We start from the raw sequence: 71,277 nt of genomic DNA on the forward strand, positions 1-71,277 counted from the left end.
CCCCCCCCCCCCCCCACACACACACTTGTTTTTTTTCCCTCTCTGTCCTTTTTAATCCAGGGCACTGATCACCTGTGGTCAGTTCCTGTGCTCTCATTCCAAGACGTCACCTACCACTTCCGCGTGTCTTCATCGGTGAGTAACCTCATAGTGGGGGACTGTGGAAATATAATGATATATTTTTAGGATAGGATAGGTTATTATATATTGGGAATATAGGGATATTGTATATATTTAGGGATATATGATTTTACAGCACAACACTGCCAAATGTTCATCAGGTGGCATTTATCAGTGTGTCAGATGTACAGTTGTGTTGATAAAGTGTTTTAGCTGTATGTTAGCCAACTGTATAGAATGTGATGCTATCAGAGCAATGCAATGACGCATGACGTGCCGTGATGCCTCGTTTTTAAAAACAATGCCGGAGATTTAAAGGTGTTCTAAGCTATGTTTGGTAATGTCACTTCTGTGCTTTGTTCATCTACAGACAGACTTATTGACAGACTTTATTTGATACTTTGGAAGACAACATATGAAATCCCTAGAAATCCCTGCCATGTAAATTATTGCCTCAGATTCTGTTTCCTCTCTCAGGCCTGAGCTAAGACACAACAAGCTTTTTAAATTAACATTAGTGATTCATTAGTCAATAGCATACAGTGATGATCACACTGAAGTGACCTTTGAACTCTAACCAATGACACCTCTGTGTGCAGTGTTGGGCAAGTTACTTCAAAAGCGTAATGCATTATTTATTACTTGTTACCGTCATCTCAAAGTAATTTGTTACATTACAATATTACTGTCTTTGAATTGTAAGGCATTACACTACGCTTATAGCCTGGCGGGCCATCCTATATCATTGAAATGTATAGTCTGGAATCGAATCATTCACCTGCTTAATCCAAGGGGCGGGCAGAGAATTGTCTTTCCAACTGCCTAGGCATGCAATAGGCCAGCGCTACGACCATATCCGTATCCGGTCGGCAAAACGGCAAATACATCCTTCTTCGAAAGGAATGACTTAAGTGCATTGTGTTGCTCTACTTTCAAAGAAAAGCACAAGTCCTACTCCTCCAAAGTTGACGCCAACGCTGATTCAAACAACTGCTCTTCGTTCGTCATAGCCACCTTCCTTGTTGTTCACCGTCGTAGGACTGTCGTTATCCTAAGCCCACCTTAAGACTCTCTAACAAAATAGAGCGTTGTGATTGGATGAGGTCCACGGCGTCAGCCAATCGAAATTCCTATGGTTTGATACTAGACGTACAGGCTGAGCAAATTAATTTGCTGCCGCTAGGGTGCGTCTAGATTTCTAGGCTACTACGCTTACATTACTTTCACCAAAATAACAGGAAATATGGATTTGGTGTTCTCAATAGATCTTCATGTGTTCAGTGCAGCTCATTACACGGCAGGAGGTGATGTGGTATGGCATAATGACTGAGCTAGGCTTAAGGCTAACAAAAGAACAATATAATGGTTGCAGTTATGGCTCATGGGACAATGTAGGCCCCAAAGGCCAAAGGTCACTCACAACTTAATATAGTAAAATATAGCCATAGTGAAATTGTATGTTGACTTTAAATGGTTCTCATCATTGCTGGTTGCCTTTCCTTCCACTTACAGTGGTGTAGACTTAATGCAAATAGTTTGAGAACTAGATGTACCGCGTAGCGGTACAAAATATGACCGCCGCTCAGTCCTGCACATCCATTCCGCGAAAATAAATCATATTAATGAATTTGTCTCCATCTTCTACTCCATTCCTTACTCTTGAAACTTTTGTGTATGCTTGTTTGAAATGTGTGTTTGCACACATTCCGCACACAAAGTAGCCTACTGGCGCTGCAAAGGTGAATAGATTTGTTTCTGGGCCAAAAAATCTGTAACATTGTTATAAAACCTTTAAAATCTCTAAACAATCACAAGTAGGGCAGTTCATCACAGTCCATCCATTGCAACTGGACTGATGAAAGGTACACCTGTAGGCTACATTGTATTTGGGAAAAGCAGAAGGTAGCAGCATAATGTATTTATTTATTTATTATTAAACAAAACAATCCCTGTCAGTTCCATGCAGTTTTCAACAGCTATCAAGAAGAGAGGTCATGTCATGGATTTTTGTGAATGTTTCTTCTTCTACATATGCATAAGTTTAGTCATCTAGTTCAAATGATATTCAGCTTTATTGTCAATGCACAAATGAAATACCAGTAGTCTAAAACAAAATGCCGTTTTTCCCAGTGGTGCAAATAACTGACATGTCCAAAGGGCCTTCATGAAATGCGTTGCGAGACTGTTCATACACATTTTAACGGGCAAAGTTGAAGAGCTACTCTCCGTTATTGTTTGTGCAAATAATATGCTGATTCATGTTCCCTTGCATTTTGCAACCATGAGGTCAATGGTTAAGCTCAATCTTTTGACGCAATCTTTTGATTTTCACCCAGCCTAGTCCATGGTAGGCGCCCGATAGAAATATTGTTTAATTTTGCGATTGAGATATCCACGCACTGGCGCCCCCCCTGCGACGTGTTCGCCCCCCGGTTTTAGAGCTATTCTAAATGCAAAAATGCATAGAGGGAGTTATGACAAAACCGTGACTGTTAACAAACTATAAGCTATATAAGGTAGGCCCTATGCTAGGCCTATTACACAACACAAATTGTCGCTAGGCTATGCTGGCGACCCAAATAAAATCTCCGTTGGAACCAATGGCTTACACCTTACAGTATCAAGCTGCCACCTCTTGGCGAAAAAGTTAATAGTTTTGCATATCAGTAGTAATACATTTCACGTAGCTGTGAATCACGGAAAGGGCGAATGAAGTGGACACTTCTAAACGGAACCCAACCCACTGTACAGTAGCTCAAGGTCTGTGGCTAAAGCAGCCATAATGAAAGCGTTATCATTGTTTGGATACTTCACACACACGTGTTTTTTAATCGCATAGACTACAACTACCAAGCTGGAATCAAAGCACATCGACTCCCCTCTCACACCCTAAACACGCACTTCGAACAAACAAAAAGCGCCTCAGTCTCACGGAATAGCCATAGGCAAAACTGTATCTGACCCTTGTAACGTTGGTACTAAATCATTCATCGCAAAGAATGATTTTTGTAGCACGTGCAACAAATATGTGTAGGTACAGCCCTGCCCTGAATACATCTCAACGTGCGCTCTAAAACATCTGGTTTAAATGGAGATTGTAGATCATCACGGGATCAGACAGGTTATCTTTCAGGTAGCCTATATATTTTCCATTAAAAAACCATCACGTAGCGAACGTGTTGTGGCTAACTCACTTAGCTCCTGTTAGTAGCCTAGGTTATGGTCATAAGCAAATGAGATGACAGTCGAAAGATACAATTAGTGCTGTTATCGATTTGCTTGGTAGCTTATAAACGCATTTATGGTTTTCTACAAATACATCAATAATCAAATTGGCCTCCATCACTCAACCATGCTAACGGTAACATTATTTTACCTACGTTCTGCTATTGATAGGATTAACGTAGCCTACCTGCAGTAAAAAACAAGCATGTCCGATAAACATTCTCAGATTTATTTCGGCTTCAAGAGGAAATGGGAATTACATGTCATGCAGAAATCATCCTACCCTTAGACGTTCTCTGCGGTAAACTACTGTAGCCTACAGTCTTGTCCTTGTAGGAAGCATAGTGTCTTTCCAACCCATTTAAGATTAACTTCCAACAAAATTACGTCTCACTGCAACGATGCGCCATCTAGTGGACAAACGACTACTTATCGCCAATACTGGAAATGCAGCCATGATGATGATGATGAATATTTATTTTGGCTTTCTTTTAATCCTACTGAATTTGTAATTATGTATCGGCCGTTCTAATACCGATAGTATGTGGGTGCCTGTGTGTGTGTGTGCATGTGTATATGTGTGCACCACCATCTACAGGCCAATGAGTGTAGAGTCACTAAATGTACACATAACTTAATTTTTTAGACCCCCCCCATGGATGAAATTCTACGAAACTTGGCATACCCCCAGAGAATGTCAGGTTAATCATACACATAAAATTTGGTGCAGTTCTGAACGTCTTTACTGAAGAGAGGGGCGATTAAAGCAGAATGATATTGCATTTTCATTTTTTACCGGGGGGGTGCAAATCACAAATGAGTGATTATGGGCTAAGTTGATGTGGGCCCTTGAGACCAACATACCATAAAAATTTCTTCATCCTCGGTGCCACGGTTCAGGTAGTTATTGAGGAAAAACTGCATTTTTTGGGTTTCGGGGGGCCCAGCGCGGAGGGGGAGTGGCCCCCGGGGACCAAACGAAATTTTTCCGTAAAAGTCTAGTGGGGCTACATACCCACCAAATTTCATGTGCCCTGGTGTTTCGGTGCCCCGGGTATCGTTGACCAAAATTTCAGGAAGTAGATGACGGGAAAAAAAAAAAAAAAAAAAAAAAAAAACTTTGACAATCCCTATATGACCGCTTCGCTAGCTTCGCTAGCGGCGGTCATAATAATGGCTACGATCTTTGTCTGTAAAAGCAACATTTTAGTTATTCTCACTGCTTGAAATGAGAAGTATAGCCTAACCATGTTAGATCTGTTGCATGAATGGAATAATCTTCTCTGGTGCCAATTGAGCATTTCTCAATTTTGGATTAAAAAGAAAAGTAACTTCAGTTACTGAGAATTGTACCGAGTAAAATATTACTGAAATTGTATTGGTAATGCCTTACATTACTGCATTACAGCAAAAAGCAATGCATTACTGTAATTACATTACTTTTTTAATGCATTACTCCCAACACTGTCTGTGTGTGTGCAGGGTGTGGTGAGCTGCGGCGTTGAGGAAGAGGAAAATCAGGGTGAGGAAGATGAGGTCTCCTCACCGTTCTCTGATTACTACTTCCTCATTCAGAGCAGCTGTGCCTGAGATGGATGTCGGTGTGTCTGTATAGTTCTTTATTTAACACCTTTCACTCTGTCTCTATATTTGTCTCTTTCTCCCTCTTTCTCATCTCTCATCCCCCTCTCTCTCTCTCTCTTTTCATTCATGTTTTTTTTTGTTTGTCTTTTCATCATGATGTTTTTTTGTTTTGAGATGGTTTCATCCTCTGATTAGTTCCACGCCACCATCTCGAGGCAGAAGAAATACAATTTGCCCCCCCCCCCCCCACACACACACACACACATACACACACAAAAACTGTGTGTGGACTTGAGAGAACTTGCCAACCCGTGAATATAAACAGGTACCAGTGGGTGTGGGTGTAAGTGTGTGTGTGCAGTCAGAGTTTACAGCTGAAGTGTGTGTGTGTGTGTGTGTGTGTGTGTGTTGATGGAGGCTCTGTGTCCGTCAGACAGATGGACTGCAGCAAGACTCTGCTGTGGAATCCGAACGTAAACACAATAGTAGAACACACCCAGGCTGATAAATCTCTCCGCTCACTCACCTCTGGGGCCTCCCAACAACAACCCCATTATCACCCTCAAACGGACTCTCCACACGACACACACTCACATGCACACCCACTGCCTTGTGCGCAGACGTCACGGACATCATTGTCTCACACACACACACACACACACACACACACACACACACACACACACACACACACGCGCGCGCACGCGCGCGCACACACACACATATTTACACTTTTGATGACCTTTGCTAACTGTTTATGTCTAAGTAATTCCCCCTCGCCCCAAAAGTTAAACAGGATTCATGGGGCTTGATCTCCATGTACACTGGAACCTTTTCCAACACCACCTTGACACACTGTTCATTGCCATGGAGAAGACAGATGATTTGGCTCAGAGAATGGGTTTCTACAGCCCAAGGGTGTATTTCCTGGAAGATGTTGAGCAAAGACTATCTTTAAATGGCACTGGCAGAGATAATGAACACTCTCTCTGTCTCTCTCTGATGTTGTTGCTCTTTCACATGGTGTTTGCTTTTATACACAATGGCTGGTAATGCAGTTAATGCGTTCACCAGAAGCGCAAGTTTAACAATTATTTCATGACACATTGCAGAAGGTTTTCTTTATTTTTATATGATACCAGGGGGTTTAAATACTATTATAATAGGCAACTATTAGAAAGCCATAACTGTTGTTTTTATATGTGTTGAGTAGTCTTTACAACTGTATTCAACAGCAAAACGATGGTGTCACGGTGCCATATCATCTCAAAAGATAATAATCACTGGATTTGTTAGAAAACCCCAAAAGTTGGGGGACAGAAAAACAGAAAAAGTTGGGACGTTGTGTAAAATGTGAATAAAAACAGAATTTAATAATCTGCAAATCTCTTAAACTCATATTTAGTTGCAAAAAGGACACAGACAACATATCAAATGTTGAAAATTACAAATTTGACTCTTTCATGGAAAATATATGTTAATTTTGAATTTGATACCAGCAACATGTTTCAAAAAAAGTTGGGATGGGGGTAACAAATTGCTGGAAAAGTTGTGTAATGATAAAGAAAATAAAAGGAGGAATGTTTCACAACTAATTAGGGTAACTGGCAACACGATATGAAAAAGAGCATCCCAGAGAGGTAGTGTCTCTAAGATGTAGGGGTATTCATCACTCTGTGTAAACGTGTGTGCACAAATGATGAAACAATGTCATTTGAATGCTTCCTATCCAAGTATCCAACCTATCCAACTTATTTTAGTGCTCAGTTCAAAACCCAACATCTATGACGGTGTGGAGGAGCATTAGTGCCTACAGCATGGGCATCTTGTACATTTGGCAAAGCACAATCAATTCTGAATGATGTAGGTTTTGAGCAACATTTACTGCCACCCAGGCAATTACATTTTCAGGGAAGACCTTGAATATTTCAGGAAAACAATGACAAAATTAATTCTGCACATATTTAAACAGTATTTCTCCATAGAGGAAGAGTCCAGGTGCTAAAATGGCATGTCTGTAGTCCAGATTTGTCAAATTAGGTGCATAATGGAATTAAAAACATGACTAAGAATACCCATACTGTTGAGCAACTGAAATCCTTTATCGGGGAGTAATGGGATGACATTTCATTCTCAAAACTCTAGCAACTGGTCTCCTCAGTTCCTAAACATTTACAGAATTATGTTAAATGAAGAGGTGCACAGTGGTAAACATTCCCTGTCCCAACTTTTTTGAAACATGTTGCTGGCATCAAATTCAAAATGAACATATATTTTCCATGACAATTTTCATTTTCAACATTTGATATGTTGTCTATGTCCTTTTTGCTGGTAAATATGGGTTTACGAGACTTGTATATCATCACATTCTGTTTTTATTTGCATTTTACACAACGTCTCAACTTTTTTCTGATTTGGGGTTGTATATCTAAAAGCATCACTGGCTATTTTAGAAACTGGAATATCTAAAACACTGGAACATATGGTTAATCTCATCAGAAGTGGTTAATCATTGTCTTCTGAACTTCAGAAGTAGAGTTGCTTCTTAGTCATAAAATATGAACACTGAATTCACCACTGATTATAAATGTAATGCCTTCCATTTTCATTGTTAGAATGTTACATTTTATAAGAACATTGGTGTTACCACAGATGTTACAGGGTTGCATCTCATAAGAACATTGGAGTTTCCACTGATGTTGCAATGTTACATTTCATAAGAACAATGGACTTTCCACTGATGTTAAAAAGTTACATCTCATAAGAACACTGGTGTTATCACTGATGTTGCAATGTTCCATTTCTTAACAACACTGGATTAACAACACTGAATTAACACCCATGTTACATTCTCATAAGAGCTGTAGAGTTATCACTGATGTTACAAAGTTACATCTCATAAGAACACTGGAGTTATCACTGATGTTACAATGTTCCATTTCATTAGAACATTGGAGTTTCCACTGATGTTACAAAAGTTACATCTCATAAGAACACTGGAGTTATCACTGATGTTACAATGTTACATTTCATTAGAACATTGGAGTTTCCACTGATGTTACAAAGTTACATCTCATAAGAACACTGGAGTTATCACTGATGTTACAATGTTCAATTTCTTAACATTGGATTGATAACACTGAATTGACACCGATGTTATAGAACACTGGAGAAACACAATGGGAAGAGTACACTTGGGGTGTCCTTAGATGGCCCTGTTGTCTTAAAACTGTAACCTTTTTTTGTGATTTTAACTGTGCCCAATCTATTTTTTCCCTATGTGTTGTAAAGTTACCTTTTTTGTTTAAGTACAACCTCACTGATCAATGTATTTTTAAATCACTCTAGAATTGACTGCCTGTATGAAATCATGTGATGTATGGTACTCTGTGGCAGCCGTGGTCTCGGATACATGAAGGACTGTTCATGCTTGTGGAGACTTGTAGCACATGGACACTGTTGTGGACTCAGTCAACAGGCATGAGCTGTTGGATGGGGACCTTGTGGACTCAGTCCAAGTCTGCATGTGCAGTTGAATGGGGACCTTGTCCTTCTTATGGATGCAAAGTTGTAGCTTCGGAAAGATTCCGAAAAGCCTAACTGACCATAACGTACTGACACGGATCCTCAAGCTGACACTCACTCCCCCTGGTGTGGTTTGACATGCCGGTGGAAACATGGACTGTTTTTGGAGCGTTGTTTCCACAGTACGCTTACACTGGTTCTCTCTTCCTTTCATTGGCCAGGACTGCTCTTCTGTGGTGTGCTTTCACCTGACCCTGTCTCATAAGCATCCACACATGTCAGTTAGAGAGCACTCTCAAAATGAAAATGACAGAGGAGCACATTTGGTTATGAGTTTCTGGTTAAAATATGTTAGTGAAGAACCAGCTCCCGATTGGAGTTGGATCCCATGGTTAATATGTATCTTCAAGTAATGTGCAGCTTGTGATTTTACTTCACTTGTGTAAGTGAGATAAATTCATTGTGAGTTTGTGAATTGATCAGTAATGCCCTGAGGTTACTAAAAGTCTGAAGTTGAGAGTGTTGAAGGTGTAGTAGACCATTCAGATTCTCCACATTTTAGCACATCGTCAGTGCAGATGTTAGGATGTCCTGAATCCCAGGTGAATAATTAGCTGAGGTGAAGAAGAGTCTCATATTTAGTGCCACGATACAAGGACGTATTTAAACTCTAAGCTGGTATTATGAAATCAGTAAAGCACTTCTAGTCTATGCACTATATATATATATATGTATATGACATACCTTTGCTCTTTAACTGGTTTTCATTCTGGAAAGAAATATATTCTTTTTTTATTTCATCACTTATTTTTTGCAATAATCAATGATTTTGTGTTTTGCATTTACAGTTGTCTGTTATTGCTATTGTGACATCACCGTTAACATCTGTTTTCTTGTCTCAATATGTCTCAAATGTGAGTATGAAATATCATGATTTGATAAAAAAAAACATCCCATTCTCTCCCTTAGCTTAACCAAGCGTATACTGTAAGTGGAATCTCAGAATGAATTGTAAAAAGATACACAATATCACATTGTGTGTGTTTTTGTTTTTGTTTTTTTGGAAGGTATTAACTTTTCTGGCACAGTGTGTGAAATTTGGCCAACACTTTGAAACTAAATACGTCACTGATAAAATAATCACTCCTAATACAACTTTGTACATTCTTTCATATTTGTTTCTGTCCTTGTTGACCTGAAGGTGACCTTAAAGTGGTTTCGATTTATTCTGCACCACCTGCTAGCTGTATTATAAGGCATGATTATCATTTTATCTGAGAGCACTTGCCTCATCTTCTTTTCTCTTTGTCATATTTGTCATATTTCAGACAGCATGTACTTACATCGTAATGAATACTTTCAAGAATGATGAGTGAATTAAATGTTAATTCTGAACTATCTTTTTGTGATTCATTTGTTTTTCTACTTTATTGTATGAGGGGAGAAGTGTGTCCATAAGCTTTTCTTTAATATATCGGGTGAATAGTGTCTCTGCATGTGTGGTTTTCCATCTTAAATCTAATGATAGGCTACAATAAACAGGTGATTATGGAAAGTTGTTGCAGCATGAGACAAATAGCCTATTAATTAAAAAAAACTATTTTTTTTTTTACATTATTAACTAAAGGATGGCAGTCAGTTCAGTTGGAGTGATATGTCTTGTTCAATTCAATATTAACACTTGCAGCAAAGCTCAAACATAATATGTAGCATATCCAATACATATAACAAATACAGTAATGAAGAAGTATAGGCTAGAGAAAAGAAGAACATAACAGATAGCCTACATTATGGGTAGCTGATGCACATTTTTGTTTCCTTTACTTAAAGCCATACATTACATTACATTTGGCTGACACACTCCATAAAGCATGCAAACCCAAACGCATCTCTCAAAGTTATATGAAGATCAGGATGTTTGTTGGTAAACAGGAAGCGATCAATGCCTTTGTCAGGCCTCCTCTGACGTCAATATTGTAGATAGGCGGATATGTCGATGCGCAGACTTCAGTTCCCATAATGCATTATACAAACGCGTGTGACTTCCGGACATACGTGGCCTTTTCTAGAGCGGCACAGGCAGAAGCTCATCACTACACAAAATGGTAAGGGTTTTGCTATTAATTAAGTATATAGGGCAGATTTGTTGTTTCTGCCTGAAACAAACTGGTGTTTACGTTCAGCACTTACGAATACCCTAAGCTTTAGATTTCTGCGACGTACAGGTGCACACTAGCCTAACGTTACTTGTCGTTAGCAAGCACACTTTCTAGCAATTGCTGATTAGCCAGCCGAATTAAACACGTTCAGTTTAGAGTGACTAGTTGTCGTTAAAATGCATATGCAATATGATTTATCTTCTGTACATACCTGAAACCAATGTAACTAATATACCGTTAACATGGTAACGTTAACCATAGGTGTTAGCTAGCATAGCTCACAGCTGATTGACAATCACATAGGCTATGATATGACACATGAATTTAACTGCGTCCCCAGGATGTGTGGTAGGCTATCATAATGCAACATCAATAATCTAAATCAGTGATCCGTAGGGTATGACACCTTTTATATTATGCATAACATGTGCAAATGAAGTCGCAACTTCTAGTCGCTCTGTCTGAATGAAAACTAGCTATTTTGGCTAATGACAGCTCCAATTGCATGCTGTATGCTATTTGTAAGCCTTTTGCTGAACGTATTGATCCTTATCGCGACAGTGTATCTCTCTCCCTTGCTTTGCATTGCAGGAGCTGGAGACTATGACGAGATACACGAGCCCGGTAAACCCGGCCGTGTTCCCCCACCTGACCGTGGTCCTGCTGGCCATCGGAATGTTCTTCACAGCCTGGTTCTTTGTGTATCCTTTCTTAGCGAGAAAATGTACCTGATGCTTTAAGTTTGCACTGAAGGTGTTGCAGTCAAACCAGCAGAACACAAAGCTTTTTTCCGATAATTTTTGTTAATAGGTGGGGGTGGGGTGGGGGGGTAGAAAAATGTCTGGAAGACCATTTGCTGTCATACTGTGCAATATAGTAATACGATTTGAACTGGAGTTTACCTCCTGTATTCCTCCCAGTGTTTTGAAATGGCCGAGTGAAGGGAATTCTGACCACACATGAGGAGAAACATGCCAAAGAGTCTAGAAGTGAATAAGACCCCATATAGAAATGACACTCTTCTGCATTGCACTGCCCATCTTTGTAGCTCATGATCTCAAAAAAAGAAAACACTCACACCTAACTCAAGCCCTTTCAGCTATGAGGTGACGTCGACCAAATACACCCGGGACGTGTACAAGGAGCTGCTGATCTCGCTGGTGGCGTCGCTCTTCATGGGTTTTGGAGTGCTCTTCCTGTTACTGTGGGTCGGCATCTACGTGTGAAGGTGAGGGGCGGCGAGGAGAGGTGTATGGAATCAAAACAACGCCAATAATATTTTGTACCCGTAAAAAGATATTCACATGTGTAATAGAGTTTTGCAGCTGTATAAAACAATTTGTGCTTGTGCACGGAAACTTTGTACTTGTAGAAATATTTTGTGCATGTGCGAAAAAAATTGTCTTCAAGGATATGATTTGCACATGTCAATCAGCGCTGCGCACCAACTTGCTGGCCCTGAATCTAGCTAGCTACCAAATCGGACCATATCCTTGATATAACGAGAAACAGGTGGAAAGAGCTCTGGTGTGAAAACCCACTGATTGTGTTCTGCGTTTTACATTGACCTTGGTAACCACTCCAAATACACTTACTTGTGCTTGAGCCATTTCTCTGTCTGCTCTGCAGTCAGGCTTGTTTCTGTGGCTGTCTGAGCTAGGTTCAGATTCAGGGCCAGCAAGTCAGTGCGCAGCGCTGATTGGCTAGTCAGTAGGCGATGCAATGTGCTGATTGGCCGACAAAACACTGCCAAAATTTGTGTCTGTAAAAAAGTTTTGTAGCTTTGTACATCCAGTGTTGCACACGAACATTTTTTGTTACACATGTTTTTCACAGGTAGGCCTAATTTTATTTTTTTTCACACAGAAATTCATTTCACAGCTACAAAACGGTTCTACACATGTGCAAGTCATATCCTCGGTGACAATTTTTTTTCGCACATGCACAAAATATTTCTACAAGTACAAAGTTTCCGTGCACAAGCACAAATTGTTTTATACAGCTGCAAAACTCTACACGTGAATATCTTTATTATCTTAAAATATTATTGCCGATGTTTTGATTCCATAGAGGTGAGGGGGCGGTTAAAAGTTTGTGTATGTGGTGTGTGTGTGGTGTTTGTGTGTTGTTTGTTTTGTTTGCGTGTGTGTATGGTGTGGTGTTTGTGTGCGAGTGTATTTGGTGTGTGTGTGTGTGTGTGGTGTGTGTGATTGTGTGCGAGTGTGTGTTTGTGTGTGGTGTGGTGTGGTGTTAATGTGCAAGTGTGTGTGTGTGTGTGTGTGGGTCCTAACCCACTGTGGTACTTCACTGCGCACTGCTTCTGCCTCTAATCCCTGGTGGTGTTCTGTTCTGTGTTCCAGATTAGGCCCTGGTGCTGGTGGCGTGGTCCAGAGGAGCATTCCTGCGGGCCGGGTCCTGATCCCGGCGGCCACCGTCGTTCTGGGCCGTGCCACGGACACCGGGCTCGGGGAGGGGGGACTTTGCACTGACACAGGGGGCGGGGTTTCGGGTTCTGCGGTCACCAATAAAGAGAGATTTCGTACAAAAGCACACAGATTTCCGACTGGTGATTGGATCAGCTGCTCATGCTGTGCTGTGTGCTTTAAGGGTTTGCTTTAATCACAACATAATGCTTGTATCCTGCAGTAATAATCTGCTAATTGAGCAATATCACATTTGACCAGTAAAGGAATTTGTAGAGCACTATTTATTCCCTTTAAGGAGGTGCACAATTCCTATTAACATAAGTATGAATAAACAACAGTACTGTTAGCGGGGGAAATGTCACTGTCAATGTCATTTAAACTACAGAATCTCTAAATTATCAGTGATAGACAAGCCTTTGACATGAAGCCTTGGTAACACTGAAAAGAAAGCAATATAAAGTACCTCAGACATCCCTCAGTGCTTTCTTTAAAAGTTCCATATAGTCTATGAGCCAGCGTAGAAGTCTGTGCCACGAGAGGGCAACACGCCAAACCTGTTTTATTTTGTTTGTCTATGCCTACACATGACACAAAAATGTGATGGACTTTCCAAACTCACAGCTGAAGATTTCTACACCCTCTTCAGTAAACTTTCCATTGAAAGGAATGTGTTTTTATGCATTTAGGTGTAAAAAAGTGTACACTATTACATGATGGTCTGTGCCATGAAGGTGAAACTGACCCATCTGGGTGTAGTGTGCACACATTCACACACACACACACACACTTGGAGCAGAGATCTGGGAGACCACACACACTAGGAGTACACCTACACATCTGGAGCAGTGGACAGCCCTTAATCTGGTGCCCGGGGAGCAGTTGGGGGTTAGGTGCCTTGCTCAAGGTCATCTCATCTGTGGATGTGGGAGGGCTATTTTAATCACTCCCCCCACCCACATTTTCCTACCAGTCAGGATTGAACCGGCCGCCCTTCGGTCACAAGTCCCTAAACAGTAGGCCATGGATTCCCAAAAAGAAAGCCAAAGTCCTTTTAGGCAAGTCCCTCCACTCGGCGGCCATAATGCAACGCTTTTTGGGCACTCATCGGGCATCCTATTCGGCAGAAACAGCAGGATGTGATCTAACATGACATGAGACATGTTCCATGTTAGTGTGCCTGGTCTTGGCTGCTAGTGAATAGCCCTGACCTAAACCATATATTTTCTGAAAGCATACCCTCAAGATGTGAACTAACATGGGCTTGGACATTTCCCACCCTCCTTAGGACTTTGCTGCCCAATAGGTAAATTGGGTGTATGGCTACAAGTATATTAAGTGCTCTACTAAGCTTCAGCTAAGAGTTTAAGATGTCCATCATGCTTCTATGTGTTAGACACATACATGTATATATCAGAAAATAACAATAAAGTTTGATGCCTTCAGTTGGCACCGATCGGCCCAAAATGGGCCTTTGGCTCATATATGCATGGACACATGTATCAGGTGAAGGTTCCAGCCAACAATGCTTTCTTGAACTGGTCAGTTTTTCTAACAGCAGAAGCTATTAAAGTGCCACTGACTGACCAAAAAGTGAGAGATCCCTGACCCCTCCCCTCATTCCTCCAGCTGCAGATGGATTAAAGTGTCACTCCAGAACTGCAGAGCTGCACAGGGCAGCTTAGCACTGCTGAGGGGTCAGACATCCATCGGCTCAGTCTGTTTCCCATGGTCTCAGTGTTGGAGTTCATCCCCTGCTCATCCACACCTGACTAAACTCAGCAGAGGGCTAGGGAGTGCTAAACCTCCTAAAAGAATGATCTATTAGGGTGTAACCACTTCCTCTGGGTTAAGTACTAAGGTTTCACTATTACCAAATTGAAATATCCCCCTGATTTGGTTAAATCAGAGGCACACACAGCTTATGTCAACAGTTTAAAAAAAAAACATTCCATAATCATAAACTGCAAATGATATAGGAAAACTGCAGCCGTGCACATTTTCACCAAAGCGAAAAATATATACTACATATAATCACACTAAAGAATTCCGCTCATGAACTATAACAGAGAAACATGAGAAATAATGTATAATCATTTTCATTTTATCATTAATGTTGAAATCATTTGCAATAGGCCTACTGACGAGCTCAAATTCAGGCATCAGCGTAATGACAACCTGCTAAAAAAAATAGCTCTCTGGCTGAAAATAATTCTAAATTAATCCAAGATGTAAGATGTCTTGCACCTGCGACACTACGCCTCATTAATTAGCCTAATTCACGTTATAGTCCGGCAGCCATGGGGTCAGACCTGGTTTTGTCGGTTAATTTTTATTTTTTTGCAGAATCTTGTAGACTAGGGGTATCTCTTCAAGATTTAGGAGGGTGCCCAGTGATATCCCTTGGGCAATTTTGTATATTAACCCTTTCTTGTTCAATGTATTGAATACAAGGTGAGACACTAGGTGAGTAGGGTAAAAAAAATAACTAGCAGATATCACTATGAAACTTCCCCAAATGATTACTTACATTACTATGGAAAAAAATGTATTACAAGTTATCTGAAATGTAATGTTTAAATATGCAAATTAGGCATAATCTAATTAAATATGTGCCGATTTGCATAAACTTAAAAAAAAAATCTAAACATTGGATGATGCCGGGTTTAAAATTACTTTTACATATATGATGGAAAGTCTTTTACACAGGAAATTTGTATTACAAGTTTTCTGTAATTTAATGTTTAAATATGAAAAAGCCCAATGTGCCAAAATCATGAAAAAATAGGATATACCTGTAATTTTACAATGAGTACTCAGATTAAATGCAAATCAACTCAAATAAAATGTAATAAAATACAGTGGTCTGTGTGATAGTTTTTCAGACAGTACTTCATGCATTCAAATTTGGACAATTTAACCCTTACCTAAGTGAATTAATGAATTTCTATATTTTAGATAATGCCAGTCCGGGAGCCATGGGGTCAGACCTGGTTTTGTGGGTTATTTATTTATTCATTTTTGCTTAGACTTGTTGACTTGGGGTGATTCTTTAATATTTAGGAGGGTGCCCAGTGATATCCCTTGGGCAATGTCCTATATTAACCATTAAAGTCCTATGTGCCGAAATCATGAAAAAAATAAATAAATAGGAAAAACATATCAAAAGCAAATCAACTCAAATAGAATGTACTAAAATACAATTTGCAGTGTGACAGTTATTCAGACAATACTTCATCAAATTGGGAAAATGTAACCATTTTCTATGTCAAATAATGAATTAATAATTTCAGATATCGCCTGTAATAATTCTGAAATGTACACTTTTCCTCTAGTATTAGTTCTGATTAGTATTAGTAGTATCTAGTATTACTCCAGTTCTGGCTCATCCTACCCTAAAACATGCAGAGAACATTGCAGGGCACACCATTAACCTGGCAACTGCATCTGAGAGCTACAAGGATTTTCACTCTTGCAGCCACATCTCTGGTGCAAGTTTGACATTTTCTGGTAGACGGGTTGGGCTCAGAAATGAATGAATTTCCAACTGAAGTTATTAAAAATGAATATTCTCTTTTTGAATGACGAGTTTAGGCTCTGCGCATAGACTACTACTGCAATAAAGAATAAAAAAAAATGTATATTTAAGACACCCTAGAAATCAGCTAATAGAGGGCAGTGTAGGCTAACAGTAGTAAACCCAAAGTCAAACATTTAAAGGCCCTGTAAACCAAAAGGTTATGTGCTTTTGAGTATTTTTTTCACTCCACAGAAAACGGGGTCTATAACCACCCAAATCAGTTTGAAAAACATTGGCAAATATGAAATGGCTGGTGTATGTAGTCTCGCATGCTGTGGGAAGTTCCACTGATGGCAACTATTAACAACTATAATGCTTTTTATTTTGTCTTTGTCAATGGTGAGACTGGGTGTTGCCCACCACCCTAATTCTGTGGCTTTGTGTTGTGTAAAAGATTTCAATTACATTTTATAGATCAGTCTGGGATTTCAAATTTAACTGGTTTTGTCAGACCTGGTGTTCTGCATTAGTATGTAAGTAATTTGAGGAATCTCTACCCCGTGACAATCTAGTGGTGGCTAAAAGAGATGTAGGCTACATAGCAAAGATGGGTCAAGTGAAGATGTGATAACTGCAACCCCAAATCTGCAAAACCTGACCAGTTGCCCAAACTGGAAACGTGGGTAAGGATGGTGGGTTGTGTGGCTTTAAATTGTTATAACTGAAACAATATTTACTTAATACTTATGTAAGTAATGTGGTTATGTACGTGACCATGCCCTGAACCATGCCAAAAATAAATACAAAGATGAGGCACGTGAAGATGATATGGTGACCATAACTCCAAATCTGTGAAATGATACATCAGCTGGAGTAACTGGAGTAAATCAGTGCATTGTGTTTGACGGCCCTGTAAACCAAAAATTCTAATGTACAATTTCACCAAATCAAGGCTATGCAAGGCATTTTGAGTCATCTGCCAACTGACTCTGAGACTGACTGTCCGGAATCAGTGTGGCATCTACTTTGGTGCGGTCGTGCTCTTTCTCCATACAAGTTTTGATGGACATATTGAGATTAAAGTCGACATGATATTTCAACTTTATTCTCAATTTTGAGTTTAATGTTGTCATGGCATTTTTTTTTTCCATGTGTGGACCTAATTGTACAATCAGTGCAAAGGTGTTCCCACCATGGTTTCAAGCATTCTCTAAACTAGCCAATTACAGTATGTCGCTTTCAATGCTTTATCTCTGTAGCCGTCTACAGTGCTGCACCCTCCAGTCAGCCCAGACTGGGTGCCACTAGGAACTGCTCGGCGATCTCCTGAGCTGGGTGACGTGACCAAGGTGCATTAGGGGCAGCCTGGAGCCTAAGGTCATCTGCATCCCTTGGAGGGAGATGGGGGAAGGCTTGAGCATAAGCACACGTTTTGCAGCCCGGCTGTTTGGTACTGGTATCTTAGACTGCTCGTTGTTGGTCCAGACTTTCTTGACGGCGGCCCCCAGCACCATGACCTGAAAGACAAACAGGGTGGCCAACCACACCTCCCTGATGACTGCGGAGTGGGCTTGCACCTTTTGCAGCTATTTGGACAGTAATCCCCCATCTCTCATGTTGTCTAATTTCCTACATTTGTCTTTATGAAGAAAAACAAACAGCTATGAAATAAAATATATCTTTCAATTTCTTATGTGGTATTCAACATTTCTCTTGTTATGGGGATTTCTCTTTCTAATGAAGAGATACAACGCTCAAAAATCCTCCATAGAAATGCATGGGGTTAGTTTGTAACGCCAATATGGCATACACATATCCCACCCCTTCCGTGGCAAAGTCGACGTGAATACATTGTTCCAATCATGTGGTGGGTTGTGAATACATCATGCCAATCATGTGTTGTGATCTTGCCCCTGGAGCAAGGTTGGTTTCATGAAGACTTGTGCACGCATAAGTGCCCGATAAGTGTCCAAAAAGCATTGTAATATGGCCAGAGTGGAGCGACTTGCCTAAAAGGACTTTGGTATGATGGGGTGGAAGTACAGCTCCACTTCCTCTTAGTGATGTTACTGAAAACATCCAGTAGAGGGAGCTTATGCCTCTCCATGCATTTCAGCACAGAGTAATCCACCATGTAGACATGGCATAGAACACCATTACGATAGAAGCAACCACACAACATATGGTTTCAGAAAAGTAACCCATCTGTGTGTTGAACAGGACAATTGTTTTCCTGTTTTTCACTTCATGTGGCAGACGGACTTTACAGGTGTTGTCTAAAATATCAGTGGACTCTTGACCCCACAAATGGCGATAAGGCATCAGGCACCATCGTGATGACACACACATCCACAACCACACTCGTGCCTCACTTCACACACACTTCCTGGTAAACAGAGAACAGTCTGATGCGTCAGACAGCGCCTGGCTATTTCTAGTGCGTCTTCTGTTTGTGGAGCTCTAAGTCCCAATCCCAGATTAATGTTTGAGTTAAGAATAGCAGTCTGAGAGAGTGGACTGGCCGAGGCCATGACTAAGAAGTCACGCCGGGGAAGGGAAAAACCATGACCCCTACGTGATCAGAAGGCAGTGTCCATTGGATGACACACACCTGCAGGACTAACACACCAGGCATCTGAGACATAGAGCTCTTCAACAGTAGTGTTCTCACTGTGATATTCAGATGATGTAAGTGCTCACTAGGGGGAAGAACTGTGATATTGGGCTAATTTCAGACACAGATGATGTAAGCGGTTGTCACATCACAGGCAGTCACCACCCCAAAATAGCAAAGAATTAAACACACAGTATACAGCAACAGACCCATGACCACAAGACAACATTTATTTGGACACGTTGAGGCAGGCACATGACGTCAGAGCACAAAAAAAAAAAACACTGAATTATGAAAACCGAGACACTACGCTGCCAAGGTGAGCACCAGCCAACCGCCTCAAAACTAGTGTGTGCACACCTACACCCACTCAAGAGCAGGAATGATGCGTGTACATCTTTACTGATTTATTTATGACCTCCTAGAGTTCTGGAGGCCAAGCACGGTTATGTGTTCTCCTGTGCACAATGGAAGCATGGAACACTCTTCCCTGGGTAGTGTTGTACGTACTGAGCCAGTGGCAGTCAGCTGAGGCACTTTGAGTAAATCCTGGCTGCGGGCCGAATGCTGTCGAGCTGATTTCTGGGTGACTAATGATCGTGAGGCAGATAACACATCAGCCTTGCTCGTAGTGGGAGCTGTGTTCGTTTTCCACGGGAATACAAAAAAATAATAATATGCCAGAGTGAACTACTACAGATTAAAATTAAAGTGGCACAAAAAATAACAATTAAAAAAGTGGCACAAAAAAACGATAAACACAAATCTACTGAGCTTCCATCTGGTCTCACATGACCTATGCATCACCCATCCCAGCGGACGCATGTCCTCTAATCTAGCCGTTTCAGTGGCTTGCTTTGCACTTTTATCCAAAAACATCAGCTTAAAACAAGGTACCATACCCTCTACTAATCAGTAACATTCATAGGCAACAGAATCCGTCAGCTATAACATTCTTCAGTTCAGACAAAGATAATAATCCAAAAGACAAATCTGCTTGTGTCCATATAAAGAATGTTCTTGATTTACAAGCTTCTGTCTCTTTGTGATGAATGTGCCAACATATTATAAGCAGACTCTAAGTGAATAAAAAATGTAAAAGCTAGACTATCAGTCTTAGTTCATGGTTGAGCGGTGATGTCTACTTTGTTGCAGTGTTGAGTGCAGAGCCACACAGTGTTCCCCAGTCTGGGCTTCAATTCCACCTTTTTTGCACTACTGTTGTACTACAACTCCCAAACCTCAACAGGAAGCTTCCTCCGTCATCTCTGTGGCGACTCCTAACATTCCAGCATCCCCACTAGGACCTGGAGCTGAGCTGACTCCTAACTTCCTTCTGGAAAGGTTTCACAGAGCTGCATTGTCCGCCCACCTCTTCAGATGTCCATGTCCTCCATCTTGGCTCTGTAACACTGCACCATCCGAGTTCAGAAGTCCCTCCCTGTTGTATCTGCGTGTGGTGGTGGTGCGTGCTGGACTGTGCTGGCCACAGCTGGGCTCATTGGCGGGCGCGTGCGAAGGCGTCACGCAGCCAGGGCGAGTCTTCGTATAGCCGTGGGTCCCCGAGGTACTCCGTGGTGCGCTTGTAGAAGTAGTAGTACAGCACTGAAGCTGGAAATACAACACACACAAATCAAAAGGGAATATATGCATCAGCTCACAGATCTCTAAAGTTTGCCTACAAAAAGGACTCAAAAGATGCCATCTTTGCCCATATAAGTAGATCCAGATATTAGCACACCCGCAAACTCAGAAAGGCTGAAAAAAGTGACATATTTCCAATAAGAAGATTTTAGATTTCAACACGTAGAAGATTAGATTTCACGTTAGAAGATTTTAGATTTCAACACGTAAATGAAGGGATATTGGGAATAACCGACATGTACATTACATGCACATAGGTAGACCTGCAATACTGAATATTAAATATTATCATATTAGGCAAAGATTCAGCTTTGGGTCCTTGTTTGTAGTCGAACTTCAGAGGCTTCTATTTTTATCTTACACATGGTAATCTAGTCTTTGTCATACATATTAAAAATCAAAAGCATAAAAGCAGTCCATTTGAATTAGTGCTGTCTGAACACCTTTGGCACCTTAAGATCTATGCTTGTGCACAGAAAGTGAAAAAAAAAACATGACTATACTATAGGATAAATCTGTGTGTCTGTTTTTACTGTCTGTAAGAGGGTTTCTACAAAGCTGAGCTCAGGGGGAGCTTGTTTACCGAGTCGCTGGAAGACGAAGAGCACTTGGAGGCCATCCGTCCACACAAAGCGGTTGGACTCCATCCACCTGAGGTTCTACACCGGGCCAGAGAGTGACATCATCAGACACCTGTAGCCTATACACACACACACACCTGCTGCGCCAATTTACACACACACACACATTATAACCACATAACTGCAGGCAAGAACACCAATTTACACACACACATTATAACCACATTACTGCAGGCAAGAACACCAATTTACACACACACACACACACACACACACACATACACACACACACACACACACACACACACATAATAACCACATTAGCGCAGGCAAGAACATCAATTTACACACACACATTAGCGCAGGCAAGAACACCAATTTACACACACACACACACACATTAGCACAGGCAAGAACACCAATTTACACACACACACACACACACACACACACACACACACACACACACACACATTATAACCACATTACCACAGGCAACAACACCAATTTACACACACACATTATAACCACATTAGCGCAGGCAAAAACACCAATTTACACACACACACATTATAACCACATTACTTCAGGCAAGAACACCAATTTACACACACACATTATAACCACATTACCGGAGACAAAAACACCAATTTACACACACACACACACATTATAACCACATTATACTACTATATAATTTATTTTCAGCTTTAAAGGTACACTATGCAGGTTATTTTCGGCGACTGTGGAGCTACCCCTAGATTCGCAATATATTTATATTTTACCGTTGTAAATAGCCTACCTTTTGTGTCTTGCGGCTTTAAAGGCCTGGAGATCTTATGTGTGTGTGTGTGTGTGTGTGTCTCACCATCATCCAGCAGTGGAGGCAGTTACTGAGTATGAGGTCAGAGGGGCAGACAGCATGTGTGTGTGTATGTGTATGTGTGTGTGTGTGTGTGTGTGTGTGTGTGTGTGTGTGTGTGTGTGTGTGTGTGTGTATGTATGTGTGTGTGTGTGTGTGTGTGTGTGTGTGTCGTGTGTGTGTCTCACCATCATCCATCAGTGGAGGCAAATGCTGAGTGTGAGGTAGAGTGCAGACAGCATTAGCAGTGTGTGTGTGTGTGTGTGTGTGTGTGTGTGTGTGTGTGTGTGTGTCGTGTGTGTGTCTCACCATCATCCAGCAGTGGAGGCAAATGCTAAGTGTGAGGTAGAGTGCAGACAGCATTAGCAGTGTGTGTGTGTGTGTGTGTGTGTGTGTGTGTGTGTGTGTGTGTGTGTCGTGTGTGTGTCTCACCATCATCCAGCAGTGGAGGCAAATGCTGAGTGTGAGGTAGAGTGCAGACAGCATTAGCAGTGTGTGTGTGTGTGTGTGTGTGTGTGTGTGTGTGTGTGTGTGTGTGTGTGTGTGTGTCGTGTGTGTGTCTCACCATCATCCAGCAGTGGAGGCAAATGCTGAGTGTGAGGTAGAGTGCAGACAGCATTAGCAGTGTGTGTGTGTGTGTGTGTGTGTGTGTGTGTGTGTCGTGTGTGTGTCTCACCATCATCCAGCAGTGGAGGCAAATGCTGAGTGTGAGGTAGAGTGCAGACAGCATTAGCAGCGCTCTGAAGCGCTCCAGCAGCAGGGACACCAGCCCCACCTGGAACACGTACGTGTTGAACATCATCAACAGGATGATGATCACGTTAAACAGGATGGCGATGTCCTGAATACTACGGACAGATAGCGGGACAGAGAGAAATAAACAAACACATTAATCCTGGTGATGATCTCGTTAAAACAGGATGGTTGATGGCTGACCAACCCACACGTGGGTCTCAGAGCCCACGGGGACCCAGGTTCGATTCTGGCCTGCGGTCATTTCCTGATCTCACCCCATCTCTCTCGCCCACCTGCTTCCTGTCTCTCTCCATTGTCCTATCGATATGAAGACAAAAGCCCACCCCCCCCCCCCCAAATATATATATATACCGGTAATAAAAAACAACAGGATGGCGATATCCTGGATTCTACAGAGAGGCAGAGAGATAGAAACACAGTAATTCTGTTTGGAAGTCATGGATTTTGAACACTGCCACACACACAAGGTGTTCTTGGCATAAGTTGTCATTACAGTATGGAAATGTACTCATTTCTGATTAGTTGAATTAAAAGAATCCCCAGACAGCCCTTTGGCAAGTCCATATTATAGCAACCTACTGTACAATGGGCCCCAGCTATGGCGAGACGCCGCGACCCGTGTTCGATTCCCGCCTCATGGTTCTTTCTGGATCCCACCCCCGACTCTCTCCCACTTGCTTCCTGTCATTCTCCACTGTCCTGTCTCTTTAAAGGCATACAAAAAAAACTACTGTACATGGCCACATACCTAAGGTGGATGTGAAGTTTAACAATAAGGCCCCATGTCCACAGTGTGCAAGGAGTAGGATACACACGACTGGCATACACACACAGAACAATTACAGTAAATAACTACAAGTTCATAAATAAAGTTAAATCTGTACACAGTGTAATAGACTGTGTGATACCACACTGATTTATCCATTATCCTAGTTCACTTCAATGCTGAACTCTGTCCAAAGCTATACAGATAGAAACCCACCAGATTTGCTATAGAGCCATACTGTGAAGGGCCTACATTAAAGTAGAAGTCTACATCTGCCTTGGGCACCAAGGGTAACTGGCTCTAGCTCTGAAACTGCCCTGACTTCTTCACTTTTCAGAATCTCTGCAGTGAGGAACAGTGTGGTGAGACAGAGGCCAAACCACAGAGCATATTGACCTCAGAAGGGTCAACCTGTCTCCTGTGCTTCTCCATCTCTCTCATTTTTCACTCTTTCTTTTAATCTTCACTCTGTTCGCCTCTTTATCTCTTCGTCTCCCCCTCTCCAAGTTAACATAACCCTGCCCAGTCCATGTCTCCATCTCATTCCACGCGTTCTTCTCTGTCTCGTGACGTTTCCCCATCACTGGCAGCAGCATGGTGTCCTGCAGTTACGCTGAGATGTGAGGGAAGACATGAAGCCCAGATGGGTTGGCCATTACCCATCTTCACAACCCTACTAGTACAGCGGGTAACCATGAAAATTGAAAGAAACATGAAACTTCTACCATAGTTAGGTTATACCATGAGGTTAATTTTCAGATTGGGAGGGAAGTCAAATTTGACCTCTGAGGCCCGGGAGAGGTAAAATCCAAGATGGCCGCCAATAATATTCAAAAGTGCCTCACGTTGGGACCAAACACAGTAGAAAAACACTTAAGGTGTCATTTCCCAATAACTTTTGGGTGCCCATTCTGTATCTGATAACTTTGAAACCACCAGAGTTCAAGAAAATGCATTTATGTAAAGGTCAAGGTAAACAAAACATAAATTAAAAACAGTTATTAGTTGTTATTTCATGAGATTTGTGGCTAATTTCATTTCTTCACAGCACAGAATTATCCACAGGTGACTCCCCTAGACCATTTTCACAGACCACCTGCAATACCACCGCTGGTTGAAAAAACCCTGCTTTAGAGTTGTTGCTACAGGCCACAGTACGCACAATGTAGAGAGCACTTCAACCGACATATTCTAACAGGTAAACAGATTGACTATGAACAAACAATATTATTACATAATTACATAATATTATTCATGTTGCAAATTAATTTAACCATAGCCAGGAAGGAGTTTTCCTTGGTAGTTAGCTTTTAAGGTAAAACTCATGGACATTGATCAAAATAATTATCCTAGCTAAACTAGAAGACAGTCTGGAACATTTATGTGAGCTGAAGCTAGTTTAATGATTGAACAGAGTATATTGTAGATATGTCAGCTTGGTAATGTGAAATTTGTTATGGCTGAAATAGGTAATGTTAACAGAGTAACCTAGTTAAAGGGACACCAGGCAACGTTTTTGTGTTAATTACTCATCTTCGTAAGTCGGTATATGGTTAAATGACTCGTTACAGGGCGAGTGAAGACTCTCTCGCCCGCCCCTATTGCCTGTAGGAAGAATATCCCGCTTGCAAGTTCAGTGTATCCTACCCGCCGACCGAAGCAGGCAGGCTAACGAAACGCTAGAGATTGTTGCAAACGTGTGTATGGCAGAGCCGGCGAAGAAGCAGCGAAAACCCTTGACAGAAGACGAAAAGAAAAGGAAAAGAGCTTCAGACCGAGCGAGGGGGAGTTTCGTAGAGGAAAAGCAGCAGGCTTGTCTGGTGTCCCTTTAAATAGCCGGTCAACCGGGCTTGAACACATTTGTAGCTAGCATGTTAATATAAGGCTGTGTCTTTAATTACTACTTAATTACTTCTTACTGTTAAGACTATCAATTGGCAGGTTTTGTGGTGGACTGATGCTCAATGTTTGTACCATCAAGTACCATGTTGATGAAGGCCAAGAGAGATGGTGGCACAGCCCTCTGCTGGCACCACCAGACTGAAAGAACGACTGCTTTCTGAGCTTCCACATCTGAGGGCACATTCACGCGGAAGAGACACACTCCTGAGTTTTGAGAAGGACATTGGACCAGCTCTCATGATAGCCTGTCAAACTGACAGTGATGCCATGCACTTAATGCGAGCAGCACAAGTAGTGCGCAAAGAGATCCTTAATTCATCTTTCTCTTTTGATGGGTCATTCAAAGAAAACTGCCAGCAGAGGGCTGTGCCACCATCTCTCTTGGCCTTCATCAACATGGTACTTGATGGTACAAACATTGAGCATCAGTCCACCACAAAACCTGCCAATTGATAGTCTTAACAGTAAGAAGTAATTAAGTAGTAGTAATTAAAGACACCAGTAATTAAAGCCTTATATTAACATGCTAGCTACAAATGTGTTCAAGCCCGGTTGACCGGCTTTTTAACTAGGCTACTCTGTTAACATTACCTATTTCAGCCATAACAAATTTCACATTACCAAGCTGTCATGTATCTACAATATACTCTGTTCAATCATTAAACTAGCTTCAGCTCACATAAATGTTCCAGACTGTCTTCTAGTTTAGCTAGGATAATTATTTTGATCAATGTCCATGATGTTTACCTCAAAAGCTAACTACCAAGGAAAACTCCTTCCTGGCTATGGTTAAATTAATTTGCAACATGAATAATATTATGTAATTATGTAATAATATTGTTTGTTCATAGTCAATATGCTTACCTGTTAGAATATGTCGATTGAAGTGCTCTCTACATTGTGCGTTCTGTGGCCTGTAGCAACAACTCTAAAGCAGGGTTGCGGTGGTATGGCAGGTGGTCTGCGAAAATGGTCTAGGGGGGTCACCTGTGGATAATTCTGTGCTGTGAAGAAATGAAATTAGCCACACATCTCATGAAATAACAACTAATAACTGAATAATACAGGGACAACTTTTGAATATTATTGGTGGCCATCTTGGATTTGACCTCTCCCGGGCCTCAGAGGTCAAATTTGACTTCCCTCCCAATCTGAAAATAAACCTTATGGTATAACCTAACTATGGTAGAAGTTTCATGTTTCTTTCAAAAAGTGCACAATTCCCCTTGATTTGAGGGCTTAACCGCTGTACTATACAGCCAGAGTCTGAACACACAGTACATCATGCGTGCAGAATAGTAAACAGAATAGCAATCAAGGTCCACCCAGAGCCAGCCATAGCTGTTTAGAATCTCTGCAATCTTTTAGTTCTGCCCTGCCTCTCTCCATCTCTTCCTCCCTCCTCCTCTTCCTCTCTCCTTCTCTTCATCCCTATCTCTTCCTCTCTTCTTCTCTCCTTCTCTTCATCCCTCCTTCCCTGCCTCTCTCCATCTCTCCCTCCCTCTCTTCTGTTTAGAGAACAGTTTTTGCTTTTCTTGTCAGGTGTGTCAATGTTGTCTATTGTCTTTTGGTTTGCTCACTTGCAAAAGAGATGCAAATCTCGAGATGAGTGATTTTTCCTGGAAATGTAAAATGTTACAGGTGAAATAAAAATAAACATTAAAAGGTAAAATAAGAATTCAAAATAAATAACCCACTCACATGAAGAGCACGAGCTGGACGACTGGCGCGGCTCTCAGCAGCTCGCTGAAGGAGTTCACGAACAGGTCATAGGTCAGCAGGGCCAGCTGGATCAGCAGCACCAGCGAGTAGTTGTTGGTCTGGAGCATCTCAGGGGCCGTGCTGGGCCCTCTGGCCCACCCAAGGATGTGCTGGTTGGGGCTACAGAGCTTGGCTCAGCGTCCCTAGGGCTATCCTCTTCCAGAGCAGTCCAGTGTGGTCAACGGTAGCTACATGCCGTCACAATCCCAAGTTATGTTAAGGAATCGTCACAAACCGTGTCACTGAAACCCAAATCCAAGTGATGGATGGACAACTTGGTGAAGTTCAACGTGGTCTTAGACTTCAAAATTGGTGCAAGTCCATATATGTACAGTAGATGTCCATATATGTACAGTAGATGCAGTTTCAGTATTTCAATATTTTGCCTTGGTCTTGTCCATGCTGATCATGGATGAGTTCATAAAATAGCCGATTTCCAGAATTTCCCCATTACTGGGTGTCTGAGTACACACATATCCTCACTGGTGTTGTGTTAAATGTCAGTCTTCTGACAGATTTCAAAACACTATCAAAACCTGTAGAGGGAAACAGAATAATAAAGCTGAAGCAATGCTCAAAACATTCAATTAATTTCAAAGAATCTCAATTAAACAGCGTAGAAGTCAGTCACGGTCACCACAACACCTATCCAATACCCATGTGTACTTGATTATCTCGTCTCTCTTTCCTTCCGTGTCAGTGTGCTCCATTCAGCACCTGGTCTACTGGCACACTGACTGGCCCCCGTCCGAACAGACTGCGGGAGTCCTGGCTAAGACGGTGAGGTAATTATTGTTCAACACACCTGGACCTGGCCCAGTGTTACTCAAGGTGTTTTGCGCTAATTAGGCTGTTACACGGGCGAGCGGAGGTCAGCAGGAGGAGCGGGGATTAAAGTTTAATTTCACTGAGTGAGGAGGGGAGACTTCTTCAATCTGCACTTAATCTTACTGGCAAACTGTATTTCTCTTATCAACACCACTTTGGTAAAATCAGATGGTACGTGTTGTGGTGGACTTGTGAGTGGTAGACTTGAATGTCATCAGTCTTTGTGTTCCAGTTGAAATATACGTTTGGCAAGGCCATTACCATGCCACCTGGTGACTCCAAATGACCGTTGGAACGGTATTAGTACGCACATGGCGACTGAGGGATTAACTAGCTACCTAGCACCTGTTCAACAACGTTGCCTTCAAGTCAAAACAAGCGACAGAGGTCAACGCTAGAAAAATATGACCACACATGATCATGGCAAATATTGACAGTGAAATATTTGAAGTAACTCGTTCACTGGTATACACGTGGTCAGTGATGTTAGCTAACACAGACACTGATTTGAAAATGGATCAACCAGAGACGGTATCTTTGGATCAACTTAAAAAATTGGCTAAGTTATTATTGTGGAGACACCCCCTGGATATCTTGAGAGAGAGAGAAGTTATCAAACATATATCGTGGGCATAATTTAACATTTACTCTAACAAAGCATTACGTTGCATTTCTTTGAGCAAAACAACAAAGTAATCACAGCTTCAAACAGTAAGAAAAGTCACCGTTACCTGCTGCAGCAGCAGCTGATGATGTTTGCTGGCTGGCTAATTAGTTAGCTAACGTTAGATATGATGGCTAAGCGTGCCCCAGCTTGGCTAACGTTAGATTTCGCCTCGAATGGAGGTACTATAAACGGATACATCTTTGTACACTAGTAATTACACTGTGTATTGATATAGACCCAAAATATCTCACTACCTTGTCCAAGTCATATGATCGGCAACAAAAAGACGAAACAAATATCCCAGTGTAGCCCGCTGACAACAACTCCACGCTTCCAGGGAGGACTCTTCCGATGTCTCCCATAGCAACTCAGCCAGATGGCTTGCGCTTTTACCGTAAAGATTAGAAAAACCTTGCACTAACACATGTACGGGGTGAAGATAGATTACCGATTTTTACAAGAAATAAAAATTCACATTTTATTATATAAGTTCAATTGTGAGTGAACAAGATGTCTCATACAATTGTTAAAGAAAAGTACAGTTTATTATTTCTTATAAGACATCATACACCGGCCTTTACGGTAAAGCATATTCAGAAACTCTTATTTATTGCCATCTAGTGGAATGAGTTGAACGGGCGCATGAATGAACACACCAGTTCGGAAAGAGGTTTGACGACCAAATTCCACCAGACAGGTGAGTGGCTTTTGGTATGATTAGGGTAGTATTCACAACCCTGAATTAAACAGAAATAAACCCTTGGTGCAGACAGAGATATAGTCTACATTACGACAATGTGTCTTTTTAAAACTGCACCTTCATAATTTATTGATCGTGGGTCTATCAATTTCATAGGCGAAGCTGGGGACTACACTTTCACGTGTGGCATTTGGAATTCACGAGCACTGGATGAATGATATTGCATTTGCGAACTATAACCATGGTCATGGTTACCAGAAAATGTTCCCGTTTTGCCTTTAAGCCATAGCTTAATGAATGACAGTTGTATATGCCCCCATGTGTGCGCAATAGCCCACAGTGGGAAGTTACAGTAGCCTTTATGAGCCGGTGCCATGGCATCCACCTAGTTGTCTTCTCTCTGCCCTTGTGCGATGAGTATTTTTCAACTTAATAATTATTTTAGAGTTGGAGTTTGTCTACAGAATAGGTAATAATTTGATTGTGATTGCGCCCTGTTTGAGGCTCAATACATATATTGTTGTTTAAATCATGTAGTCATATCCAGTATGTGCCTTGCCTTTAAAAACTGCAAGAGTAGCCTGTTGTGGTTCTTCTCGTAGGCTATCACTGTGTTTCCACTCAGCAAGACTAGAAACTAAAACTTTACTTATCTGAAGTCCTGTAATAGTTTGCTGCATTTTTTTTCCATAATTTCCCTCTTGGCTGACATAGCCTATGGCTATGATACCTTCTGATACCGTATCGTGCCCAGGGATTTTCCAAGGACACACAGTCACACAGGTGCACAGTAAAGCTACAGGCTACAGATAGCCAGCTGTTGACAGACACAGAAACTCCCACATCTAAACTGTGCAATATGAATCCATGACTTGTTTTGTTGGATCTTAAGTTTTGTAAAGCTGTCAGTCGACTACTGCACGCAGAGGAGAGAAAACAGACAATCTTTCTCGTGGTTGACAGTGTTTATTTTCACTTGCTTATTTCACTTGCTTTCTCAAATAAATGTGTCCATACATTAACATGTGTAGGCTACTGCCCAAATCCTTAGGATTATTATCAACTGCTGTTGTCTATTTAGCCTATAATATGTAAGTCCCTCTAGAAGAATTGTGTTGTATGTAAGATGACTGTACTGCTGTACATTGCAGGTCACCTAATGCGTAGTAAGCTTGAGGAATGCCCCAGATGTAATCTCTCCCATATCTGTTCATATCAGTGTAGACTCCTCAGTCTGCATTCACAGCCTGTCAACAAGGCCTTATCTCTCATGAGGTCACTTACAGCGTTAAGAAGATTGGTCAGTGATGGGGCGCCTGCAGGAATTAATGCTATGGTACGCACACCTGACCCATCGCCACCCCCCCCCCCCCCCCCGCAAAAAAAAATAGTCTACATAGCATAACAACAACAAAATGTGTGCATAAGTGTTCACTAAGTTACATAATAGAAAATTGTAAATATCCTGATGGCAGCTAATTGGATACTGTGCATAGTTGGGAAGGTATGGTGGGCCAATTTGGTGTGAATACACATTACACACACACAAGGGAAATTTTCTCTCGTTGTCGAGTAGCCTGATGGTACGCACAGTGCGTACAGACGTACATCTTCAGGCGCGCCCGTCTCAGTGACGGTCAATAGTGGTAAGTGTGTGTGTGTGTGTCTGGAATGAAGTATGCTGATTCAAAGCTACACTGGTAAGTGCACTGGGTCTTGGTGATTCGGACAGTGGATTGAACTGTGTGTGTGATGTGTGCTAGGTGAGGCAGCCGTGGCCTACTGGTTAGCACTTCGGACTTGTAACCGGAGAGTTGCCGGTTCGAACCCCGTAAGTACCCCCCCCCCACACACACCGTAACCAGTAAGAGCGGCGAAAGTTCCCTTGAGCAAGGCACCTAACCCCTCACTGCTACCCAAGCGCCGCTGTAGCAGGCAGCTCACTGCGTCAGGATTAGTGTGTGCTTCACCTCACTGTGTGCTGAGTGTGTTTCACGGATTGTGATAAATGCACAATGCAAATGACGGGATCGAAAGAGTATATACTTTATACGTAAGGTCTTGGTGGCTTGAACAGTGACTGTTCAGGATTGGCCAGCTGCTGCCAGCGCTCCTCTCCGGCGCACACCTGTCTGCCGGTCTGTGGGTGTATTGAGTGCCGTGATCGCTGTGGTTATGTCAATGCAAACTATGGCAAATGTTTTATTTGCATAAGACTCAGTGCCCCGGCTCACAGCCCTCCATCGGTGCCTAGATGGAATCCCATGACTGTGTCATCCTGTTCCCTTTGTCCTCACATCCTGGAAAGGAGAGAGGAGGGGGAGGAAGAAGAGGAACAAAGGAAGGTGGAGGAGGTTTGTGTGTGTGTGTGTGTGTGTGTGTGTGTGTGCGTGCGTGTGTGTATGTGTGTGTGTGTGCGTGCGCGCATGTTAGGGGCAGGACATTACAAACTACATTATTATATTATCTAGAACTCCTACATAAAACGTTCAAGCCTGCACTTGTTACTAGATAGGCTTGAGTTGGATTGACGACAAGTGCCTGTGACTCCTGAAGAGCGTCTCTTTAGCGCGTGTTCCTTCTCACCCCAGCGATACTGGCAGCTTGCCGTGTGTTAATGAGTTTGAAATTATTCTGTTGTGGTCTAGTCACCTGAGTGGAGTTTGGTGAGGTTATACTGCACGTGGTTAAAGTTTGTTTGATAAGGGTGGAACGCCAGACAGCCTGCCACCTGACACACACACACACACAAAGTGCACACGCAAAGCAAACAGCACTACTGAAAGCATCCTGATCCCTACGTGGGTGAAACTTGGTAAACAGCCTTTAAAACCATCTCTGAGACACAAGACCTCACAGGACCGAGCCGTTTGTTTGGTTTGTTTTAAGACATTATTACACTGAGCGATCTCACTTACAGCAGTTCAGAAACATTGCTGTTGGCCGGATTACATTTCCGAGAGGCAACCACTGCGGTAACTATGGAGAGAATTTAAAATGATAGGCCTAGTCTCCTTATCATTTTACCATGGGAAAACCTTTTGGAAACGTAAATACCCTCACTGTAGGCCAAACCGAGATGCCTAAATGGCTATTCCCCACTCAGGTGAATAGCTCTGCAGTGTTAGCTGGTAAAGGACGACAAGTTTGAAGGTTATTGGAGCAGTGCTGTTTACCTCAGCTCTATTTCTGGTTGCCAGGCAGCTCTTTCTGTCTAGGTGCTCAATTGTCTTTGCAGGAGAAACATTATTGTTTCTGAAGAAAATGAACACTGTTGACACAATGGAAAATCTCCACAAGCTGCAACTCATGTGTATTACTTATTAGCCAAACCAAGGCTGTCAGCTGAATGAAGGGCGATGGTCCATGCAGACTATGTCCTGCTAACCATAACCTAAGCAAACAAAGATGATTAACGACAAGCTCTCTCTCACACACACACACACACAAACACACACACACACACACATTTCATCAGAACTTAACTAAAATGTACTGCTGTGGGAAAGGTACACACGCTCATGAAACAATAACTGAATTAGGGGATTATTAAATTATGATAATTACACACTAGAAAAAACTGTGATGCTTAAGAAGTTATCCCCATGGCTTGTTTGGCTGCCTGCAGGAGTAAGAGCTCAGTTTATTTTTAACCTCTCCTCTGAGGAAGTCATTTTGTGTACACAGCTGATGTTAGCATTTTTGATAGCCAATAACTCGTAACAGCACAGTACAACTAGGGTTGCAAAATTGGAAACTTTCCATGGGAATTAACGGGAATATATGTGAATTAACTGGAATAAACGGGAATTAATGGGAATAAACTCGGAATTTTTAATATGGCAAGTTAGTCTATAACAGGGAACTTAAATGTAGTGGACAAAACCCTATCTTGCAGCATAATACTAGTTAAAACAACCTGATTTAATGCAATTTCAGTCAAATTTCCCTGCACATACAGTACGTCAATCCCATGCACACAGCAATCAGCATAGGCTACTAGACGTAAAGGAAACCTATGGTGCATTCATGTGCATGGGGAAAATAAATTCCCAGTGAAAACGTCATCTCGTGGGAATAACTGGTGTGAAACTGGGATAAGTTTGCGAACAGAGTTGCCCAGTTATGGGCTTGTCGTCACTTTTGTCCTCATTCAAATTGGTGAACGTCATTTTGCACTGTAATTAAACTGTAATTAAACTGTAATGGGATGATTAATCTGTCTGATTAAGCTTGACAACTTGGTTGGGGTGGTATGTTGTGTTTTTTTTTTTTACTTGTTTTACCATTTTCTGGGATTCTAACTGAACAAACTGATAGTCAAGATAGTTAATGTTCCAACCAATCGGATTTTTGAGTGGCGTGGTGTATCTTGGGCAGTTCAGTGGTTTTAGTGTTGCTAGCTTAGCACGCTAGTAAACCATAGGCAGAGAATGGGATTCCCGCTAGCATGGTAGCTAGCTTTGTATGCTAAGCTAAGCGAAAATATGAACAAACAAATCATATTGGTTATTATGAAACAAAATGTTAATGTTTGTATATGAAAAAGTAGGAATTCAAAGTTAATTCCTGTAAATTCCCATTAATTCCCATAATTTCCTTTAATTCCATTAAAGTTTCCAATTTAGAATATTTCCAAAATTCCCCAGCTTAACTTCCCATGGAAAGTTTCCAGTAAGTTTCCGGAAATTTACTGGAAATTTTCCGCCCCTTTGCAACCCTAAGTAGGCCTACAACTAATAACTTAACAGTAATGGGTGATGTACTGGAGATTGGAGATGCAAGTGATGTCGCTGTATGTCTCACTCTAATTGCCATTTTTCTTTGTATTTTTCACAGTGAGGGCCATTGTGGTGAAGGGAATTGGAATCGTGTTACCTAAATTGTGTTATTCTGGTTGCCAGGTCACTCCCCCTGCTGTTGTTGTCCGTTGTCATGTCAGGAGAAACATTGCTGTTTCTCAAGAAAATGACCACAGAGCCAAACAGCCTGAGCTGCAAATGAGGTCTAGCTCATTGAGATTTTCAGTTGTGTCAACAAACATGAAGGGAACTCCCACTTAAGTTGGGAGTGCACACGTGACAGAAGAATAGTTTGCAAAACACAGCTGAAAGGTGAACATGCAAAACATGTTTCCCAGCCTATATCTTGCTTTCCTCCATTTCATCTCTCTCTCTCTCTCTCTCTCTCTCTCTCTCTCTCCCCCAGTGATGTCAGCCTGGCTGGGGGACGGTGTGGTCCTGGAGGGGGAGGGCAGTGGAGTGACCAGCCCCAGCCCCATCCTTAGCCCCCGCCTGAGGGGCCAAAAGAGAAGCAGCAGCAGCAGCAGCAGCCTATGGGGGCGAGGAGGCTTAGCGTCCCCTGGTGGGCGGGAGGCCCCTCAGCAGCAGCACAGCATGGACAAGGCCACCGAGCTGTTTGAACTGTGTGACAAAGAGGGCAAGGGCTTCATCACCAAGCGGGACATGCAGGTGAGAGAGGCCTAGTGCTGCCAACGCCACTCTCTCTGACCCCATGCATTTTTGTGTGGGGGTGACTGTTTGATGTGCAGCCTCTGTCAAACACATCATGCCCAGAAATGCCAGGTCTTTTTTTTTATTCTACTTTCATCTCTCTCTCTCACAGTAAAATTCAAATGAGCTTCATTAGCATGGCGTGGTATTTTCAAAACACCCTCTCTCTTCTATTCTCCCTCCCCCTCTCTCTCCCCTTTCGCTTGCACTCTCTATCTCTCTTTCTCTCCCTCTCTTCCGCTCTCTCTTTCTCCCTCCCTCTCTCTCCCTCCCTCTCCCCCAGCGGCTGCAGGGAGAGCTGCCGTTGTCTCCTGACCAGCTCGAGTCGGTGTTTGAGAGTCTGGACAAGGACAGCAACGGATTCCTCACACCCGTGGAGTTCCACACTGGACTAGGTCTGCACAGGGCAGCCACCTACAGTCATAGGAGTTAATATTCATACAGTTACTTTACACACACACACACACACACACACACACACACACACACACACACACACACAGAGGTCAGGCTGGTTTATAGAGCTGCCAGGTCAGACTTGCATATAGATAAACAGCTCTTCCAATGCAACAGATTGCAGCCTTGCCAAATAGCAATTCTACAAGATTTTCAAGGATTACTCCTGCTATCTTTCTCTTTCCCCCCCTATTCCCTCCCTCACCTAAACACACACACACACACACTCGTACGCTCTCACACACACACTCTCATGCTCACACACAAACACACACACACACACACACACACACACACACACACACACACACACACACTCGTACACTCTCACACACACACTCTCATGCTCACACACAAACACACGTACACACACACACACACACACACTCGTACGCTCTCACACACACTCACGCTCACACACACCCACACACACACACACACACACACAGGGGAGCTTGTGGGAGAGCAGGAGACGGAGACGGAGCTGGAGCCAGAGATGGCCCACACAGAGGCGTCAGCTGCAGCGTCCGAGCGGAAGGTGGACCCTAGGGAGTTGAGGTTCACACAGACCCTGGCTGAGCTGGGGGCAGACACAGTCTTCGCAGAGTGAGCAGGACATCTCACGTGTGCGTGTGTGTGTGTGTGTGCGTGTGCGCGTGTGTGTATATTAGGGGCAGCCATGGCCTACTGGTTAGCGCTTCGGACTTGTAACCGGAGGGTTGCCGGTTCGAACCCCGACCAGTAGGCCCGGCTGAAGTGCCCTTGAGCAAGGCACCTAACCTCATTGCTCCCCGAGCGCCGCTGTTGTTGCAGGCAGCTCACTGCGCCGGGATTAGTGTGTGCTTCACCTCACTGTGTGTTCACTGTGTGCTGAGTGTGTTTCACTAATTCACGGATTGGGATAAGAGACCAAATTTCCCTCACGGGATCAAAAGAGTATATATGTGTGACCGTGTGTGTGACCCTAGCTGAGCTGGGGGCAGACAGTCTTCACAGAGTGAGCAGGACATATCATGTACATACGCGCGCACACATGTGTGTGTGTGTGTGTGTCTTTGTGGTGTGTGTGTGACCCTGGCTGAGCTGGGATCTTACATGGTCATATACATGGACATACATGCCCTTACACTTTGTGTTTTTGTGTGTGTGTGTGTGTTAGTCATTTGGAGCTGTGCTCCCTGTGGTCAGGGCTGCAGAGGGAGAGGCCTGAGCTGCTGAAGTTGCTGGAGGAGGTGCTGTCTCAGGCTCTAGCCCACCTACAGGACTCCGTCCGGGAGCGGGACACTTTAGAGCAGGCACTGCGCAGGTCAGACCCTCAACTCACACATCACAGTTGTTAGAATACTGCAGGATGAGCTGAAGTACAATGTGTGTAATGGCTACAAACTGCCATTGATTTGGAGTAGACATAATCTGATAGAGGAACCTTATATAGAGGATTTGAAATGTAGAAATTTACTCTGATCTTAAGTAAAGGATTTTGGTGTTCACAAGTGAGTCTTAATGAATATGCATGTTTGTGTATGTTTGTGTGTGTTTGTTCACATACATATGTATACTTCTTTACTGTATACTTTGGTGTGTGTGTGTGTGTTAGGAGGGAACACGAGCATGACCGTGAGGTGCGGTCTATCTATGAGGACATGGAGAGCCAGATCAGAGAGGAGAGAGAGAAACGAATAGCTCAGGTACAGCCCCACACTCTACAGCCCCACACACTACAGGTACACACACTACAGGTACACACTCTACAGCACCACACACTACAGCCCCACACTCTACAGCCCCACACACTACAGGTACAGCCCCACACTCTACAGCCCCACACACTACAGGTACAGCCCCACACTCTACAGCCCCACACACTACAGGTACAGCCACACACACTACAGCCACACACACGACAGGTACACACTCTACAGCACCACACACTACAGCCACACAAACGACAGGTACAGCCCCACACACTACAGCCACACACACTACAGGTACAGCCCCACACACTACAGCCCCACACACTACAGGTACAGCCCCACACTCTACAGCCCCACACACTACAGGTACAGCCCCACACTCTACAGCCCCACACACGACAGGTACACACTCTACAGCCCCACACACTACAGGTACAGCCACACACTCTACAGCCACACACACTACAGGTACAGCCCCACACACTACAGCCTCACACACTACAGGTACACACTCTACAGCACCACACACTACAGCCCCACACTCTACAGGTACACACTCTACAACCCCACACACTACAGGTACACACTCTACAGCCCCACACACTACAGCCCCACACACTACAGGTACAGCCACACACACAACAGGTACAGCCACACACACAACAGGTACAGCCACACACACTACAGGTACAGCCCCACACACTACAGCCCCACACACTACAGGTACAGCCCCACACACTACAGCCCCACACACTACAGGTACAGTGGTGGTGGTGGTGGTGGTGGTGGTTATTATGATGCTTATGATCGTCGCGGTACTGGTGATGACGATGATGATGGTGGTGATGATGATGATGATGATGATGACTATTTTGGTGATAAAAGACAGAATGAGGATGAAGATGGCAGTGGTGATGGTGTTGATTATGGTTATGGTGATGGTGATGGTGATGATGATAATGACGATGATGATAGTTTTGGTGATGAAAGACAGTAGTAGGATGATGATGATGGTAGTGGTAGTGGTGGTGATAACAATGATTATGATTATGGTGATGATGATGATGATGTTGTTTTGGTGATGAAGGACAGTATGAAGCCTGTGAACAGAAGTGAGCAGCTGCTGGAGGAGCTGGCGATGCGTGAACAGGAGCTGGAATTCGCCCTCACCAAACAGAGAGAGGTACAGACACACACACACACACACACACACACACACACACACACACACACACATATATATATTTTTCACTTCCTCCCCTCTCTCTCTGTCTCAGTTGGAGAGTAGGATAGCCAGTATGCGTGCGGAGCAGGCGGCCACCCGTGAGCAGAACCAGCGTCTCCACAACCTCAACAAGCAGCTGCAGGAGCACCTGGACACCAACCGGGACGAGCTGCAGACAGCACTACACCAGATAGAACTGCTGCAGACCAGCGTCAACCAGCACACGCAGGGACGTGAAAGGTGAGGGGTTACAGAGGTTAAAGGTTAAAAGTTACACCAGGATGCGAGAGGTGAGGGATCAGAGGTTAGAGGTTAAAGTTTACGCCACCAGGGACGAGCTGCAGACGGCACTACACCAGATAGAACTGCTTCAGACCAGCGTCAACCAGCAAACGCAGGGATGCGAGAGGTGAGGACTCAGAGGTTAGAGGTCACACCAGCTAGTTGGGAGGAAGTGCAGACTAGCATTGATAGAGAAGATGGATGGATAAATAAATAGATTAAATAGATAGACACTGTTAACTACAATGATGGTTAAGGTTAGGGATTGGACTTGGTTCAATAATTGTTCAGCAACACCACCAGTGTTACATACTGATATTGATCTTAGTTGATCTGATAAGTCTCTGTTGGAGGACTTTCCCAGTAACGTGTTACGGAATCTTTCAGTGTGAAATATCTGTTTCTCCATCTCTCTCTATCTATCTTTCTCTTCTCTCACTTTCTCTTCTTTTTCTCCTCCTCTTCTGTCTCCCTGTCTGACCCCACGTGCCTCCTTGTCCGTCAGAGTGGTGCTGAAGGTGTCCAGGAACATGCAGAGGGAGCGGGAGAGTCTGACGAGGCAGCTGGACATGCTCAGGTACGCCTCACCTGGATCTGTGTCGCCATGGAGACGGGGCACAAGCTACATCTCGACTGTCTATTGATCCCATATCCAATAAATCCAAAAACTGTCCATCTCTCTCTCTCTCTCTCTCTCTCTCTCTTAGGGACATGAATAAGAGACTGCGTGATGAGAAGGACGCACATCAGTCTCAGAAGAGGGTTAGTTATGATCAATCCTTCCCCTCTCCCTTCCCCTTCCCACAATACACCTGTGCGCAGGTCACGGGCCCCTGGCCACCGTGGTCAGTCCAACCCTTCTGACCCTCGTCTGGGTGGAACCGGCCCGATGTCATCACAGCTCGGATGTAGCATGTTACTGTGAGCCCGTTTGGACCAGTGTCTACCCTCTTAGCCGTTTATTTTGGGGCCACTGTTGTTCATTATTTTTCATTTTCATTCATTCATTCATTCATTCGTTCATTTTCATTTCAGCCGACAGCGAAGTTCAGCAATGTATGTGTGATAGGCCACACATCAGTGTCATATTTTTGGATTGTAATGTTGTGGAAAATGAGAGGGTAATTATCTGAATTTATGACTGTACAGTATACCTCAATGTCATGCTTTATTTATGTTATTCAACAAACAAAAAATAATTGAAAGAAATGACAAAGATCAAAAATTCCTGTCATGCCTTTTGCTTGTGTACACTGTTACCCGGATGTGACACAGAGTCTGCGGTTAACATTTTGTTCTGAGCCAGTTCACTTCTGTACAAATTAATTGTCTCCATTGTGAATGTTCAGTCTAGTCTGTTGAGTAGTCAGTAAAGAACCTTATAGACTTGCAGTGGTCCACTGTGTTTTAAATAGACTGTTACAGCTGCTCCCTACTAAATTCATATGAGTGGGGCAAGCTTACTTTTCTGTGGGTTTGTTCAAAGAGGAATTTTTTAGACACCGACAGACAATACTGTGGATCTGCCAACTCTGTGTTCATAAGTGTTGAACTTAAACAGAAATGTGTAGATCGTATTTAAACATTGCTTTCTTAAACAGTGGTTAGTTAAGAGCACTGGTGTGCTTGTTAAAACCATTAGTCATGAACAAATACACTCTTTCTGCAAAAAAACTTAAAAACAAAAAATAAATGCTTTGTTGAAGGTGTTTTTGTCTGTTTTTTCCACAGCACTGCCCCCCCCCCCCCCACACACACACACACACACACACATACACATACACATACACATACACGCACACACACACTTGAGCATATTCTGAACATCTAGAGATCATGTCTAAATGAAATAATATGACACTCACACCACGTCCTCTCTCTTCCTTTCCCTCTCTTCTCCTTTTTCACTGACTCTTCCTCCCTCTCTCTTCTCCTTCTTTCTCTCTGGTTCTTCCTCCCTCTCTCTTTTTCCTTCTTTCTCTTTGGTTCTTCTTTCTCTATTTTTCTTCCTCCCTCTCTCTCTCTCTCTCTGGTTCTCCAATGGCTCACCCTGCTCAGATGTGTGGCATCGAGAAGCGTCCGCTGGAGAAGCAAGGGTCAGTTATTGGTGACTACATGCAGCAGAGAGAGACAGCCACTAGGTGTGTGTTTGTCCACCCACCCCTCTCCAAACCTACCGACCACACAGTACAGGTGCACACAATTTGAATATCATAGAAAAGTTTCCCCGTAATTTATTTCAAAAAGTGAAACTTTCATGTAATTTAGAGATTCAATACACACAAAGTTAAATACACTGCTCAAACAAATTAAGGGAACACTTACAGTTTTCCACAATAGTTTCCACCCTTTTCAACATTCTCAAACTACATTCACAGAATGTCTGACAGTTCTTGCAAAATAAAAAAATAAAACAGTGTCAGAGTACCAATCCAGTGTATGAATGAAGAATAACCTTAATTTTTTTGAGCAGTATATTTCAAGTCTTTTGTCATTCTAATCTTGATAACAGTTTACACTACAGCTCATGAAATCAAAAATCCAGTATTAAAATATTACAATAAAGAACTTCTAATACAGAAATGTCGACCTAAGAAGAGCTCTAATCAGCTAATTAAGTCAAAACACCAGCAATGGTTTCCTGAACCTTTAATCTCTCAGTCTGGGTAGGGCAATGGACTTTTCAGCGATATTCACTTTTTTAAATGCACCTGTATTAAAAAAGAGTTTCTATCACACAACCCAAACGCTGATCACTCTCTTCTGGAGTGAGAGTTGAAGATGAACATTCTTATGTAAGGGTTTTTTGTAAATGGGTAAGGACTGAAATATGGCCATGTCAATCATTTAAGGCAAGTGACCTCTGCCAATGAAGGGAGCGACAGCTTTGTGGACCGGCTAGCAGAGGCGAGGGATACCAGGGCAACAGCCAATGAGAGGGCAGCGATTGCTGATGGATGTTCAGACAGTGGAGAGGTAGATAAACCCTGTATACATTTTCAGAAGGGATGGCTGAAAATATCACAAAACAATGTATGGGATGCTCTGTGTGTGTGTGTGTGTGTGTGTGTGTGTGTGTGTGTGTGTGTGTGTGTGTGTGTGAGTGATATCTGACAGTATAAAATATGCTCTGTGTGTGTGTGTGTGATATCTGACAGTATAAAAGATGCTCTGTGTGTGTGTGTGATATCTGACAGTATAAAATATGCTCTGTGTGTGTGTGTGTGTGTGTATGTATGCTTGTGTCTGCACCTGTAAAAAGGCAGCAAAAAAAAGAAAGGAAGAGAATGCAAATGACTCAGTGAATTTGCATTGCACTAAACTGAGTAGAGCTGAGAGTGTGATACTGAACAAACCCTTCAGGTTTTCACACCTGAAGTTCTCCCTTAAAGAGACAGCCACGCAGAAAGTGTGTTTCACAGCTGAAGTTCTCTCTTAAAGAGACAAATCACGCAGAAGGGGCATTTCACTCCTGAAGTTCTCTCTTAAAAAGACAGCCACGCCGAAGGTGCGTTTCACACCTGAACTTCTCCCTTAAAGAGACAGCCACGCAGAAGGTGCGTTTCACACCTGAACTTCTCCCTTAAAGAGACAGCCACGCAGAAGGTGCGAGTACCTGAACTCTCTCTCTCTCCACCCGTTCCCCCAGTCCCTTTCTCCCACAGGCCCTCGTGTGTCGAGCCCACAGCGGGTGTTCAAGGTGGTGTTCCTGGGGAACTCCGGCGTGGGCAAGAGCTCATTCATCCATCACTACTGCCAGGGCAACTTCCCCAATAACCTCAGCTCCACCGTGGGTCAGTCCCAGCCAATCAGAGCTCTGAGCTTACACCAGCACATAAGCCTACACATGACATGCTGCATACTGCCAGTTTGAGCTTCAACCTCAAAGGAGAATTCCGGCGATTTTTCACATAGATCTGTATTTCTCAAGGTGACCGAATACTGTCAATACAAAAAGAAGCAGAAAAAATCGGTGCTACTTAGTAGAGTTGCTAACAGCTAACAGCTACAGTACAGCAGCCAGGGAGCCACAGTGTACCCTACAGTGTTATAGTCTGGGGGCATGAACATGGGGGTCATGAACATGCAGCGACTCAAGCTGGGTAGAACCGATTTGTTTTGTCTCTTTTCGTATTGACAGTATTCGGTGACCTCGGGAAACAGAGATCTATGTGAAAAATCACCAGAATTCTCCTTTAAGTGGTTCTAGCTCAAATAGGCATGCATCAATTTTTTGCTTGTTGTGAATCCTCTTCAATAATGTTAATGGGTAGAATTGTAACCAGGTCTGTGTGTGTGTGTGTGTGTGTGTGTGTGTGTGTGTGTGTGTGTGTGTGTGTGTGTGTGTGTGCGTGTGTGTGTGTGTGTGTGAGCTTGTCTGTGTCCACTCATATCATTTGAAAAGTACTGGTCATGATTTACTCCACATCTACTACTGATGTATTATTGCCGGTTGTAATAGTTGGGTTTGATTGCTGACAGGTATAGATTTCCAGGTGAGGAGCGTGCAGCTGGAATCGTCCTCCATCGCCCTTCAGTTGTGGGACACTGCAGGGCAGGAGAGGTCAGAGATCAACCACTCCACTCAACCGCTAATAACAACAAACAAACAACAACACAGATAAAAACTCTTACATCTACTGCAGTCCTTTCACAGTGACTCTAGTAACCTCCATAAACAACAACAGAGATGAAAACTTAATAGAAGACTTGTAACTGGCCTAGTTAAAAGGTGATATTCATCTTAGTTTGTTGAGAGCAGCCCCAGGAGTGTTAGATACAATATGAGTTCCTTCAATCTGTGCAGCACGGCGTTCATTATTAGTATCAACAGCACAATGTGAATTAAGAGCTATCAAAACCCATCTAGACTCATGTGCTGGATGGAGGAGGAGCTCTGAGAGGATCGATTGATTGGCAGGGTGGGTGGAGGAGGAGCTCTGAGAGGGTCGATTGATTGGCAGGGTGGGTGGAGGAGGAGCTCTGAGAGGATCGATTGATTGGCAGGGTGGGTGGAGGAGGAGCTCTGAGAGGGTCGATTGATTGGCAGGGTGGGTGGAGGAGGAGCTCTGAGAGGATCGATTGATTGGCAGGGTGGGTGGAGGAGGAGCTCTGAGAGGATCGATTGATTGGCAGGGTGGGTGGAGGAGGAGCTCTGAGAGGATCGATTGATTGGCAGGGTGGGTGGAGGAGGAGCTCTGAGAGGATCGATTGATTGGCAGGGTGGGTGGAGGAGGAGCTCTGAGAGGATCGATTGATTGGCAGGGTGGGTGGAGGAGGAGCTCTGAGAGGGTCGATGGATTGCTACTGAACAAGCTCCATTGACTAGTTGCACGAAAGGCTCTCGGGAGCTTGTTTGTTTCCTGTGGAGCCGAGTTTGTTTGAACCTGCCGCTATTCTGAATGTAATTAGTGTCTGGACCTGGTTGGGGTATGCACCTAGTGAATCAGCACGTTACGGTAAAGAAGGACGTGTAGACACTAATGAGGTCGCTATGAACACAAATGGTTGTAGGTGCGTTGGATAAAGGTTTACCATTCAAATGGAATGTTTTTCAAAATTGTGTGTCTGGTGTTGATCTGTAGCCCCAGGTTCCACTGCATAACTCAACTGTACTAGGCTAAATCACTGAACTAGCTGTGGCTCTGTGTGTCACCCCTCAGCGTGTGTGTGTGTGTGTGTGTGTGTGTGTGTGTCTGTCCCTGTGACGTCTGTCTTCTCCCCCTCAGGTTCCATAGCATCACTCAGCAGTACTACCGCAAGGCGGACGGAATCCTGGCCGTCTATGACATCACAAGTGCCCCGTCCTTGCGCTCCCTCACGGGATGGCTGGACCAGGTGCAGGTCAGTCGCACGTCTGAAAGATCAGCGTGTTCACACAGAGCTGCTGAAACGTGTGTGTGTGTGTGTGTGTGTGTGTGTGTGTGTGGGTCAGTTGCATGTCTGAAAGATCAGCGTGTTCACACAGAGCTGCTGAAACGTGTGTATGTGTGTATGTGTGTGTGTGTGTGTGTGTGTGTGTGTGTGTGTGTGTGGGTCAGTCGCATGTCTGAAAGATCAGCGTGTTCACACAGAGCTGCTGAAACGCGCGCGCGCGCGTGTGTGTGTGTGTGTGCTGTCATGCTCACACCAGGCTATCTGAAAAAGCCTGGGGTCACTTAACATGCATGCAAAAAGACAACTTATTGCCTTTCTCACTCAGAAATATATGTTTTGAGTGTATATGTTTTGTGCATACAGTAGTGTGCATTTGCTTATTTTTGGTTTGGCAGGAAAGGGTGGCAGAGGGTGCTGTGTTGATGTTGCTTGGGAATAAATCAGACATGGCAGAGAGAGAGGTGCCTCAGATAGAGGGCCAGAAAGTAGCAGAGGTGAAACACACACACACACACACACACACACACACACACACACACACACACACACGCACACAAGACACACACACACACACAGACACACACACACATAAAAACACTGTGCACACACACACACACACGGACACACGGGGACACACACACACACAAAAACACTAAACACACACACACACACACACACACACACAATAAAAACACTTAGAATCATATGCAGTAACACACAAAGCTATACTAGCTAGATACTCACAGAGCATCTTTTTTCAGCATAAATGATTTCTCCAAACTGAAACGAACAAAGCTGTGTTCTCCTCACAGCAGGAGAATGCTGGAAACCTTTTGTTACAGGGTCCATTTTTACTAACCTGACCCTCGCCAGATGAATTTCGTTCCACTTAGCTCCGCCTAGCTTCACTCACATCCATCTGGGACCTCTTCCATTGAGAGTGATTTCTGCAACCGACTTTATGGTTCAGCCAATCAGGACGCAGGGCGGGAGTTTCATAGATGTGACGTAGTGGAGAAGAGACCGTGAGACTGTTATCAGCGTCACGGGTTGGCTTCGATGTGAGTGGTTGATGTAGCACGTCAATAGATGACGGACAAGTGGCTTATTCAATCATATGCAAGCATTTTTTGATTAGGCCCAGCCTTCTGAAACACCATTCCAATGGATCGGTTCCAGATGGATGAGTGGAGCTAGGCGGAGCGAAATTCATCTGGCTAGGGTCAGGTTACATTTTTACATAACTATCTAAAGATCTGTTCATCTTTGCCTGTGTGTGTACCTGTGTGTGTGTGTGTGTGTGTGTGTGTGTGTGTGTGTGTGTGTGTGTGTGTGTGTGTGTGTGTGTGTGTGTGTGTATGTGTGTGTGTGTGTGTGTGTGTGTGTGTGTGTGTGTGTGTGTGTGTGTGTGTGTGCACAGCGGTACCAGGCTGAGTTCTTCGAGTGCAGTGCCAAAAGTGGACACAACGTGGTGGAATCCATGACACGGCTGGCCAGGTAAAGCCTTCACACACTACCTCACACACACATCACCACCTCACACACACACACACACACACACACACACACACACACACACACACACACACTCACACACACACACACACACACACACACACACACACACACACCACTGACCACCCCAATGCAACCTCATGATGTCCATGACACGACTGGTCAGGTGAGACCTAAATACCAAATCCCAAAACTATCCAAATAAAATCGTGTAGTCTAAGCCCCTCAGATGCAGCTCTACTGATTTATAGGCTGATATTTCAGATTGCTATTCCCTTTGGAGGCCCATTACAGGTGGTGATGTCCAGCCTCTTACACAGACTGGCAGTGATGCCCAGCCTCTTACCAGGGCCGGCGGAAGGCAATCCTGCGCCCTGGACGAAATAGGAATATGTCGCCTTACACAGACTGGCGATGGTGCCCATCCTATTAGACATACATAGCCTGGCGATGGTGTCCATCCTATTGGACATACATAGACTGGCAATGGTGTCCATCCTATTAGACATACATAGCCTGGCAGTGATGCCCAGCCTCTTACCAGCCTTGAACTCTGCAGCATAGTTAGCCATGTAGATAGCCACAGCAGAACTCCACACCGGCCCAATACAGCAGCATGGCCGTTTTTGTGTCCCGTGGGGAAGTTGTGAAATGTTCTATTGCTCTGCCTATGAAGGCTCAGTTAAATGCTAGGGTGTGAATTGCTACGGTGCTTATTGTTGAGTTTTTTTCTAATGAGGGGATGGGAAAATGTCAAAGATTCATTATAAAACAATATGTTTAATCAATAAAGATTCTATTAATAAGAAAGTCGTACTGAATAAACTGTTTTGTTTTGTGTGGTCCCCAGTGAGTGAGTGAGTGTGTGTGTGTGTGTGTGTGTGTGTGTGTGTGTGTGTGTGTGTGTGTGTGTGTGTGTGTGTGTGTGTAGGTTTCTGTATCATCTCACACTGTTCTCTGTCTCCTCTCCCTCAGGTTGCTAGCCCAGCAGCAGGACAGGCAATGTGACAGTGCCCTTCTGCTGGACAGCCAGTCCACCCCTAGAGGGCGCTGCTGTAAATGACATGGGCATGTTTGTGGGAGAGGACAGCTGTACAGGTGGACGCGGGATGGGTTGACACATGGCACAGAGTGGGAAGCAGTTTTCAGGTTGCAGTAGATTCAGAATCAGACTCCAGTATTTCTTTCTTTCCGAATCTCCAGCAACCCAAAGAAATGTAGCAAAGGGTAAACCAATTGTTATTTGTTGTTTGTTGTGCAGGTCCACATTTTATATGTGTTGTATTGTGATCAACAAAATAAAAGAATCATGTGAAACATTATGACAGTCACCAGTTGACGACAAACGACAGACGACACCATTACTGGTGTAGAGGCCAGTGTCCAGAGCCTAGGGTCCCACATAGCAAGACCCCTGACTGGGGATTGAACCCAAGACCCTGGTTAGACCCTGGTTAGTTTATTTATTTGTTTATGTATGATTGTAATATCATTATTATTATGGGTAGTCATTGTCATAGTATTAGTATATACTTGCCATGCTTTTTTAAGGGAGACTTGGTCTTACTCAATATCTCACTGCAATATGGAAAGAGCAACTTTTATGGGGGTATTCAGTTCTCTTCCAGGTAACCTCTGTAGGTTTATTATTTTCTTGGATTGGGGTCTTTACTGCCATATTTTGATTGCTCCAGCTCCTGTTATTCCATGTTACTCTTTCTATGTGCTGTATCTCATGCTAGTAACTCTCTTTCTCTTATCCTCCGTTCGTCTTTCAAGCTCTCTTTGCTTATGAATTTCAAGCTGTTAATTGATTCTATTCAATTGAATCACTTCAACTCAAAAGAAGAATGAGTTAAAAAAAAACACTCAACCAGCTATAGATGAGAAATATCCCATTGCTTGCAATATGCTGTATTCAATGACCATGAATGAATATGAATGAAAGAAAAAATAAAATCGCTGAAAAAATAGTTGTTGTTGTCGCATCAGAAAGCCGTCCATCCTTTTTGAGGGCGAGATTTTCTAAACTGCTCACTGAAATAAAAAAAACAACATTAAAAACACCAAATGACACAGCTATAAAATGACCATTTGGAAAAAAGAGAAAAGAACAGAATACAGACCTGGTTACGAGACCTGGTAGCCTCTCGTTGCAATTTTTGTTCGCGTCGTTGTCGCATACTTTCGTATATGTCCTTCTTTTGCTGCTGGTATGCTTGTTTTTTAGCCTTCTTCCGCTCCAATTTTTCTTGCTTTTCAGCCCTCTCCTTCTGCTTTTTCTCAGCCCGTTTAGCCTCCCACTTTTTCCAGGACTCTTCCTTCTGCTGCCATTTCTCCTCTGACCTCCGTAGTTCCTCTCTCTTTTGCCTCTCCCTCTCTGCTCTGGAAATGGGTGCATCTAGATACCCTGAACACAGAACAAAAGGTTAGTACTGTAGCTACACAAAAGCACAGTGATTCTTTCTGAAGATGTTGCATTTCTTTACAGACAAATTCTTCAGGGATGCACAAGTGAAACAGCATAAACATGTTGGATATCTTACATGGATAGAAGTTGTCGTCTCCCTCCTTCTCTTCTCTCTCATGTGTCCTACCAATTTTTGTCTGGTAGTAGGTTTTGACTCTTTTATTAACCCACCCCGCCATTCTCCTCCTCACACTCTTGTCCTTCTGTTTAGTCTCTGCTTCCCCTGGAATCTCATCAGCTGAGTGTAGCGCTTTCAGTGAAGCGTTTTCAGCCTCATCCCTCACATCTGATGTGTGACTCGACTGACCCCAGCTTCCCAGGGATAGCGTATCTTCTGTGCAAACTTGAGCTTCATTGTCCTCCTCAACCTGTGCCAACTGACCTGCAGTTTCACTTGTTTCTGAGATTTGTTCCACCCTCTCACTCACTGTGGCAGATGCTGATGGCATGACAGTATTTTCATCCTGCTTGGGATCTTCTACCTGACAGGTCGGTTTTGGGTATTCTGTAGGTGTTGGCTCAGTAACAGGCAGAGCCTTAGGTGACCGTTCAAGATTGTTTGACTTCCCACGGCGGGACTTTGGCTTTCGATTAATTGTAGTAGGCTGGACGACAGGCAGATACAGTGGTCTTCTCACCTTTGCAGGGTACGGGATTGCTCCTTTATCCATTTGGTTTTGGCATTCAGATCTCTGCCTAGTAACCTCCACAAGTTTACCATTTTCTGGGAATAGGGTCTTTACCGCCATCTTTTGTTGGTCCAGGTCCATATTATTCTGTCTGTGTATATCGTTCTGCCTTGCAATCTCGTTCTCTCTCTCCATCTCCTTTTGTCTTTCAATTTCTTTTTGCTTTTCCATTCCAAGCTGCTTTTCCATCTCTATTTTCCTCTCTCTGTCTTTCTCTTTCTGCCTTGCAATCTCTTTCTCTCTCTCCATCTCTGTTTGTTGCAACAGTTCTTGTTGCTTTTCCATTTCAAGCTGCTCTTCCCTCTCTTTCTGCTTTTCTGCCTGGCTCTGTCTCTGAGTCTCTGTGTGTTCTTTGATGCACGGTGCCTTTTTCTCACACAGCTCTCTCTCTGTGGCTTTGCGTTCTGCCTCTGTCTGTCTCACCAGCTCTGGTTCTTTAGTCACTTGCATCTCTGCCTCCTGCCTCTGCTGCTTTTCAAGTTCTTGTGATTCCTCAAACTTCCTCTGATGATTTTGTCTACGTTCACTCCTCTCACTCACTGTGGCAGATGCTGATGGCATGACAGTGTTTTCATCCTGCTTGGGATCTTCAATCTGACAGGTCGGTTTTGGGTATTCTGTGGAAGGTGTTGGCTCAGTAACAGGCAGAGCCTTAGGTGACCGTTCAAGATTGTTTGACTTCCCACGGCGGGATTTTGGCTTTCGATTAATTGTAGTAGGCTGGACGACAGGCTGATACAGTGGTCTTCTCACCTTTGCAGGGTACGGGATTGCTCCTTTATCCTTTGGGTTTTGGCATTCAGATCTCTGCCTAGTGACCTCCACAAGTTTATCATTTTCTGGGAATGGGGTCTTTACCGCCATCTTTTGTTGCTCCAGGTCCATATTATTCTGTCTGTGTATCTCTTTCTGCCTTGTGATCTCTTTCTCTCTCTCCATCTCCTTTTGTCTTTCAATTTCTTTTTGCTTTTCCATTTCAAGGTGTTTTTCCATCTCTATTTGCCTCTCTCTGTCTTTCTGCCTTGCAATCTCGTTCTCTTTCTCCATCTTGTTTTGTCTATCAAGTTCTTTTTGCTTTTTAATTCCAAGCTGCTTTTCTATTTTCCTCTCTCTGTCTTTCTCTTTCTGCCTTGCAATCTCTTTCTCTCTCTCCATCTCTGTTTGTTGCAACAGTTCTTGTTGCTTTTCCATTTCAAGCTGCTCTTCCCTCTCTTTCTGCTTTTCTGCCTGGCTCTGTCTCTGAGTCTCTGTGTGTTCTTTGATGCACGGTGCCTTTTTCTCACACAGCTCTCTCTCTGTGGCTTTGCGTTCTGCCTCTGTCTGTCTCACCAGCTCTGGTTCTTTAGTCACTTGCATCTCTGCCTCCTGCCTCTGCTGCTTTTCAAGTTCTTGTGATTCCTCAAACTTCCTCTGACGATTTTGTCTACGTTCACTCCTCTCCTCACTTTTGTTTTGATCCATCACTCTCTCTGTTTCAACATTTTTGTCAATATTTCTAAGCCTGTCATCTGATTTTCCTTTCACGTGCTGTTGTTCCACTTCTCTCTCTCCATCTCTTTCTCTCTTGTTTTTCTTGACATGGATGTGTTCCTTCTGAATGAATAGTTCTTCACCTATAACTCGCTGTTCTTTTTCCAAATTCTCTCTCCTTCCTTTCACTTTTTTCTGTTTTATTTTATCGAACCAGTCCATTCCCTCATCTCCAACGTTCTTTACCTCTTTTATTTCCGCTTTATTCACCTCAGTCAGTCTTTGTTCTTCAGCATCTGTTTGTGTCGCACGTCGTCCTCCTGCTCTCACCACAGTGCTTTTATTTTGTTCAGTTTGCTTCTCCAGCTCCTGTCTACTCTGCTCTCTGCTTTGTTGATGTTTCCTCCTGATCTCACTCCATTTGTCCTCACCTTTCTGACGGCCCACGTCTCCAAGCCAGTCATCCTCCAGTTCCTCATGTTTTTGCTCAGTTTCTCCCTTTCCCTCTGTGAGCATTCTTCTACTTGTTCTTCTTTGTTTTCTTTCTTCCTTGATTGTTATTTCACTTCCTGAATCCACCAGTTTCTCCTGTTTTTGTCTGATGTCTCCCAGCCAGTCCATCCCTTGGGTTAATTTGTCATTTTTTGCCATTGGTTTTACCTCAGAGTCTTCTGCTCTTCCTTTTGAGGTATCCTGCAGAAATATCTGTTCCTCTTGCTGGGTGACATCTTCGTTTTTGTCTGCTTTTTGCCTCATGTCACTCAGCCAGTCCATCCCTTCAATGGTTGGTTTTCTCTCCTCATTTGATCTTTTTTCTTCATTTTCAATTTCCGTCTTCCTCACTTGTCTTTTCTCTGGATTATTTTCTCCCTCTTGCAAATCTCTCTCTGTATCTTTCTTTTTCTCCACCTTTTGCTTGATTTCTCTCATCCATTCTTTACCTTTGTCGATCACTTTCTCCATTTCTGTTGTTCTGTGTGTCTCCACCACTGTTGCTCTTCTTTCATTCCTCTCAGTCTCTCTCTGCCTTTCCATTTCCATCACTTTATTTTTGCTGTGCTCTTCTTCTCTCAGTTTCAACATCTCCTGATTGGCCTCTAGCTTTCTCTCCAGCTCTCTGGTCTTCTCCTCCCATTCCTTCTGTTTTTTCTCCTCATTTTCCCTCCATCTTTCCTCTTGTCTCTTTTTCTCCATCTCTCTCTCCATCACAAAGTTTTGCTCCATTTGTTCCCTCAGCTCTTGCAGGCTCTTCTGTTCTCGTCGGATTTCCTTCTCACAGGAAGGAACTCCATTTGTTCCCTCAGCCTGTCTGTCTCTCTCTTCCTCTGATCCAATATCCAGGGGTCTATGTCTTTCTTTTTCCATTTTTGTTTCAGTGTGTCTCAGTGCCTTCATGTGAGTTTTGTCCAAGTGTTCAATACATCCCAAGAGTTCCTCCTCTCTTCTCTGAGCCATTGCTCTCTGTTTCTCGAGTATTTGCTCCTTCTCCAACATTTTTGCCTCAAAATGTTGGGTTTCTTCATCAAACTCTCTCTGTGTTTCCATTTTTTCCTCATAGTGTTTCTCCATGTCTTTAAGCTGCATCTCTAGCTGATGCTTCTTCTTTAGCTCTTCAATTTGTGTCTCCAGTGCCTTCTGTCTCTGATACCACTCCCTTTCCTTATCTTTCTTCTTTTCTTCCTCTTGTTTCTTCTCTCTCTGCCTGATCCATTCTTCCTCTATCTCTCTCTCTTTTTCCCTGTCTATCTCTCTCATTCTCTCAATATTTCTCATTCTCACCTGGTGCATTTCAATCTCAATCAGTCTCTCCAACTCTCTCATCCTCTCTTCATATCTCAGAATGAGTCTCTGCCTCTCCATCTCTCTCACTTTCTCCAGCTGAGCAGTTCTGTCTGCCTCGGCCATAACTTCTCTCCTTCCCTCCAGCGTGAAGTTGCTTATCCTTTCTCTGCTGATCTCACTGCTGCCTATTCTCCCTATCTGTTCCTAAAATATAAAGTAATCCATATTATGTTCTAACAATCATATAGTCTGTGGCTTTAATATAGAAAATATATAATGATAACATACAGTATTGTACCACATCTCAACAGCCATTTTCTATCGCTATTGTTAAATGGCTTTACACTTACTTTGTCTGTCTTTGTGACTGGTTTCCCTAGATGCTGCATGTCTCCCAGTAGCTTTCCATCTTCCAGGTGGGATGATCTGTCTCTCTGCGTCAGCCTCTCCATTTCTCCTCTCCCATCCTCACTCTCTTTGCTGATCTGAGTCTCTGGCACGGCCCCCTTGGCCTCCAGTCTCTGGATCTTTAAAAGTGTCCTGTCCAGGTGTTCCTGATATCTCCTCACCTCAGTGAAAAGACAGTTGGGCAGACTTGTAGTGCGAACACTCTCTTGGGACTTGCTCAGAGCTTCGCTGCCCGTCATATACTCCATTTGTTGTTGTTTCAGGCGCAACTGTCTTTCCTTCTCCCTCAGTCTCTGCTGCTGCTCTCTCTCATCCTCACTCATGTCCTCACTGTCCGAGGAGGTCCACACCTCAGCCTTGGCCTCCTTATCTTGCAGTCTCTGGATCTTAAGATGAAGTGTTCCCTCCTGTTCTCGGAGCCTCTGCAACTCCTCAATCTCTTCCTTGGTCAGTCTCCAGGTCTGTTGACTGGTTGTCTTGGCCCACTCCTGCAGCACTACCTGTTTCAGTGTTTGCAGCTCTTTCTCCATCTCTTTCTCCATTTTTCTCCTCATCTCCAGCAGCTGTGCTGCCTTTTGCTGCCTCTTCGCCTCTTTTTGCCTCTCCACCTCCATCTTTCTCTGCAGCTCTTTTTGCCTCTCCACCTCCATCTTTCTCTGCAGCTCCCATTCTTCCTGGGCCCTCATGCCCATCCTGTACCAGCCCTCCTCTGGCTGCCTCCTTCCCTCTCTGAGTCTCAGCAGAGTTCTCAGTTTGTTCCAGCATCCCCAGCAGTTCATGGACTCTTCGTCACTGTCAGATTGGTACTGCAGGTGAATGTCTACATGGTCGGCCACCTTGAACCTTCCTCTGTCTGGCAGGTCCTGGGCATAATCATATGTCTCCAGGTTGGAAGGAACTTTTAGTTGTTGCCTCTCTCTGTCCATTTGCCTGCCCTGCTTGTTGTTCATGGCCTTTGGCTTCACAGTATAGGCATGTGCTCGGCCCACACCACCCCTTTTGTCTCTTTTCGGTGTACTTGAGCTCTCAGCCCTGTAGGTAGTGCAAAACGTTTCATGATGTTAAAATCCATGAAGTACAGTGCTAAAAAATGTCAATCATGATGCTGAAATGGATTTTTCAATGACGATTGCAGTGATCAGAGTTATATCACAGGGATTCATACCTTGAAGTAGCAACAGTGCTGTCATCCTCATTTGTGCAGATTTGATAAAAGGGTTCATTAACTGGTCTTCCCTTCTTCAGTGATTGACGGAGCTCTTCAGGAAGTCGGCCATGGACTGTCTGCAGTGTTGACTGTATCCAGTCGGCCATTTCCTGGCTCTGTGACAGCACGTGAGGATCAGTTCAATTGCTTGGGAACATGAAAACATCTCTCTAATGCACTATTCTCATATATTGGTAAGAAATTATACAGTGGATATAGTATGCTAATTGTACCAGTGGTTGTGATAATTCAATAGAGACAGAATCACAGTCACAGAATTGCCAGTTCTGTTTGATTACAGTACATATAGATTCATAAATTGTACCTTTAGTATTTAGTTTTCAGCTAAAATCTTGTTCATAGTAATTTCCCTACCTGTTTGTAAGACTTACCTGTGGGGAGTCTGAGCCCCCGATAATGATAGCCTGATAACCTTAATTTGAAACTGAAAATGGAGTGTATTACTAATGAAGATGAACAAAAAAATGCTGTTTGATTCCTGTGAATGTCAGGGTTTATGTTTGGGTTCTGTTTGCTATGGCAACCATTATGTGTTCTTTGATCTTATTATTGCATCACACTTATTAGCCTACTGTCATTTGGAATCACTCAACATTCTAGCCTCCATGTCATTTGAAATCATTTAGTCTTTCAGCATTGTAATAAGATAACGCAGTCTATGGCATGACTCATTTGTTGTTGTTGTTGTTGTGCACAAGTACTTATCAATAATGGTAAACTTGTGATACTTTAAATATTTATTTACTTTATAAGTATTTACTTTATATATTTATTTATAGAATTTATTTACTTTATAGACAACAACAACAACAACAATAATAATAATAATAATAATAATAATAATAATAATAATAATAATAATATATGATCTGCTACAAAATTATGTAAGATGCCTCAAATAACTAATTACAGTAGGCAGGTTGTGTATTTTTTTTTTTAATTTCCACCACCGAAGCACCACAAACAATCATTTTGGCTGCAATCTGAATGACTATAAGATGTACTGTATTAGAAAATCTAAGCGACCAAGAGTTGAAATGGGCCCAAATAGGTAGCATTTAAATAAACTGGTAGTGAATCAGAGATTGCCCTATAGGCCAGCTAGCAGCAGCAAGGATCCAGTAGAGGTTGGCTGCTAGAGGAGTTACATGTCAAGTCAAGCCAAGTCACATTTGTTGGTTGCAACCAACTTATTTACATAGCACGCAATTCCCAAGGTCCTATTTGACTGATCATAGACCATATGTGCTGCCCATTCTGTATCATCTGCAGCTGCCTCACTACACATGCAAGCTGTGTATTCGTTAAAACCTTTTGGAACAACCAGAACTCCCCATTCCAAGCTGAGAGTGTTATACTACTATTATAAGGTTATAATTCAAGCCATCCTCATATGCCATTTTTTCCCTTGTAAATCCACGGCCATGTAAAATATATATCAAATACACTAGTATTTCTAGTTCAGTGTAAAACATACCTGTGTGGAATCTCACCACTGATTCAAAACTTTCTCTGTAACAATAATGATCATCGAAGCAAGTAGACTTATGTGCTGCTCTGTCGGTCAGAACTTGACAAATGAGTAGGCTATTTCACTTCAGGATTTACAGAGCTGGATTTGTCAATGGTAACCATTATGACATCACTTATTGTTTTACTTGTCACTCATTAGAATCATATCCTACTACAAGTTGTAGTAGTAGTAGTAGTAGTAGTAGTGGTGGTGGCTTAAAAGAGGAAATCAGTTTGTTATAGTGCCTCAAAGACTCAGTTACATGTTATTTGTTGTAAATGCATTTTTCGGTCTTACTCAAAACTGCACCAATTGATGTTGTTTGGTCCCAAATGAGAAATTACACTTGTTATTATCCACAAACAGATCCTAGACAAATCAGTTATGTGCAAAGTGAAGATAAAATGAGAAATTGTAGCCTGGTGCATTGCATTTCAGATAATTTTAGAAACACATTGGTAGAACTATGAGAGATTTTATGGCATACAGTAGCCTATGAGATAATCGTTTAAGTTAATTCCCATTTCATTTATGATCACCTACACCAAGACAATGATTTGGAGTGAAGAACCTTTTTATTTGTTTCATTGAGGAGCATAATTAACTAATAATGCTAAGTCTCTAAATTAACAGAATATATCGAGAAGGCCGAGCCAAGATGACTGGATTAAAATGGCGTCATGCTCGTATATATGTTATGTTACATAGCCCCTTTCAAAGCACAAAAAGGTCGACAACAACCCTCTCTACCAATCAGGGCATGTAGCACTGAACATGACAAAGGCACATTCAGTGTGTACAGTGTTTTGGACAACTGAAAAGCACATTTGAGCATATTATTTATGCATTTACAGTAAGCTATATATTGTACCAATTATGTCAGATATCTCTATACAATGCACTCTGATACTTTCGCTGCAAAAGGCCTTGAGTTTTTTATTCATCACAATAGAGTGTAGTGATTGGACACATGCAAGACCTGTGCTGTTGTACATGTGTTTGTGCGCAGCTGTGTGAAAGGTGTGAAGAGTTTTGGAAAAAAAGAGATCTCAGAAAAGGCTTCATCCACTACACCGACATACTAGATGCCTGGTGCCACAACTCAGTTTTCCATGTCCAGTGTCCCCTTTGGTGTGAATGTTTGACGGCACAAGGTGACCTGAGAAAAAATTTGGAACAGGCTCCTGTTTTAATTGCATTGCAAGTCAGCGTCTTCATATGAGGGTTGCCTCTTCATTTAAATTGCTACCATAGGCAATGTTTTTGCCCCCCTCTTCTGACCAAAAAATAGATCCAAATTTGTATTTGTTCCACAAGCTATAAAGGCACTTTCTAGCTTATTGTCTAGCTTATTGTCTAGCTGACCTAGGCAGGCCTATGATGGATGGTGTTGGTATGTGTGGGTGGGAAGAAATGTTCTCTGGCATGCAAGAGAATGACCCTTGTGTGATTATATGTCTGATGTCTATGTCTAAGCCCCTGCGACAAAGTGCCATGTGATTGTGCTGAAAACCTAACTACCCATGGGGATTATACAGCTGTCTATCTATCTCTGTGTTAGGGTGGCAAAAGGTGTTGGATTCATTGGATTCACACTTTCTGAAGATGAATAAGTGGCATTAGTATAAGGTGGGCTGTGTGCTCTTTTTCTGCTCTCTTGAAAATGGCTTTTAGGATGTTTCCAGTCAGACTGTATAACAAGTTCCTTGTTCTATGTTGTGTCTTGGGAGCTTTTGCCAACCTTTTGACGCTCCATTTGACGCTCCATTTGTCCTGGCCTGTTCAAGCTGGCTCTTTCACACTTTGTATGGACCCGTCACCCACATGAACAGTTATGAACATTTATCAAAATAAAACCAGTCCAAAAAATGATGTGAAAATAGTGTTTATTGTAATTTTTGAGTAATAAAGTAAGAGTAATAAAAATTACGATAATGATGATGATCATCGTCATAGAATCATAAAAATGCTGATGTTTATAGACCTTCCGTATTGTCTGGAGTGCAGTCTTTCTGGGTATTTCTGAACTGCTCCCTAAAATAAGAAGAAAGACTTTAGTTTATAAAGCGTTATCAAGATTTGATCTCAAACATGTTTACATGTTAACTGCCATCAAGCAGTTGTTTCTTCTGGTGAATATTTCAACAGAAGACAAAAAAGAAGACTATAATTACAAACCGTGTAAATCCTCTTGAACCCATGTCCTCGGCAAACCACAGTGGCTCTTCCATTTCCTTCATTTCTTGTTTTTCCATCTTTTTCTTTTCAGCCCTTTTGGCCTCCTTCTTCTGCCAGGACTCTTCCCATCGTTTATTAACCCATTCAAAAACTTTCCTCTTCACACTCTTGTCCTTCTTCACGTCCGTGCTCTCTGTTTCTGTATCATTGGAATTTGTGGCTTCGGGAATCTCTTCCTTGGCCGTCTCATCAGCTGCGCTGGCTGATACCGAACTGTTCCCAGGCTGCTCCTCTTTCGTCTCCCTCTCCTCATCACTCCCACCTGAGGCAAGAAGACGGTGGGCCTGAAAGGGCATTTCACTGCCCTGGGGTACTTGTTCTTCTGTGTTCACCTGAGGTTCATCCTCCCTCTCAGATGGCATGAAGTCCGCATTATCATCAGAGTTCTGCCAACAACACTGTGCATGATGGCCTATAATCTCACTTGTGCTACACTCAACATTCTCACTTGCCTCTTTCACCTCTGACATCAGAATACACCTTCCTTTTAAGGGTATGTCACCACCATCCTCCTCACCACTGTTTTCTAGGTCTAAGAGTTGACAGATGTTGGGATCGTCCCTGAGTTCATCTTGGGATGGCTCAACAGTATTCTCTTGGTTATTCTCCTCCAGTTTGAAATCTACTACCTGACAGGTGGGCTTTAGATAATCAGTGGAAGGTGTTCTTTCAGTTGTGGTCAGAGCATCCACTGTGCCAAGGTTAGGGTTGAATTTCTGCTTAGTATTGTTCTGTATGTGTGACCTCCTACGGATTATTCTAGGCTTTCTATTATTGGTAGGCTGAATTATACTCTGATATAGCGTTCTTGCTCTTTTCGTTCTGGCAAAATATGTTATTGCCTCTTTCTCATTCATGTTGTGGAACTCAAATCCCTGTCCAGTAACTTCTAGGTTTTCATTTTTCTGGATTTGGGCCTTTGCTGCCATCTTTGGCTGATCCAAGTCCTGTTTCTCCATGTCATTCGGTTTTTGTGTCTCTCTCTGCTCGTCAATCATCTTCTCTCTCCCAGTCTCCTGATGTCTTTCCGATGCTTTGAGTTTTTCAGCTTCAAGCTGGTCTTCTTTCTCTTTCTGCTTCTCTCTCGGTTGCTTTTCCTGCTTCTCAGCCTCTTCCTCTCTCTCCATGTCATTCTGTCGCCTCAGCTCTTGCTCCTTTTGCATCTCAAGTCTTTCCCTCTCTTCCTGCTTTTCCTTCTCTCGCTCCTCCCTCTGTGTCTGCAGTTGTCGCTGCCTCTCCTGGCGGGCCTTTTCTCTGTACTCGTTCTCTGTCACTGTCTCCTCTGATTTCCTCTCCAGGTCTTTCTGCTTCTCATTCTCTCTCTCTACATCCAGATTTCCCACAAGTGTCTCTGTTCCAGCTTGTGTGACCACCTCATTCTGTCTAAGCTCCACCATCTCTGTTTTGCAGTCCCTCTCAGTCTCTGTTGTCGTTTGGTCAAAATGTGTTTCTTCGTTCATTACTTCCCCTGTACCTGGAGCCTCCCTTTTTGAAACATTCGTCTTATTCTGTTTGCCGTCCTCTCGGCTTGCCATTTCTGTTTTTAGGCCTACTGGCTGCTCGGCCTCTTTCCCAGTCAGTATGTCCTCCGTTTTCTCTCTCTCTGTCTCTGAATTCATGTCTTCACATTCCTCTTTCATTTGCTCCAGCTCTGTCTCAATATTCAGGTCTCCCCATCTTTCTTTTCCTACCTTTGTTTTCCTCCTCATCTCTTTCATTCTCTCCACCTCTTTCCTCCCCTCTTCATATCTGTCTCTCTGCCTCTCCAGCTCTTTCATCCTCACTTTATGTCTTAGAGTGTCTCTCTGGATCTCCATCTCCCACACTCTCATCCTCTGTTCGTATGTGTATATCAGTATCTCCATCTTTCTCAACGTCTCTTTATATCTCAGAATGAGTCTCAGCTTCTCCATCTCTCTCACTTTCTCCAGCTGAGCAGTTCTGTCTGCCTCGGCCATAACTTCTCTCCTTCCCTCCAGCGTAAAGTTGCTTATCCTGTCTCTGCTGATCTCACTGCTGCCTATTGTCTCCCATGTCTTTGGCAGGTCTGTTGACATCCCTCTGCCTGCCTCCATGCCTGCCACTGCCTGGCGTCTAATTCTCTCCATCCTCAGCTAAAATATAAAATATTCCACAATTATTCCACATTATTTATTTCATTATTTATTTGCAGTAATATAATCTGTAGCTTTAATAAAATATATTATTCTAAAACTGTTAGTTCCGGTCCTTGATTGTGGTTGGCTGAATTGTGTTCGATGCCATTGCAAAATGAAGCATAAACATACACCTTTTTTTATAGTAACAGTTTTAGAAAAGCAATAAGCCACTCGAGTCCGTAGGTTACACTGATTTTGCAACAGCTAAAGGGCTTAGCTGTTGTAAAGTTATCGGGACTTATTGCTTAAATAACATATAAGCCATTTCCCATTTTCTATCACTAATGTTAAACAACTACTGTACACTTGCCTCGCCTGCCTCTCTCATTGGCTTGCCGAGATTCTCAGCTTCTCGCAATTGCTTTCCTCCTGGTTTCAGATGAGATGAAGCCATGGTCTCCTTGTATACTAGTCTCTGGATCTTAAGACAAATTGTTCTATCCTGTTCTCGGATCCTCTGCAACTCTTCAATCACTTCCTTGGTCAGTCTCCAGGTCTGTTGACTGGTTGTCTTGGCCCACTCCTGCAGCACTACCTGTTTCAGTGTTTGCAGCTCTTTCTCCATCTCTTTCTCCCTTTTTCTCCTCATCTCCAGCAGCTGTGCTGCCTTTTGCCGCCTCTTCAACTCTTTTTGCGTCTCCACCTCCATCTTTTTCTGCAGTTCTCTGCACTTCTCCTCTTCTCTCTGTCTCTCCCTCGTCCTGTGTTTGATACAGTATCCCCAGCAGTGTGTGGACTCTCCACTGTGGTCAGATTGGTGCTGCAGGTGAATGTCAACATGCTCGGCCATCTTCAACCTTCCTCTTTCCATGTTACAACAAACGTTTGATTGTTGTCTCTGTCTGTCCATTCGCTGACCCTGCTTGCTGTTCATGGCCTCTGGCTTCTCAACATAAGCATGTGCACGACCTTTAACACAGTTCTTGGTCATCTTTGAGGTACTTGAGCTCTCAGCACTGTCAATAGAGAAATAAGTATCATGAGGAGAAATCCATTTAGCAAAGTATTAAATCCTATGACACTCAAATGGAGTGCAAAATGATAGCAATTTGTGTCACCAGGGCTTACCTTGAAGTGAAAGCAGTACTACTACTTCCCCCTTTCTCACCATCTGTCAAGATTTGATCGAAGGGTTTATTATCTGATCTTCCCTTCTCCAGCGATTGACGGAGTTCTTCAGGAAGTCTGCCATGGACTGTCTGCAGTATTGACTGAATCCAGTCTGCCATTTTCTGGTGACAACACATGAGAATGAATATTGATTAAATATTGGTTTAGTCTGATAACAAGTGAGGGTCTCTAATGCTTTGCTGACTACATTGCTAATAACACAATCTGGAATTTATTCATATTTCTAATAAAATGTAGGGTCTACTGAATTGTATTTTCACATGTTCACACATTAATCTTAACACATTTACATCCATGTCAACTGTAATGTTTTGGTTTCCATTCAGGCAATTCAGTTTCAACTATGAGGACCAGCCAAGACAAGGATAGTGTTTTTTCACCACTAAAATGTATACTCATATGAAATGGAAAAACATATGCAGACTTTTTCAAAACAAAGCTTATTGTGTAACACCTACCTGTGAGACGCGATCCAATCAGATTAGGTCATACAGTACATGGGAGAAAGTATTGCTCAGTCATCCTTGACCACTGATCTATAGATCCGTGTCCTTGACATGCATGTTTTACTATTGTTTATATTTAGGTTAAATTCTCAATAACCATGGTAACCATTATGTAATCTAATCATAGTTTTGTTCAAATTCGGAATGCAGAGTGGCAGTTATTCAGCTTGCCACACTATTGTCAAAGATTCTAGAGCGGAGCTCTCTAGAATCTTTGCTACTGTTCCCATGGCAAACTCTGATATGGTGTCCTGATATTCTTTCTATCTTTTGAGTGTTTAATCATTGGTATTATTTTGCATTCGACTGAATTATCCTATGAACCAATAAAGGAACCTGTTTATCTAAGGATCTGTTTTTGCAAGTCTGAGTCTGTGACACATATCAAGTCAAATAGCCTAGTGCTTTATTTGTATGAATGAATAAAGCCATCTTTACAAAAGCTACAGGTATAACATGTTAATAATAAACTTCACATTAATTTAATTGGTATAATGATAAAATAAATAATGAAAAGAAAAGTCAAAGAAAAAAGTGAAGAAAAAGAGAAGAAAAAAAGAAAAAGACAGTAGCCTAATAACTTCAGCAATAGTGCTGTAGGCCTACTGTAGAAGAAAAATCTATTTATGTGCAGATCATGCCTACACTTAGGGCTGAGCTACACCAGGCGCGTAACTGAAGCGTTCCGTTCGCGTTGCGTCTGCTGCAACAATTAGCTTCCATTATAATCAATGGAAGTAGCTAGTAGCTAGCTACACCAGACGTGACAGTGGGGCGTACGTTCGAAAAAAAATAGACCATTCATCTAAAATGGATTTTACACGTCGCGAACGGAACGCTTCAGTTATGCACCTGGTGTAGCTCATACCTTAGGCTACCTATACATCTACATGAATCAAATAGACTTAAATTGCTGAATTATCAAACAACAAAGTATTTGCACAAAGAGGATAGACCCATCAATAGCTGGGGAAATAAGTATTGAACGCGTCAATATTCATTTCAGTATACTTCCTGTGAGACTATTCACATTAAATTTTCACCAGACATTATAATATTAACTCAGGTTATCCACACATATAAAAATCCAAACATTAAAGTCCATAAATAAAGTTATGTGTAATAAAGTGGAATGACACAGGAAAAAGTATGTTGTAAAAAATGTTGACGCGTTCAATACTTATTTCATAACACGCTAAACATTTCACACAAAAGTTATGACTTTTCTCATTTCATGGCAAGTTGAGATATAATCTCTCTCTATATATCTATCACACACACAAACACACACACACACACACACACACACATACACACACACACACACACAAACACACACACACACACACAATTAGCATGCCAGGTTATTTTCAACAAACACACCCTCTTTCTCTTGCTGTCTCCCTCAATTTCTTCCTCACTTACTTACAAGGGGTTTCCTTCCACTCTGTGTGTGTGTGTGTGTTTGTGTGTATGTGTGTGTGTGTGTGTGTGTGTATTTCTGTATCATCTCACACGGTTCTCTGTCTCCTTCAGGTTGCTGGCCCAGCAGCAGGACAGGCAGTGTGACAGTGCCCTTTTCCTGGACAGCCAGTCAACCCCTAGAGGGCGCTGCTGTAAATGACATGGACATGTTTGTGGGAGAGGACAGCCAGGTGGACGCGGGATGGGTTGACACATGGCAAAGAGTGGGAAGCAGTTTTCAGGTTGCAGGAGATAAGAGGTCAATTCAGAATCAGAGTCGTTTTCTCCTCGCCTCCGTAGCACACGGCGTTGCTCTGCCGAGCACAAGAGGAATCATGCCAGTAGTATCCCCAGTTCGAATCCAGCCTCGAAGCTTCGGCGGCGGTGGTTGCCTGTGTTACTCGCAATCTCCCTCTATTTTTTGGGCGCTTCGGACTTGTAACTGGAGGGTTGCCGGTTCGAACCCCGACCAGTAGGAACGGCTGAAGTTCCCTTGAGCAAGGCACTAACCCCTCACTGCTCCCCGAGCGCCGCTGTAGCAGGCAGCTCACTGCGTCAGGATTAGTGTGTGCTTCACCTCACTGTGTTTTCACTGTGTGCTGAGTGTGTTTCACTAATTCACGGATTGGGATAAATGCAGAGACCAAATTTCCCTCACGGGATCAAAAAAGTATATATACTTATACTTCTTTTCCAATCTCCAGCAACCCAAAGAAATGTAGCAAAGGGTAAAACAATTGTACGTTATTTGTTGTATTTGTTGTACCAATCATGTGAAACCTTATGACGGTCGCCAGCTGACAACACCATTACTGGTGTAGGGGCCAGTGTCTAGAACCTAGGGTCCCACATAGCAAGACCCCTGACTTGAATTGAACCCAAGACCCTGGTAAGACCCTGGTTAGTTTATTTATGTATGATTGTAATATCATTATTATTATGGGTAGTCGTTGTCATAGTATTAGTAGATACTTGCCATGCTTTTTTAAGGGAGACTTGGTCTTACTCAATATCTCACTGCAATATGGAAAGAGCAACTTTTATTGGGGTATTCACTTCTCTTCCAGGTAACCTCTGTAGGTTTATTATTTTCTTGGATTGGGGTCTTTACTGCCATATTTTGATTGCTCCAGCTCCTGTTTTTCCATGTTACTCTTTCTATGTGCTGTAACTCTCTTTTTCTTATCCTCCGTTCGTCTTTCAAGCTCTCTTTGCTTATGAATTTCAAGCTGTTAATTGATTCTATTCAATTGAATTACTTCAACTGAAAAGAAGAATGAGTAAAAAAAAATAAAAAATACTACACAACACTCAACCAGCTATAGATGAGAAATATCCCATTGCTTGCAATATATTTTATTCAATGACCATGAATGAATATGAATGAAAAAATAGTTGTTGTTGTCGCATCAGAAAGCCGTCCATCCTTTTTGAGGGCGAGATTTTCGAAACTGCTCACTGAAATAAAAAAAATAAAAAAACTTTTTAGTATTAAAAACACCAACTGACACAGCTATAAAATGACCATTTGGAAAAAAGAGAAAAGAACAGAATACAGACCTGGTTACGAGACCTGGTAGCCTCTCGTTGCAATTTTTGTTCGCGTCGTTGTCGCATACTTTCGTATATGTCCTTCTTTTGCTGCTGGTATGCTTGTTTTTTAGCCTTCTTCCGCTCCAATTTTTCTTGCTTTTCAGCCCTCTCCTTCTGCTTTTTCTCAGCCCGTTTAGCCTCCCACTTTTTCCAGGACTCTTCCTTCTGCTGCCATTTCTCCTCTGACCTCCGTAGTTCCTCTCTCTTTTGCCTCTCCCTCTCTGCTCTGGAAATGGGTGCATCTAGATACCCTGAACACAGAACAAAAGGTTAGTACTGTAGCTACACAAAAGCACAGTGATTCTTTCTGAAGATGTTGCATTTCTTTACAGACAAATTCTTCAGGGATGCACAAGTGAAACAGCATAAACATGTTGGATATCTTACATGGATAGAAGTTGTCGTCTCCCTCCTTCTCTTCTCTCTCATGTGTCCTACCAATTTTTGTCTGGTAGTAGGTTTTGACTCTTTTATTAACCCACCCCGCCATTCTCCTCCTCACACTCTTGTCCTTCTGTTTAGTCTCTGCTTCCCCTGGAATCTCATCAGCTGAGTGTAGCGCTTTCAGTGAAGCGTTTTCAGCCTCATCCCTCACATCTGATGTGTGACTCGACTGACCCCAGCTTCCCAGGGATAGCGTATCTTCTGTGCAAACTTGAGCTTCATTGTCCTCCTCAACCTGTGCCAACTGACCTGCAGTTTCACTTGTTTCTGAGATTTGTTCCACCCTCTCACTCACTGTGGCAGATGCTGATGGCATGACAGTGTTTTCATCCTGCTTGGGATCTTCTACCTGACAGGTCGGTTTTGGGTATTCTGTAGAAGGTGTTGGCTCAGTAACAGGCAGAGCCTTAGGTGACCGTTCAAGATTGTTTGACTTCCCACGGCGGGACTTTGGCTTTCGATTAATTGTAGTAGGCTGGACGACAGGCAGATACAGTGGTCTTCTCACCTTTGCAGGGTACGGGATTGCTCCTTTATCCATTTGGTTTTGGCATTCAGATCTCTGCCTAGTGACCTCCAAAAGTTTACCATTTTCTGGGAATAGGGTCTTTACCGCCATCTTTTGTTGGTCCAGGTCCATATTATTCTGTCTGTGTATATCTTTCTGCCTTGCAATCTCTTTCTCTCTCTCCATCTCCTTTTGTCTTTCAATTTCTTTTTGCTTTTCCATTTCAAGGTGTTTTTCCATCTCTATTTGCCTCTCTCTGTCTTTCTGCCTTGCAATCTCTTTCTCTTTCTCCATCTTGTTTTGTCTATCAAGTTCTTTTTGCTTTTTAATTCCAAGCTGCTTTTCTATTTTCCTCTCTCTGTCTTTCTCTTTCTGCCTTGCAATCTCTTTCTCTCGCTCCATCTCTGTTTGTTGCAACAGTTCTTGTTGCTTTTCCATTTCAAGCTGCTCTTCCCTCTCTTTCTGCTTTTCTGCCTGGCTCTGTCTCTGAGTCTCTGTGTGTTCTTTGATGCACGGTGCCTTTTTCTCACACAGCTCTCTCTCTGTGGCTTTGCGTTCTGCCTCTGTCTGTCTCACCAGCTCTGGTTCTTTAGTCACTTGCATCTCTGCCTCCTGCCTCTGCTGCTTTTCAAGTTCTTGTGATTCCTCAAACTTCCTCTGATGATTTTGTCTACGTTCACTCCTCTCCTCACTTTTGTTTTGATCCATCACTCTCTCTGTTTCAACATTTTTGTCAATATTTCTAAGCCTGTCATCTGATTTTCCTTTCACGTGCTGTTGTTCCACTTCTCTCTCTCCATCTCTTTCTCTCTTGTTTTTCTTGACATGGATGTGTTCCTTCTGAATGAATAGTTCTTCACCTATAACTCGCTGTTCTTTTTCCAAATTCTCTCTCCTTCCTTTCACTTTTTTCTGTTTTCTTTTTTGGAACCAGTCCATTCCCTCATCTCCAACGTTCTTTACCTCTTTTATTTCCGCTTTATTCACCTCAGTCAGTCTTTGTTCTTCAGCATCTGTTTGTGCCGCACGTCGTCCTCCTGCTCTCACCACAGTGCTTTTATTTGGTTCAGTTTGCTTCTCCAGCTCCTGCCTACTCAGCTCTCTGCTTTGTTGATGTTTCTTCCTGATCTCACTCCATTTGTCCTCACCTTTCTGACGGCCCACGTCTCCAAGCCAGTCATCCTCCAGTTCCTCATGTTTTTGCTCAGTTTCTCCCTTTCCCTCTGTGAGCATTCTTCTACTTGATCTTCTTTGTTTTCTTTCTTCCTTGATTGTTATTTCACTTCCTGAATCCACCAGTTTCTCCTGTTTTTGTCTGATGTCTCCCAGCCAGTCCATCCCTTGGGTTAATTTGTCATTTTTTGCCATTGGTTTTACCTCAGAGTCTTCTGCTCTTCCTTTTGAGGTATCCTGCAGAAATATCTGTTCCTCTTGCTGGGTGACATCTTCGTTTTTGTCTGCTTTTTGCCTCATGTCACTCAGCCAGTCCATCCCTTCAATGGTTGGTTTTCTCTCCTCATTTGATGTTTTTTCTTCATTTTCAATTTCCGTCTTCCTCACTTGTCTTTTCTCTGGATTATTTTCTCCCTCTTGCAAATCTCTCTCTGTATCTTTCTTTTTCTCCACCTTTTGCTTGATTTCTCTCATCCATTCTTTACCTTTGTCGATCACTTTCTCCATTTCTGTTGTTCTGTGTGTCTCCACCACTGTTGCTCTTCTTTCATTCCTCTCAGTCTCTCTCTGCCTTTCCATTTCCATCACTTTATTTTTGCTGTGCTCTTCTTCTCTCAGTTTCAACATCTCCTGATTGGCCTCTAGCTTTCTCTCCAGCTCTCTGGTCTTCTCCTCCCATTCCTTCTGTTTTTTCTCTTCATTTTCCCTCCATCTTTCCTCTTGTCTCTTTTTGTCCATCTCTCTCTCCATCACAAAGTTTTGCTCCATTTGTTCCCTCAGCTCTTGCAGGCTCTTCTGTTCTCGTCGGATTTCCTTCTCACAGGAAGGAACTCCATTTGTTCCCTCAGCCTGTCTGTCTCTCTCTTCCTCTGATCCAATATCCAGGGGTCTTTGTCTTTCTTTTTCCATTTTTGTTTCAGTGTGTCTCAGTGCCTTCATGTGAGTTTTGTCCAAGTGTTCAATACGTCCCAAGAGTTCCTCCTCTCTTCTCTGAGCCATTGCTCTCTGTTTCTCGAGTATTTGCTCCTTCTCCAACATTTTTGCCTCAAAATGTTGGGTTTCTTCATCAAACTCTCTCTGTGTTTCCATTTTTTCCTCATAGTGTTTCTCCATGTCTTTAAGCTGCATCTCTAGCTGATGCTTCTTCTTTAGCTCTTCAATTTGTGTCTCCAGTGCCTTCTGTCTCTGATACCACTCCCTTTCCTTATCTTTCTTCTTTTCTTCCTCTTGTTTCTTCTCTCTCTGCCTGATCCATTCTTCCTCTATCTCTCTCTCTTTTTCCCTGTCTATCTCTCTCATTCTCTCAATATTTCTCATTCTCACCTGGTGCATTTCAATCTCAATCAGTCTCTCCAACTCTCTCATCCTCTCTTCATATCTCAGAATGAGTCTCTGCCTCTCCATCTCTCTCACTTTCTCCAGCTGAGCAGTTCTGTCTGCCTCGGCCATAACTTCTCTCCTTCCCTCCAGCGTGAAGTTGCTTATCCTTTCTCTGCTGATCTCACTGCTGCCTATTCTCCCTATCTGTTCCTAAAATATAAAGTAATCCATATTATGTTCTAACAATCATATAGTCTGTGGCTTTAATATAGAAAATATATAATGATAACATACAGTATTGTACCACATCTCAACAGCCATTTTCTATCGCTATTGTTAAATGGCTTTACACTTACTTTGTCTGTCTTTGTGACTGGTTTCCCTAGATGCTGCATGTCTCCCAGTAGCTTTCCATCTTCCAGGTGGGATGATCTTTCTCTCTGCGTCAGCCTCTCCATTTCTCCTCTCCCATCCTCACTCTCTTTGCTGATCCGAGTCTCTGGCACGGCCCCCTTGGCCTCCAGTCTCTGGATCTTTAAAAGTGTCCTGTCCAGGTGTTCCTGATATCTCCTCACCTCAGTGAAAAGACAGTTGGGCAGACTTGTAGTGCGAACACTCTCTTGGGACTTGCTCAGAGCTTCGCTGCCCGTCATTTTCTCCAGTTGTTGTTGTTTCAGGCGCATCTGTCTTTCCTTCTCCCTCAGTCTCTGCTGCTGCTCTCTCTCATCCTCACTCATGTCCTCACTGTCTGAGGAGGTCCACACCTCAGCCTTGGCCTCCTTATCTTGCAGTCTCTGGATCTTAAGATGAATTGTTCCCTCCTGTTCTCGGAGCCTCTGCAACTCCTCAATCTCTTCCTTGGTCAGTCTCCAGGTCTGTTGACTGGTTGTCTTGGCCCACTCCTGCAGCACTACCTGTTTCAGTGTTTGCAGCTCTTTCTCCATCTCTTTCTCCATTTTTCTCCTCATCTCCAGCAGCTGTGCTGCCTTTTGCCGCCTCTTCACCTCTTTTTGCCTCTCCACCTCCATCTTTCTCTGCAGCTCTTTTTGCCTCTCCACCTCCATCTTTCTCTGCAGCTCCCATTCTTCCTGGGCCCTCATGCCCATCCTGTACCAGCCCTCCTCTGGCTGCCTCCTTCCCTCTCTGAGTCTCAGCAGAGTTCTCAGTTTGTTCCAGCATCCCCAGCAGTTCATGGACTCTTCGTCACTGTCAGATTGGTACTGCAGGTGAATGTCTACATGGTCGGCCACCTTGAACCTTCCTCTGTCTGGCAGGTCCTGGGCATAATCATATGTCTCCAGGTTGGAAGGAACTTTTAGTTGTTGCCTCTCTCTGTCCATTTGCCTGCCCTGCTTGTTGTTCATGGCCTTAGGCTTCACAGTATAGGCATGTGCTCGGCCCACACCACCCCTTTTGCCTCTTTTCGGTGTACTTGAGCTCTCAGCCCTGTAGGTAGTGCAAAACGTTTCAGGATGTTAAAATCCATAGTACAGTGCTAAAAAATGTCAATCATGATGCTGAAATGGATTTTTCAATGACGATTGCAGTGATCAGAGTTATATCACAGGGATTCATACCTTGAAGTAGCAACAGTGCTGTCATCCTCATTTGTGCAGATTTGATAAAAGGGTTCATTAACTGGTCTTCCCTTCTTCAGTGATTGACGGAGCTCTTCAGGAAGTCGGCCATGGACTGTCTGCAGTGTTGACTGTATCCAGTCGGCCATTTCCTGGCTCTGTGACAGCACGTGAGGATCAGTTCAATTGCTTGGGAACATGAAAACATCTCTCTAATGCACTATTCTCATATATTGGTAAGAAATTATACACTGGATATAGTATGCTAATTGTACCAGTGGTTGTGATAATTCAATAGAGACAGAATCACAGTCACAGAATTGCCAGTTCTGTTTGATTACAGTACATATAGATTCATAAATTGTACCTTTAGTATTTAGTTTTCAGCTAAAATCTTGTTCATAGTAATTTCCCTACCTGTTTGTAAGACTTACCTGTGGGGAGTCTGAGCCCCCGATAATGATAGCCTGATAACCTTAATTTGAAACTGAAAATGGAGTGTATTACTAATGAAGATGAACAAAAAAATGATGTTTGATTCCTGTGAATGTCAGGGTTTATGTTTGGGTTCTGTTTGCTATGGCAACCATTATGTGTTCTTTGATCTTATTATTGCATCACACTTATTAGCCTACTGTCATTTGGAATCACTCAACATTCTAGCCTCCATGTCATTTGAAATCATTCAGTCTTTCAGCATTGTAATAAGATAACGCAGTCTATGGCATGGCTCATTTGTTGTTGTTGTTGTTGTGCACAAGTACTTATCAATAATGGTAAACTTGTGATACTTTATATATTTATTTACTTTATAAGTATTTACTTTATATATTTATTTATATTATTTTTTATTTCTTCATTCATTCACTGAGCTTCTTATAATGGTGATGACAACAACAACAACAACAACAACAACAATAATAATAATAATAATAATAATAATAATATATGATCTGTTACAAAATTATGTAAGATGCCTCAAATAACTAATTACAGTAGGCAGGTGTGTATTTTTTTTTTAAATTTCCACCACCGAAGCACCACAAACAATCATTTTGGCTGCAATCTGAATGACTAAGTACTGTATTAGAAAATCTAAGCGACCAAGAGTTGAAATGGGCCCAAATAGGTAGCATTTAAATAAACTGGTAGTGAATCAGAGATTGCCCTATAGGCCAGCTAGCAGCAGCAAGGATCCAGTAGAGGTTGGCTGCTAGAGGAGTTACATGTCAAGTCAAGCCAAGTCACATTTGTTGGTTGCAACCAACTTATTTACATAGCACGCAATTCCCAAGGTCCTATTTGACTGATCATAGACCATATGTGCTGCCCATTCTGTATCATCTGCAGCTGCCTCACTACACATGCAAGCTGTGTATTCGTTAAAACCTTTTGGAACAACCAG

General features: G+C 42.9%; 4 protein-coding genes and 1 long non-coding RNA gene across 9 annotated transcripts in view; 4 read left to right on the plus strand and 1 right to left on the minus strand.

Moving 5' to 3' along the window:
- The window catches only part of myrf (myelin regulatory factor), a 46,094-nt gene extending 40,928 nt beyond the window's left edge, over positions 1-5,166 (plus strand). For both annotated transcript variants that reach the window (XM_076301460.1, XM_076301468.1), the window contains exons 25-26: positions 61-135; positions 4,828-5,166. In XM_076301460.1, coding sequence (XP_076157575.1) covers positions 61-135; positions 4,828-4,935 — 183 coding nt within the window. In that variant the 3' untranslated portion in view covers positions 4,936-5,166. The remainder of the gene's footprint in view (positions 1-60; positions 136-4,827) is intronic.
- Positions 5,167-7,271: 2,105 nt separating this feature from the next.
- LOC143104923 (uncharacterized) lies at positions 7,272-9,852 on the plus strand. Its single transcript, XR_012983134.1, has 2 exons — positions 7,272-7,906; positions 7,996-9,852. It is a non-coding gene; the product is annotated as an uncharacterized LOC143104923 (long non-coding RNA).
- Positions 9,853-10,483: 631 nt separating this feature from the next.
- Positions 10,484-13,163, plus strand: tmem258 (transmembrane protein 258). The gene is made up of 4 exons (XM_076301479.1): positions 10,484-10,559; positions 11,205-11,314; positions 11,713-11,841; positions 12,974-13,163. The coding sequence occupies exons 1-3, from the start codon at positions 10,557-10,559 to the stop codon at positions 11,837-11,839; spliced, it is 240 nt and encodes a 79-aa protein (XP_076157594.1). The 5' UTR covers positions 10,484-10,556; the 3' UTR covers positions 11,840-11,841; positions 12,974-13,163.
- Positions 13,164-19,384: 6,221 nt separating this feature from the next.
- tmem138 (transmembrane protein 138) lies at positions 19,385-29,271 on the minus strand. 4 transcript variants are annotated; one of them, XM_076301501.1, is made up of 5 exons: positions 29,192-29,271; positions 27,383-27,978; positions 22,690-23,105; positions 21,398-21,473; positions 19,385-20,781 (listed from the first exon to the last, which is right to left on the minus strand). In XM_076301501.1, exons 2-5 carry the CDS (start codon positions 27,508-27,510, stop codon positions 20,694-20,696), a joined length of 708 nt encoding a protein of 235 aa, XP_076157616.1. In that variant the 5' UTR covers positions 27,511-27,978; positions 29,192-29,271; the 3' UTR covers positions 19,385-20,693. The 4 variants fall into 4 exon arrangements, with proteins under 4 accessions (XP_076157616.1, XP_076157633.1, XP_076157608.1 ...); XM_076301518.1 differs by having other exon boundaries at positions 22,934-23,105; positions 29,002-29,260; XM_076301493.1 differs by having other exon boundaries at positions 29,002-29,260.
- Positions 29,272-29,576: 305 nt separating this feature from the next.
- cracr2b (calcium release activated channel regulator 2B) lies at positions 29,577-47,579 on the plus strand. The gene is made up of 18 exons (XM_076301529.1): positions 29,577-29,634; positions 34,846-35,108; positions 35,434-35,545; positions 36,056-36,212; positions 36,766-36,912; positions 37,204-37,294; positions 38,388-38,483; positions 38,578-38,765; positions 39,313-39,384; positions 39,515-39,569; positions 40,866-40,948; positions 41,660-41,783; positions 42,457-42,601; positions 43,290-43,371; positions 44,537-44,651; positions 45,080-45,178; positions 46,105-46,181; positions 47,175-47,579. Exons 1-18 carry the CDS (start codon positions 29,580-29,582, stop codon positions 47,260-47,262), a joined length of 2,049 nt encoding a protein of 682 aa, XP_076157644.1. The 5' UTR covers positions 29,577-29,579; the 3' UTR covers positions 47,263-47,579.
- Positions 47,580-71,277: the final 23,698 nt, after the last annotated feature.

Source organism: Alosa pseudoharengus, unplaced genomic scaffold (genome assembly GCF_046254945.1).
Source record: "Alosa pseudoharengus isolate Yale_2024_CS ecotype anadromous, Long Island Sound unplaced genomic scaffold, YU_APseudo_1.1 YU_APseudo_1.1_scf_10, whole genome shotgun sequence".
NCBI classification, from domain to species: Eukaryota; Metazoa; Chordata; class Actinopteri; order Clupeiformes; family Clupeidae; genus Alosa; species Alosa pseudoharengus.

What these genes read in the sequence shown, in the direction of transcription:
- cracr2b (XM_076301529.1), top strand. Translation starts at nt 29,580, where the DNA reads ATGAATGAACACACCAGTTCGGAAAGAGGTTTGACGACCAAATTCCAC. An exon ending in GACCAAATTCCACCAGACAG is followed by an intron (nt 29,635 to 34,845) that starts GTGAGTGGCTTT and finishes TCTCTCCCCCAG; the next exon opens with TGATGTCAGCCTGGCTGGGG. An exon ending in TCACCAAGCGGGACATGCAG is followed by an intron (nt 35,109 to 35,433) that starts GTGAGAGAGGCC and finishes CCTCTCCCCCAG; the next exon opens with CGGCTGCAGGGAGAGCTGCC.
- tmem258 (XM_076301479.1), top strand. An exon ending in TTCACAGCCTGGTTCTTTGT is followed by an intron (nt 11,315 to 11,712) that starts GTATCCTTTCTT and finishes AAGCCCTTTCAG; the next exon opens with CTATGAGGTGACGTCGACCA.
- tmem138 (XM_076301501.1), bottom strand. Translation starts at nt 27,510, where the DNA reads ATGCTCCAGACCAACAACTACTCGCTGGTGCTGCTGATCCAGCTGGCC. An exon ending in GTCCAGCTCGTGCTCTTCAT is followed by an intron (nt 23,106 to 27,382) that starts GTGAGTGGGTTA and finishes ATCTGTCCGTAG; the next exon opens with TATTCAGGACATCGCCATCC. An exon ending in CTTCGTCTTCCAGCGACTCG is followed by an intron (nt 20,782 to 21,397) that starts GTAAACAAGCTC and finishes TTGTATTTCCAG; the next exon opens with CTTCAGTGCTGTACTACTAC.